This window comes from Schistocerca gregaria, chromosome 6 (assembly GCF_023897955.1).
Source record: "Schistocerca gregaria isolate iqSchGreg1 chromosome 6, iqSchGreg1.2, whole genome shotgun sequence".
Taxonomy (NCBI): domain Eukaryota; kingdom Metazoa; phylum Arthropoda; class Insecta; order Orthoptera; family Acrididae; genus Schistocerca; species Schistocerca gregaria.
In genome coordinates this window covers 214,334,053-214,406,141 of record NC_064925.1, presented here as the reverse complement: position 1 = coordinate 214,406,141, position 72,089 = coordinate 214,334,053, and the positions used below count along the sequence as shown (strand labels likewise).

Here is a 72,089-nt window from a genome sequence, read left to right as displayed (position 1 = left end):
ATGTGTAAAGTGCAAAAAACAGAAAACACAGAAATAGTTTTTGTGTGTGGAATATGGTGTAGAAAATCGTTTCAAAGTGATAGTGTTGGCCACAATAACAGCGAAGCTCATACTGTGAAGTGACCAAGAGAGAGAATTAAGTTTCATTGTGAAGTCTGCGAGAAGAGATTATGCATCAAATTCTTTGGAGAAAAAGGTACACAAGAAGCTAAAACCTAGGAAAATTGTGTCAACAATGTCTTCAGTGTACTGGAGTTAGTACAAAATCTTGTCGAGTTAACAAGTGAACTATGAAACAATAACTCACAGTAAATAAAAAGTTAGATATAGTTCTTAATTCAAATGCAGATTGGAAAAAATATTTGTTGAAGCTGTCTAAGTGCTTTGAAAAACGAAGTGAAGAAATCACTGAAAACGACGTGGAGTGTGTAGAAAGTAATTCTATGAAAAACAGAGACTTGTGAACAAGACAATGACACATTAGATTAGATTAGATTAGCTTAATACTAGTTCCATGGGTCATGAATACAATATTTCGTAATGATGTGGAACGAGTCAAATTTTCCAATACATGACATAATTAAGTTAATTTAACAACATAATTATATTAATGTAATAACTTTTTATTCTTTGTTTGTTTTAATTTTTTAACCTTTTTTATAAATTTTTTGTTTGGTTTTCTTCTTTCTTTCTTAATTTATATCTAAAAATTCCTCTATGGAGTAGAAGGAGTTGTCATTCAGAAATTCTTTTAATTTCTTCTTAAATACTTCTTGGTTATCTGTCAGACTTTTGATACTATTTGGTAAGTGACCAGACTTTAGTGGCAGTATAATTCACCCCTTTCTGTCCCAAAGTTAGATTTAATCTTAAATAGTGAAGATCATCCATTCTCCTAGTATTGTAGTTATGCACACTGTTAGTACTTTTGAATTGGGTTTGGTTGTTAATAACAAATTTCATGTTGTTGTTGTGGTTTTCAGTCCTGAGACTGGCTTGATGCAGCTCTCCATGCTACTCTATCCTGTGCAAGCTTCTTCATCTCCCAGTACCTACTGCAACCTACATCCTTCTGAATCTGCTTGGTGTATTCATCTCTTGGTCTCCCTCTATGATTTTTACCCTCCACACTGCCCTCCAATAATAAATTGGTGATCCCTTGATGCCTCAGAACATGTCCTACCAACCGATCCCTTCTTCTGGTCAAGTTGTGCCACAAACTTCTCTTCTCCCCAATCCTATTCAATACTTACTCATAAGTTATGTGGTCTACCCATCTAATCTTCAGCATTCTTCTGTAGCACCACATTTCGAAAGCTTCTATTCTCTTCTTGTCCAAACTATTTATCGTCCATGTTTCACTTCCATACATGGCTACACTGCATATAAATACTTTCAGAAATGACTTCCTGACACTTAAATCTAAACTCGAAGTTAACAAATTTCTCTTCTTCAGAAACGCTTTCCTTCCCATTGCCAGTCTACATTTTATATCCTCTCTACTTCGACCATCATCAGTTTTTTGCTCCCCAAATAGCAAAACTCCATTACTACTTTAAGTGTCTCATTTCCTAATCTAAATCCCTCAGTAGCACCCGACTTAATTCGACTACATTCCATTATCCTCGTTTTGCTTTTGTTGATGTTCATCTTATATCCTCCTTTCAAGAATCTATCCATGCCATTCAGCTGCTCTTCCAAGTCCTTTGCAGAATTACGATGTCATCGGCGAACCTCAAAGTTTTTTTTTTTTTCTTCTCCATGGATTTTAATACCTACTCCGAATTTTTCTTTTGTTTCCTTTACTGCTTGCTCAATATACAGATTGAATAACATCGGGGAGAGGCTACAACCCTGTCTTACTCCCTTCCCAACAACTGCTTCCCTTTCATGTCACTCGACTCTTATAACTGCCATCTGGTTTGTGTACAAATTGTAAATAGCCTTTCGCTCCCTGTATTTTACCCCTGCCAAATTTAGAATTTGAAAGAGAGTATTCCAGTCAACATTGTCAAAAGCTTTCTCTAAGTCTACGAATGCTAGAAACGTAGGTTTGCCTTTCCTTAATCTTTCTTCTAAGATAAGTCGTAGTGTCAGTATTGCCTCACGTATTCCAACATTTCTACGGAATCCAAACTGATCTTCCCCGAGGTCGGCTTCTACTAGTTTTTCCATTCGTCTGTAAAGAATTCGTGTGAGTATTTTGCAGCTGTGGCTTATTAAACTGATTGTTCGGTAATTTTCACATCTGTCAACACCTGCTTTCTTTGTGATTGGAATTATTATATTCTTCTTGCCGTCTGGGGGTATTTCGCCTGTTTCATACATCTTGTTCACCAGACGGTAGAGTTTTGTCAGGACTGGCTCTCCCAAGGCCGTCAGTAGTTCCAATGGAATGTTGTCTACTCCAGGGGCCTTGTTTCGACTCAGGTCTTTCAGTGCTCTGTCAAACTCTTCACGCAGTATCATATCTCCCATTTCATCTTCATTCACATCCTCTTCCATTTCCATAATATATCTCCAAAGGTTTCTTTAATTTTCCTGTAGGCAGTATCTATCTTACCCCTAGTGAGATAAGCCTTTACATCCTTACATTTGTCCTCTAGCCATCCGTGCTTAGCCATTTTGCACTTCCTGTCGATCTCATTTTTGAGACGTTTGTATTCCTTTTTGCCTGCTTCATTTACTACATTTTTATATTTTCTCCATTCTTCAATTAAATTCAATATTTCTTCTGTTACCCAAGGATTTCTACTAGCCCTCGTTTTTTTACCTACTTGATTATCTGCTGCCTTCACTACTTCATCCCTCAAAGCTACCCATTCTTCTTCTACTGTATTTGTTTCCCCCATTCCTGTCAATTGTTCTCTTACGCTCTCCCTGAAACTCTGTACAACCTCTGGTTCTTTCAGTTTATCCAGGTCATATCTCCTTAAGTTCCCTCCTTTTTGCAGTTTCTTCAGTTTTAATCTACAGGTCATACCCAATAGATTGTGGTCAGAGTCCACATCTGCCCTTGGAAATGTCTTATAATTTAAAACCTGGTTCCTAAATCTCTGTCTTACCATTATATAATCTATCTGATACCTTTTACTATCTCCAGGGTTCTTCCATGTATACAACAACAAATTTCATAAGAGAGTATATATACTAAGAAGCTACTGTGAATATCCCTAGATTCTTAAATAAATGTCTGCAGGATGATCTTGGGTGGACTCCAGCTATTATTCTGATTACACGCTTTTATACAATAAATACTTTATTCCTCAGTGATGAATTACACCAAAATATGATGCCATATGCAAGAAATGAGTGAAAATAGTCGTGGTAAGCTAATTTACTAAGATGTTTACCACCAAAATTTGCAATGACCCTTTTTGCATAAGTAGCTTAAGTCAAACATTTCAGCAGGTCATCAATGTGTTTCTTCCAATTTAATCTCTCATCAATGGACACATCTAAAAATTTTACATATTCTGCCTTAGCTATATGCTTCTGATGAAGGTCTATGTTTATTGATGGCATCATACCATTTACTGTACAGAACTGTATGTACTGTGTCTTATCAAAATTCAGTGAGAGTCCATTTACAAGGAACCACTTAGTAAATTTCTGAAAGACATTATTGACAATTTCATCAGTTAATTCTTGTTTGTCAGATGTGATTACTATACTTCTATCATCAGCAAAGAGAACTAACTTTCCCTTTTCATGAATATAGTATGGCAAGTCATTAACATATATTAAGAACAACAAAGGACCCAAGACCGACCCATGTGGAACCCCATTCTTGATAGTTCCCCAGTTTGAGGAATGTGCTGATCTTTGCATATTATGAGAACTGTTTATTTCAACTTTTTGCTCTCTTCCAGTTAGGTACTAATTAAAGCACTTGTGCACTGTCCCACTCATACCACAATACACAATACTTGAACTTGTCTAGCAGAATTTCATGATTTACACAATCAAAAGCCTTTGAGAGATCACAAAAAATTCTCAATATGTGGTGTTCGGTTATTCAGATCATTCAAAATTTGATTGGTGAAAGCATATATGGCATTTTCTGTTGAAAAACCTTTCTGGAAACCAAACTGACGTTTTGTTAGTACTTCATTTTAACAGATATGTGAAGCTACTCTTGAATATATTACTTTCTCAAAATTTTTGGATTAAACTGTAGAAGGGAGATTGAATGGTAATTGTCGACATCAGATCTTTCCCCTTTTTTATGCAAAGGTGTAACAATAGCATATTTCAGTCTATCAGGGAAAATGGCCTGTTCCAGAGAGCTATTACACATGTGGCTGAGAATCTTACTTATCTGTTGAGAACAAGCATTTAGTATTTTGCTGGAAATTCCATCAATTCCATGTGAGTTTTTGTTTTTAAGTAAGTTTATTATTTTCCTAATTTCAGAGGGAGAAGTGGGTGAGATTTCAATTGTATCAAAGTGCATAGGTATGGCCTCTTCCATTAACAGCCTAGCATCTTCTAATGAACACCTGGATCCTACTATGTCCACAACATTTAGAAAATGATTATTAAAAATATTTTCAACTTCTGACTTTTTGTTCGTAAAGTTTTCATTCAATTTGATGGTAATACTGCTCTTTGTTGACCTGTTTCTCTTTTAATATTATTCCAAATTGTTTTAATTTTATTATCAGAGTTGCTGATTTCTGACATGATACACATACTTCTGGATTTTTAATAACTTTTTTAATAGACCACAGTAGTTTTTATAATGTTTGATAGTTTCTGGGTCACTACTCTCTCTTGCTGTCAGATACATTTCCCTTTTCTGGTTGCAGGATATTTTTATACCCTTAGTAAGCCATGGTTTGTTACATGGTTTCTTATGAGAATATTTAACTATTTTCTTGGGGAAGCGGTTTTCAAATGCATTTACAAAAGTGTCACGAAATAAATCATATTTTAAATTGGCATTAGGTTCACGTTACACCTCATCCCAGTCTAACTGCTGTAGGCTTTCCCTGAAATTTGCAATTGTTAAATCGTTGACTGAACGTACTACTTTGGAGGACTGTTTAGTACTGATGAATGGAGCTATCTCATATATTGTAACTAGCTGTGCACCATGACCCAGAAAGACCATTCTCAACAGGCTGAGCATTTATCTGGTTAAACTTATCTTGGTCTGTAAAGAAGTTATCTATCAGTGAGCTGCTATCCTTGACCACTCGACAGGAAAATCAATATCAGGTGTCAGATTGAAAGAACTGAGTAACACTTCAAGGTCATTTTTCCTATTATACTCTTTCAGAGAATATACATTGAAGTCCCCACAAATTCACACAACCTAAGAGCAAACAATAAACACATGAAATGTTGTGCACTGGAGCTCTCAAGACATAAGCCAACTGACAATAACTGCTTTTTATGTATTACAAATGATTTCTACAAACATACTGCTCGCATCCAACAAAAAAAAAACGCTGCAGAAGGATGTTGTTCAAATGTGAACAGGAAACAATCCCACAAAAATAAACCAAATATGTGCAGTGACTTAATATGTACAAATAACCTCTCAAATAAACAAAAACATATGGTTACAGTGTTACACACTCCAAAAACAAACAGCAAACAATCGAAAGAAACTGAAACAAATCAGTGTTACGATTTCAGGGGTCCAAACAATCTTGCAACTTGCAAATGCCTTTAGGGGAACTCTACATTCAATTTACCACACACAGTTATGACGGAAGTAAACACTTTACTGCATTTACTCGCCATACATAGAATAATGATGCAGTGCACACAATAAAATATCACCACAGTAGTCGTCTCCTAAGAATATACATCATATCGATCAGTGCAAAGACAAATCTCATTTTCACATCACAGATACCTTACAAATCAATCCTCACATTCGTCCCACATTAACTGTCTATTTAAGTCCACCACATCAGTCCCCCCCCCCCCCCTCATTTGTTAGGAGACCTGTATTCGGCAATTCATGTGTGTCACATATATTCCCACATGACGTGATCTGTCTGGTCCATCAACTGGATTTAACTTGAAAATCCAGGGCGCCGCTGGACTATCAGATGTTGACAAAGTACTGCTCTGCTAGACAGTGTACATACGATCAGGTTCTCAACCTGTTCAGGAAGACGAATGTTTCTGTTCTTGTCCAACATATCACATGGGGAATATAAGAATTGGGCTCTCTCATTCCATAGTTCGTCTGGACATGCTTCAGAAAATGTTGGCTTAAAACGGTGTCATAGTTATCATTTTTTTAAACTATAAATGGTTTCTCACCCCTGTCAATTATCTTAAAGGTTTCCATATATGAAGGGGAAAGAAGAGGACTAGTGCCATTGTCTCTTATTGAGACAAACGCATACTTGAACAAGTCTTTCTGGAAGAAAATTGCTTTGTCTCCACGTTGCAATGGACTAATAGGTTTGAGGAGTTGCCTATGAGTTTGCATTGAATGTAAAAATATGGCATCTTTCCTTACTAACAGGTTGCAAGGAGGAGAGGGGGAGAAAATTCGCCCAGTATTTTCAGTTACTCTCGATAGATTAACTGGACAGTGTTCTTTAATTACCATGTGGAATCCTATAAATATTAACAGTAGTGCCATTGTCCAGGATTCCGCATAGCAGGCGAAAACTGACTTCAGGTTGCAGTACATTTGTTCTACCATCCCTTTGCTTGGTGGTATAGTAACTCATATTTCGTATGTGTTTGCTCCCACATAAACTCAAGAGGTTTTCGAACAATTGGCACTCAAGCTGCCTACCCCTGTACATGGTAATAACTTGAGAAATGCCAAATCTGGCGAACAAAGTGGACATCAAGACTCTGACCACAGACACTGTTGAAATATCTGGTACTAGCACAGTGTTGAGCCACATAGTGAATCTGTCTACCATGGTAACTAGAAGGGGGAAATGGGCTCCCAGTATCCAAATGCAAGTGTTAGAATCACTGAGAAGGAGAGGGGATATCTTTCAGTGGAGCAAAGTTGTGATGAGATATTTTATAACCTTTGTGTCACATGTGACAGCGAGATCATTGATGGCAACCTTTCTCTATTCCTGTCCAAGCAAACCTACCTCATACTATCTTAGCAGCATCTCTTATCCAGATGTGCTAGGTTGTGAAAACAGTCAAACACTGAGCATCGCCACTTTTCAGGACACAGTGGATGTATATTGTTTCCTGAAATGTTGCAGCAGACCCTTTGCTTATGTTGTATAATGGTAGGTACTCACGACATAAACCCATGACATTATCCTGCCTTGTGACATGTTGCAGGTCTGTGGAAAATTGGGCAATGAACTCTGTTTGGCGAATTTGATATGGTTAGGTGAGGTCAGTAGCATGTTGGAACATGGAAGCCTAGGTTTATGATTGTACTGTTGTAACAATGCGCACAGTGCCATCTGACTTGCATCAATCCACAGGCCAATTTGCGAGTTCTGAAAAGGATTTGTCAATAATGTAGCTTTCGCCAAAGCCTTTTTCAAGTCGCAGTACATGGATGTAGCTTCAGGAGTCCATGGAATCTTACTACTACCGGATGTATTCTTATCCATAAGCAATTTGTTAAGCAGCAAGTGTCTTCTGTAATAACTTAAGATGCCCAGGAAACATCTAAGGCGTTTAAACGTAGAAGGTAGGGTCACGTTTGCGATATCTGTCACTCTTTTGGGAAATGGTGAGATATCATGGCATGATTCAGTGTACTGGCAGCTAAAAAACTTTATCTCTTCTTTTGAAACAATACGCTTGTCCATATTAATCATAACATTGTAACTCTCCAGTATACTGAACAAAGTTTACATATATTTTGTGACCACCTCCTTGGATTTCAAAAACACTAACATGTCATCCATATAACAGTATACGAATGGAAGCTCATGCAGAATCTCAAGTATAAAACGCTGCCACGTCTGTGCAGCGTTCTACAGGCCAAGAGGCATAGCATTATGCTCAAAAAGGCCAAAGGGTGTAGTCACGGCTGTCTTTTTATTATGATTTAGAGCCAAGGGTACTTGCAATAACTCCTGAGTGCTATCAACGACACTTAAATAACAAGGTCCCTTTAGGTTACCATTAAAGCATGCTATGGTGGGTGCTGGGTACCAGTCTGGAACAGTGAATGCATTTAAGCCCCTGAAGTCTCCACAGATTCTCCATTTGCAATGGAGCTGCCCACATTCTATGTGATCTTGATATTATTCTTTCAGCAATCACGTTAGCATATTCCAGTTTTGCTGTGGATAATTCAGGCAAGCGCTGTGGTCTGGAAGCCACAGGATGACCCAGTGTTGTCGTCACATAAAATTGAGTGTAATGGCTTCTGTTGCTCTTGATCAACATTGGATCCATCAGTGCAGGAAACTCACAAAACGGCTGTTGGCAGGGTCGTTGCCTGATCCACAGGCGGCTTTCAAGAAGAAGTGTGGGACGAAGTTCAACCACCACCTGACTCATAGCAGTGCAGCACAGGTGCCGTAAGTATTCACGTATGTAGTCCAACTCTTTTTGGTAAAGAAATTTTCCTTCACACTTTAGCGTTTTCGTATTGTAATTCATGAGTGGTCGACCTTTCTGAAGAACATGGTCCTTGTATCTGAGAAATCTGCGCTAATGGTACTTTTGCAGGTCTCTCTCCAATCGACTATTTCAGGAAAATAAGTGTCTGTCGTCTTCTCGCATAGTGCATACATGTGTACTCCATACTGAGACTGTAGCGATCTCCACTGCTATACAACCCACATGTAAGATGCAGTTACCCTGGAAATCTTCGTGCAACTGAAAGCAGGACAGAGTTTTGGGCACTACGAAGTCTGATGTGGAAGTCGGTTTGGGAGAAAGGTTATTTTGCATTAAGCATTGTTGCACTAAATCGAGTACAATCGAAAAATGTCACAGAAAATTAGCTTCTGAGATTGGCCCATTCACTTTGGCAATGACAAGTGTCCATGTACAGCGGAGGTCATCATCCAATTCCTGAGTTAGTGTTTTCTTCCCATATGCTCTGGTTGTAGAAATGTTGGCAGCCATAGGAAAAATATCACCTTCATTTTTGCAACATTCATTCGGCATTTTTGGAAATAAGCTGATTTATGAATTAGTGTCTACTAGGAAAGTGCCCCACACTTCTGTTGTTGATAAGTAATCGAGTAGAGTCAGTGACGGATGCTACCACATGATTCTTCCTGCAATTTAGGTCCTGTGAAAAATCCTAATGAGTACAAGTGCCTACTGGCAACTGTCGCTCCCGTTTGGAAATGTGCAGCGACTTGTGCAGTATCTCGCTGTGTCAGCAAAACTACTGCGGTACCAACACCATTTTCCACATTGCACCCAGTCATCGTTGGGATGCCTCTTAAGCCTAGTATTTAGTCCGGTTAGTTGGTTCATCTACTGTCCCATAGATGGCTCTGCCTGTGGACCTTTCGTCTGTGATGATGCAGTGCACATAGTTGCAGTCACAATGATGTTCCTGGACCTCCCACCATGATCTCATTCACAGCACCACAGACTGTATTATCCAATCATGCAATCGTAACTGTATCTGCTTTGTGTACCAGTTCGTCCAAGGAGAGCTCGATAAAAGCACGCAGAATGGCCCTCAAGTTTTGTGGCAGTCTTCAAAGCCAGAAATATTTTAAAGACTGTTCTGATAGCAGTTTGTTACCCAATATTACACATAGTAAGCGAATCACTTGAAATGGGAAGTCACTAGAACATGTTTCACTGTCCACAATTTTTTGTAAACTTGTTTCTTGTGGTAGCACAAAATGCACAGCTTCTTTAAACACTGCATAATATTGTCAGTTTAAAACTTGGTCCAATTGTTTGATCACATTAACTCCAACTATGTCATATTTATTGTTAACTGTTTTGTGTCAGATACGAGTTCATGTAATCGAAAAAATAGCCCCCACCTATGTTAACAATAGTTGCTCCTTGGCAGCCCATAAAGGCGGAATTTTTTTGTTGTAGGTCTCGTTGCAATAGCTTGAGCCTGAGCTGATACATGGAGCAGTTGTCTGTGGTGTAGTGGTTCTGGTGGACAGTGGATCCTGACCCTCTCTCTTCACAGCGGTGATTGTATTGAGACTTACTTTGTTGTACACCTGATTGAGTAGAATACTCCATATGGTTCAGTACAAGGTCATCACTTTAGAGGAATTCTACTTCCAATTGTTATAAATGTGATTATGATAGTAATCAATGTTTACTCACTGTACTAGAGTAATGATTCAGTGTGCACAATAGTATATCAAAACAAACCAATAAAAAGATAAATCTTATGATGAATCAATGCTTGCACTCACTCCATATCCATCATCCATTTAAGTCTGCCACATACCACAGACAAGACCTCTGCAAAAACCAGAGGCACATTTCCATGAAGAACACAGGAAAACAAGAGGAAATGTAGATTTTTACAATGAAACAAAAACTTTTGTGAGTACTGAAGGGAAAAAATATGTTAAGACTGTGAATGACAAACACTAACATCCGCACAAAAGTGGACTATTAAGCACCAAACAGAATGTAGGCTCATTGCCCATAATTCTGCTGCATCCAGAAATGAAAAAATCTAAAAACAGGATCAAGATAATAATTGGTAGAGGAACCAAATGAATAACATTACATTATGATAAAGTTTTTCCAGAAAATGGCCAATATTTATGTGAAATAGACTCTTCTGTGACAAACACACACCAAGTTGTTAAGCAGTAAGCTACACAACTGAAAAACCAGGACTTCAGGTATCCACAGATAAAAAAGAAAAGGAAACACAGTATAGAAAAGAAATTAAAACTAATTTTGAGTTCCATATATATCATCAAAATGTTCCTTATGCTTAAAAACAGCAGATGAGATAGAAGTCTTCTTGGTGCTGAGGTACCAAATATCTTCACAATGAATGAGATGGATTGACTGAAAATGAGATAAAAATGTGCAGTTCACAGGGTTATAATAGTGTGTCATATTTTTGCAGAACTTAACATTTAGTTAAGGGGTAGCATGGTACATGGATAGCAATATAAGTAAATGTGTTCCATAGTCAGTTACAAACTGTAGAGAAGTGTATTTTGAAGTAGCAGCAATTCAAACAAATTTTCTAGAAGAACAAATGTCTAATGTAAGCTACATATCACCCTCCAAACACTAGGAGAAAAAAATTCCTAATAATGCTTGAAATACTACTTGACAAAGCTATTAAAGAATTCACATACTTCATAGTAGGTGGTGACATCAATGTAAATACATTGAAACAGAACAGCTATGCAGAATGTTTTCATGATGCCATAAATACATATAATATGAAACTGATTGCAAACAGCCTAACAAGGACCAATGAATCATCAGATACAACAATCGATCATGTTTCTACAAACGTACCTTTAAATAAACTGAAAGTGTGCATTACTAACATCAGATCACCATAGTCAATTAACTGAGCTACAGAATAAGAAAATTGAAATTGGAAATGTAATAGTACAGCATAGGCTAACAAACTCTCTAAATCTCAACATACTGGAAATGTTACTCATATCAGAAGAGTGGGAAAAAGTCGAAAAAATTCCATTTCAGTCATAAGTCACCATATAAATGTAACTTTCCATATGTCAATGACAGATAAATGATAAACATAGTAAAAAATGCATCACTAGAGATATCATGAATGCTAGAGAAGATTTAAAAGATTCGTATGAAATATATAGGAAATGAACACACATAAGAAGAAAGACTACAGGAAGATGATAAGGCAACCAAAATCGAGAGATTATAAACATCAAATAGGAATTTAATCAAAGATTTCTAAGACAGTCTGTTCACAGATTAATGCAGACAGCAATGAATCAAGTAAGACAGAAAATGGGAACATAGTACTTACAGTGTAAGGGAAAGAACTGCCAGACTCATGTGAAATATATTCCACTTTAAATCAGTATTATGTAAATATAGTTCAGAAGTTAATAAAACAAAATGAAGCATTGGCTAAAAACAGTATAGCTTCACCAATAATAACAGAATGTCTATTCCTATTTCCAACAGATAAAACGGAAGTTACAAATATAATCAAATCACTGAAAAACAAAGACTCAGAAAGCATAAATGGAACATCTGCAAAAATAATCAAACACAATAGCTAGTTAAGCCTCTGACATTCATATTAAACTTAGTAATAGGGAATAGACTGTCCTACACATGTCTGAAAAAGATGGCAACAATATGTATCCTGGAAACTAAAGAGCTATAAAAATTACACCCACCTTATCAAAAATTGTAGAAATAGCTATTAAAAAAGAGTTACGAAGTTCATAGAAAAACAAAATACCCTGAATGAAGCACATCATGGATTTAGCAAATGGAAGACCACAGAACCAGCTGTGTCAAGTATCAGGACACATAGAAACAGTTTCAGAAGAACAAAAGAAAGTCCATAAGATATTCTTGATCTTTACTGTGTATGCCATACTTCCTTGTTACACAAATTCTACAGATATAATATCACAGACAATGCAGCCACTCTAAAAAAAATTATTTATAGAAAACAGAAAATAAAATGTTGAATTCACGTATAATATGTGAGTACACAAGCTCTATGGACTTCTATCCCCAAGAATATCGCTGCAAAAACAGTATCTCTGGACCTTGGGCAGTGTGTTCTGGGACACCAAGTGTTGAAGTTGTATCTGTCTGTATAATGTGTATAAATAAATATTGTGTATGTGAATTGGTAATGTTGACAGTCGTTACACATCATGAACATCGTGTTCATTACCCAAACACAAGAAATATAAACAATAACATGGAAACCTTTTACTCTGTGTTTCAACTAGTTAAGTATTTGGCAGCAAAAGGCTCAATACTTGGTCCACTAAGATTTAAATTGTACGTGACTCTCAAGGCAGCATCAGTAGAAGAAAATGTAATCATATTTGCACATAACACATCCCTCATTGTAAGCAGTAGCTCAATAAATTATTTAAAAACAAGAATTATCAGGGACATATTTAAGTGACAACAATGTATTTAATTAATAAAATTATTTTCCGGGCTATTATGCCGTGGTCTGATGGATTTCGCAAACGTTTCGTCCCCATCTGCAGAGGACATCTTCAATGGGGTTCGGCATAATAGCCCGGAAAAGAATTTTATTAATCATGACAGTTCCGGCCGTGAAAGTTTACATTTTACAACAATGTATTTGTAAATGAAAATAAAACAACCTACTTAGACATACTTAGAAAGAGAACAACAAATGAGGATAAAGTATATATAAGACTTAGGACTACGTAGGTAACAGAAGTTGACAGTTGCAACTTTCTAGGATTAATAATAGACAGATTTATGACTTGAGAAAATCATATAGAAAAGATCAGCTCAAAAACAAGCATATGTATTTTTAATGAAGAAAATGTGCCACAGAGTTGAAGCAGATGCACTGTTAAAGACTCGACTTCATCACAACCAGGAGAAGCGACCTATGTCATGTCCTTAATTCCCGCACATATCACAGTGCTGACTGTGATACTGATCACTCTTTAGTTATGACCAAATCACAGTTCACAGCAAAGAAGATTCACTCAGCTGAGAGCGTTTCTCGAAGATTGAAGATCAACACCAAAGCCATTCATGATGGTGCGCTATACAAAAAGTTCAGTGAAGAAATTGAGAGGAAACTGAATCCTGAGCAATTTATAACTGCACAGAGCGCCGAAAATATGTGGCATCTAGCTAAAGAAAATATTATGCAGACAGTTATCGGAACATTTGGGAAGCAGGGTATGACTCAAAGCGACTAGTTTACTGAATGTGAAAGTGAGTTGCGGCCATATATAGACAAGAAACGTAATGCTCATATACAGGTTATGAATAATCCTAAAGACCAACGAGCAATAGCTGAATACAAGGCCTACAAAGCAGATCTGCAATGAGTTTCTCGCCATTGTGCAAATAGATATTGGACCAACCTTTGTAAAACTATTCAGATCTGCCGAGACAAAGGACATTATAGTGGCATGTATCAAGGCATCAAAATGGTTCAAATGGCTCTGAGCACTATGGGACTTAACATCTGTGGTCATCAGTCCCCTAGAACTTAGAACTACTTAAACCTAACTAACCTAAGGACGTCACACACATCCATGCCCGAGGCAGGATTCGAACCTTCGACAGTAGCAGTCATGTGGTTCCAGACTGAAGCGCCTAGAACCACCCAGCCACACCGGCCAGCGTCATCAAAAAGGCCATTGGACCAACAAGTAGGAAGTTCGCTGCAATAAAAGATCTAAACGGAGACCCAATCAACAATAAAAACCAGTAGCTAGATAGATGGGTGCAGCACTATGCTAAACTATACTCAGAAGAGGTCAACATTTCTTCAGAAGCTTTGGGCACTTTACCAACTTACCTAGTTATATCTGAGCTTGATGATCCTCCCACTGTTGACTAATTAAAACTCGAACTTTAAAGTCTAAAGCTAGGCAAGAATACAGGCCGTGATAATTTACCAGCAGAAATCATCAAACTTGACTGTGTTTTGCCGATATTGTATCAAATACTACTGCAGTGCTGGGAAGAAGGCACAGTAGCTCAAGCCATCGAGATGCAAATATAGTAACAATCTATAAAGGAAAAGGCGACAGAGGTAATTGTAACAACTATAGAGGAATATCTCTCTTGAACATTGCTGGAAAGGGGTATCCAAGGATAATCCTGAAGAGACTGGAAACCTTGGCTGCTCGGATCTACCCTGAGTCACAGCGTGGATTTCGAACTGGCAGATACACAATTAACATGATATTCACCTTGTGCCAACTACAAGAGAAGTGCCGCTAACACAAAGTGCCATTATATGTGGCTTTTGTTGACCTCAACACCGTCAGTAGGGAGGGCCTCTACAGCATTTTGGAAAAAAATTGGATGTCTCCCAACTTTGCTGTCTTTAATAAGATCTTTTCACGACAATATTCGTGGCTCTGTAATCTTCGATGGCAGTACATCTAAACCATTCAGTATGAACTTTGGCGTAAGACAAGGCTGTATGTTGGCACCTACACTTCTTGGAATTTTCCTCTCAGGTCTGCTCCAAGTGGCTTTCGAGGACTGCAATGTTGGAGTAAAGCTGCATACTAGGAAAGATGGAAGGCTTTTCAGTGTCAGTCTTCTGAAGAGTAAGACAAAGCGATACGAGATAGTCACTCGTGAACTCCTGTATGCTGATGATGCTGCAATTGTTGCAAACTCCGCAGAAGGGCTGCAAGAGCTGGTATCAAGATTTAGTCACGCATATCACCCATGCTCGATGAGTGTAAACAGCAGTAAGACCGTAATTATGGTTCAGGGTGCTAACACAAAGCCGAATATCACACTAGATGGCACTACTCTGAGAGTCGTAGATAACTTCTGCTATCTTGGATCTACTATAGAATCAAACATGTCTGTTGTCAAGGAAACTGACGCTCGCACTGGAAGAGCTGCGACAACTTTTGGCAAACTCTATACACGTGTTTGGAAAAACAACAAACTCTCTTTGACCACCAAAATTCTTGTATATCAAACTTGCGTCCTCAGCATCCTTTTGTATGCATCGGAAACATGGACTACCTATGCCAAACAAGAACGTCGCCTTAATGCTTTCCACATGCGGTGCCTGAGGTCCATCCTCGACGTAATGTGGAACGACCGAGTGAACAACGAAGCAGTGCTATCTAAAACTAACTGTAACAGTATTTCGGCTATCTTGAAGCAGAGACGACTCTGCTGGCTGTGACACGTCCACCGTATGGATCCTGACAGATTACAATGTGAGGTGATGCTTGGAGAGATCTCTATAGCCAAAGGACCTGTAGGATGTCCTGTATTGAGGTACAAGTACTCCTGTAAACGAGATATGGAGAGCTTTGGAATCGACACAAACAGATGGGAGTCACGGGCTAGCATGAGACCAGAGTGGCGTGATGATATATCATGTGGAATGTCGAAGCATGATGAAGGCTTGTTAGACAGATTAAGACAGAAAAAGCTTCGCAATGCTACCACTGCTCCTGCCTCAGCAGCCAGATACACTTGTGACATTTGCGGCAAGAAGTGCCGTGCTGCCATTGGCTTGACAAGTCATATGAAAAAATGCAACCCACAAACACACAGACACTGCAACAACAATCTACCAAGATGTTGTGGCCAATATATATAGTTTCTGGACGCTCCATATTCAGAAAATGAGAACGCTCTACTAAAATAGTATATATTTTAAGTGTATTTATCATAATTTTCTGGTTCGAAGTATGGTATTAACTAGAGCATCATATTAGTATTTAGTTTCTGAAGCACCTTACAATCTATGTTCTTCATGTCAGTAGTTAATGTCACCATTCCCTCCTTTTAAATGAGCTTTGAGTTACACTAAAGTGCTCCCCAATTTCATTTATGATTGTTTGGGTATCAGTGCCAATTCCTCTTCCGCACGTGTTCACAAATGTTGTTTAAAATATATAATGGGAAATGACATTGAACTTCTCAAACAGAAAATAAACAAATGCTTCTAGACAAGTTACTGTGAAGTATCGACAGTACATAATCGTAAACGCCAGATTTCACACGCATATTTTTAATCATTCTTCTGGAGTCTATCATCTTTTAAAAATTTTTAATGGGCATAATAAGTAACGATGTGATGAACTTTGGCATAGATGATACGTTTGAACGTACATTTCAAATTAGCATATAATTGAAATTTGTTGCATGAAGTACCATCGCTGTGATTAACATTATTTAGTTGTCCGAGTAGGAAGAAAGATGGTACTACGAAGAGACTTTCATTCTAGACTACAGGAATACTAACTAAACCCTCGGACAACCCATTAATTGGCACTAGCATTGCTTTTAAAAAGTCGTAACTAAAACATCTTTCATAAGAAGGTATTTTTGTTATTATTATTCTGTTCTTGTGTGTCTTATCATATCAACGAATGATTTGTTCGAATTAACACTGTTTTCCCGAAAAACGGAGTATGACATCGCTCAAATATTTTTTTTTCCCTGTTCGTATGAGATACGCAGCCTAACAAATACTAAAGATGAATATGGTGACTGCAGTGAACTCTGTCGGTAATCACGGAAATTACAATAGACCTAGCAAATTCCAGAAATTTCTGCATCATTTAATACAAATGAATGCTCCAGAGTTGTGTATATTCGACGCCTTCTATCTCAAATACCTTTGCATCGCTGTTCCACTGGTCTATTAATAGCCACGAGACTTTTACTGGAAGGGAAAATAGTTTGTCCCTGATCGGATTTGTCACCTGCAATGTAAACGTTGAAGCTAGTCTTCATCGTTGCAAATCAATGCTCTTGCATCACAGGTTATGGTTTATTTGCACACGGCATGTGGTGTTCTTTAAAATTATATATTATACGACAGTATTATTTGTTACGCCCTCTTATCAAATAACCGTAATATTTTAGCCAAATTGGATCATATCTGCTTTCGTGTGCTACCGTCATCTCGCGGTAGTTTATGGAACTGCAGCCGGTTGATGTGTGTGCAGATCGTGCTGTTGGTGGTTATATTTGTAGTAGAATAGTGATAAAAGTCTTCAAAAGCGCATAGTGGTGGTGTCTTTAAGTTGTCTGAGCACCTGCAAAAGGGCTGGTGCGTTTTATGGATCCCAGTATAGGTTGGTTTCAGCCAGAGCAAGACGGACCATCGAAAGTGCTGTGGACACGCATTTGGGAAGCCCAAAAGGGGCTTGATAGTATGAATATTATAGATACTAGTCCAGCAATAGGACAGAAAGGACAGGATTACATTCATTTAGATAGTTTAACGAACAATGAAGATTTTCATGATCGTGTGATAAATAATAATACGTACTACAAGCGCACACGCAGGAAAAGGAAAAATCGTGCAAGTACTTATGGCATGAACTTTAACCAGGCGTCGTTGGTTGGTGAGCACGGTGGTTGCCCATGGAGAAATTCGAATAAAACCTACGGCCGTGGTGTCATCGGGTATGTGGTTTTTTATTCAGTTCGACTTTCCAACATTTCGTATCGTAAATTTTATACCTCTTAGCTAATGAAAGAATACGATTTTCAGTCTTCATGAAGAGATCGAGGACTTTTACGAGTACATGAGTCCAACGCAAGCAGAACATGAGCTTCGCCTTAGTGTGGTTCGAAAGATTAAAAAAGTGATCCGTAGTTTGTGGCCAGATTCAACAGTTGAAATATTTGGAAGTTTCAGGACAGGCCTTTATCTCCCAACAAGGTTAGTGGGTAGCATATTTCATTTTTAGTTTTAAAAATATAAAATAATTGTACTTTTTTAGTGTTAATTTAATAAAAATACGTGTCAGTTATTATAGAATTAATTGTCGCTTACATTGTTGTGATGCGGTGGTTGAAATGTTTTGGGTGTGAAGCCGATTGTTTATTTTTATCCTGTAATAAAAACAATGTAAAAATCCAATTCAAAACGCTGGAACAGTTCTGTCTATGTAGGCTTAAGATTTTCTTGCAGGTTCGCAAGCTTTATGATTTACTTAACATTTACTGTCTTTTTCTATCAATTCAGTGGGAGATGTTGTGTGCTGAACCAAGTTTACAAGTTTTATATGCGTAAAAGTACGAAAAACGAAGTCGTGGTGTACCTCAAAAATAGTTATCTAAGATGTCAAATGTCAGTGTTAGGACAATTGAATTAAGTATTGTTTGAAGTAGATCTTTTCCAAATATGTGGTACACTCCAAACGTATATAACAGACGTGGTAAAGATTTCACCAGCATGTTTATTGCAATTTGCTCAGTTAGTTGATAATGAACAAACTTATTACTTCATTCAGTAAAAAACATAGAAATTAGTATTCTACAGATTGAGAAATTATTTAAGAGTTTGGGAACCAATTGATGTTTTTTTTGCAGTCATAGCAGCATCTTTATTCTCATAGGAATCATAGTTCAGCTAAATTCCATATTCACCAGGCATGCAACTACTCGCGTCTGTCTCGTAATTTTAAGCTAATAAGGCAATTGCCTTGTGGTGAATGTGACATTGTTCATGTGGAAAGTATCTTTTTTTTTCTGTATTGTACACACACGGTTAGAATTATTTGTTTTGTACTCGCTGTATGCCTTTTTACATCACAATATATTTTGCACATACTTCTTATAGTTATACTGTTCGTGAAAGCTTAAGTTGACACTGATGTGTCAGTTATTGTGCGGTGCTAACTTAGTTTGCGCAGACAATAATATTGATGTCTTGTAAACAAGTTGAAGACATGCTCTATCGCAAAATTGTTCGTATACAGTGAAGAGCCTGTAGGTAGAACGAAATAAACCGTGGGTCAGTTGGTAGCAAATATTCTTCATCCGTTACTGTATGTCACACCTCTTCACGCTACATTTCCTACCCCGTCTCCTGCCTTATAGCACCACTATATGTTTTTCATTCAGCAGGACTGAATTAAAGTGATTCATAGATTTCTCGGGCTGCTACACGCTTATCATGAGAGCCTATGAGCATGGTGCATTTGCATATTTGATCTTAAGATTTTTGGTACCTCCCATACCTTCGGAATATTTCCGTAGTAAAATATTTTGACACGTGTCGGACTTCTTAATTGCATTGAAATTATGTAAAAATTATGGTATAAATTGCTACCATCAGCATTTTGTACAATGATGTATTTCACACTACAATCCCGTGAGCAGGCATTCAATCGTGTAGCTATTAATTTGTGCTAAGGCATTTTCAGATAAGTCAGTGTCAAAAGGAAATTTCCATTACTTGCTGGAAATAAATGTAAGGTATGCAAAATTTTGTCTTCCATCTGCTGAAAGAAACATAGGAAGGAAAAAAAAAAACTGTTGGACTCTCCTGATGTTTATTCCGTCTGCTTGTACATGTATTTTTGCCATAAGCAAAGCAAGACTTCTACCGCTCTTTCTGTATCCTAGGTACACTAGTCAGTTTTAGTGACATAATTGGTGTTCACTGGGATGTAAATATTGGAGAATTTTTTCAGTATTGGTTTGGTTGATCCTGCCAATGTGCATGTCAACTGACACACATTCACAAAGCTTGATTCTGTTTAAACTTTTGAAGTGTTTACAGTTAGTGATTGTAGCATAGCCAAAGATCTGGTTGAGTTTGGAAGAGTGACAGTTTAGTTGATAATTGGCGAAGTCAACAAAATAAACCTGGTCTTTTACATATGTCAGATTTTGATGAGTCGTTTATGTTGCAACACTAATGATTCAGTGCAGGTCTGTGGTACTATGTTTCCCAAATATATCAGTGGTCATTTACACTGCTGAAGCTTAGGCCAGAAGCCCCCTCAGGTTCTTAATGTATTAATTCATTTGTTCTGGATACTTAATGCCAGACATCTTATCCGGACTTATTGTTCAGTATCACTGATGTGAAATATCATCTGTATTTGTTCTCTCACAGTGACTGGAAAAAAAAACTATCTAACCATTATACTTAATTGGTTCAGTACATTGTTCTGAATAGTGAAACATTCTTTTCGACCTGTTACTAAAATAAGTTCACTCCTTGATTTTTGAGGTAATCGAAATTCTGTGAAATATGGAAGTGATCCTCTGTACAGTCAGTCAATTATAATGATCTTTCGCTTTTTTCTTGTTTATGAACACCTTTGTGTCTCATGACGACAAATCCTCCCATTTTATAGAAAGACAAGATTCTTTTCACAAAAAAACATGGGATGGTTTGCCATGATTTACTTTTGGAAAGTGCCATTCCAGATATTGCACATAGTAACATTTGAAAATGAAAATAGTGATACCTGCTTTTGGCACTGTGTGTTTCTTTTATTGAGAGGAAGGAGAGGTTGATAGGGGAAGGTAGGGAAGGGAGCAGGTCATTACCTCTTAAACTAAGGACCCACCTGTTGAGGCTGAACCGAGTGAGGTGGCGCAGTGGTTAGCACACTGGACTCGCATTTGGGAGGACAGCGGCTCAATCGCGCGTCTGGCCATCCTGATTTAGGTTTTTCATGATTTGCCTAACTCGCTCCAGGCAAATGCCGGGGTGGTTCCTTTGAATGGGGACAGCCGACTTCCTTCCCCGTCCTTCCCTAACGCGATGAGACCAATGACCTCGCTGTTTGACCTTTTCCCCCAAAACAACCCAACCCTCTTGAGGCTGACCCCGGAAGAGATAACCGTAAGGACGAAGCAGTCATTTCTGTCTTAGTAATTTTTATCACTGTAAGCCTACTCACTTGAATTTCCTAGATGATAATTTTCCTGTGGTTTTGGGTCACAATCATGTAATACTTTTTAAATGAAAATTCCGTTGCATAACTTACCAAAGAATTCTAGGTATTTTCAGAAACAACCCCCCACTCCCTCCTCTCTCTCTCTCTCTCTCTCTCTCTCTCTCTCTCTCTCTCTCTCTCTCTCTCTCCTTGAACTCTTCACTTAAAAAGTTTCATTGAAAATTAAGAAATACTTGTCTATAAAAACCTACTGAGGAAGAACATAAGTTCCTCAAAATATAAGCAGCACAGACACCACATGAAAAACCACTTTTTTGTGGGTGAAATAATTTCATGACTTTATGTGAAAATAAATTCTGATCCAAATGTTCCATACTGCATTGTAAGACCAGGGGGGAAAAGGCGGTGAAGAAATTATGTGTAGCAATTTGAGAACCAAAGAAATTATTGAATAGAATCCATGTGCAAAATAAATACATTGAACCTGGAAAGCTGCACATCAGCTGCCTTGGCATATGCCTGAGATTTGAAAAATGCTTAGATCTTTGATGAGGAAGAGAGTATTTTTGAGTGTCCTATGAACACTTGAGGAAATTTGTCATGATAATCTTTACAATGAAAGGATAGGACTGTTACGAAGATATATGTAAATTATGTAGTGTACCCCTCCCCCCTTGTATTTTTCGTACTTTATGAACAGTGTATATGCATAACAAGCATCAAAGTACTCTTTGGATACATTCCCATTATTGTATGTACATTTTCTGAATTTACCTTGCAGTTTTCGTTTTCACAGCGAAAAGTGCATTACCTTCGTAGTACTGTTAACCTTCATAGTACCACTGGGGTCAGTATGATCCCATAAGCACATTGGAAGATCATCTCACTATGCTTTTTCTGTTTTACCTTTTTTGTTCATTGGCCGAAATCTTTATGTAAACGGTATCATCACAGTTACATTGAACAACTGTAATGTGTGTTTTTATGTCGGTTCATTAAGATACTGACTGTATATCCAGCATATTGCTTTGGGTCTATATGACCCCTTTGCAACACAGAGAGAAGAAACCTGGCAGCAAGGTTGGGGAGGGGGGGGGGGGGTTTAAATATGGCAAAGCACGTTTAAATATGACACAAATGTTAACATTAGGCTACACAACATATCAGTCTGTAACTAGTCTTCATTTGGCATTCAGTCATCGGCTTCGCATACCCTCAACCATATTACAATCTTTCTACCTAACGTAGACATCATGCTGCACTACAAATGTTAGTCACAACAAAAACAACCAAAATTTGATGGAAGCTGTGAGGGATTCAAATTTTAGAGGTCAACAACAGAGAACTGCAGTAGTTCACCATAGTTGTCAAAGTATTCTCTTTTTGAATTTGCTAACTTCTTCAATACTTTTTAATTTTTAAAATGTGGTGACATCTGTTACAAAAATTTAGTATTTATTTTAGTGTTTAACAATCTGCTGATGTTTGCAGTTTTATGTGCGGAGGAATTCTGTTTGACTGAGTAGATGGTTTTGTAATCAAGTGTAATCATCTAGTGCTTGCTGGTTTAAAGTTACTTGTGGCAGCATTTTGTATGTGCTTACATATTGTCTTTTAATTGCATTATGTATTTGAGAATTTTGTGCCGATAACTAATCCATGTACCACTTTATTGTGACTGAGTGCATTGTGTGTTGGTGGATTTCATTTTGTGACTGTGCCCAGTATCCTGCTGTCATGTGCATATGCAAAAAATTATACATCCTTATCACTTTTTTGCTAGCTCAGTTGCGAAGAATACTTACTGCACAAGTGTAGCATCAGTAGATTAAGTAGATCTATGCCCTAACAGCCTGTCATCTTACAGTTACCAGTTCATTACTTCAATTTTCCCCAGGCAGTTTTCAGGACCAATTGGAAACGTTGTTAACATTGTTACACTGAAGCATGTCTCTACTCAATTTTAGACAGGAAGTATTTACTGGGATTTAGTGGCTCATAATGGTTCCATTCAGGATTGAGGTAAAGTACTGTTTTCATAGTGATAATTATTCAATAAATTGAACATTGGTTATTGCCCTTCTCTGGAGTCTCATTCAGTGTCATGTAGTACAGAGTAATAGTATCCTCAGATTGCAGAGAGCCAAGTGCCAAGCAGGTTCCAAAACTAGTCCCGTATTGGTTCATAATGTAGATATCGTAGCTGGTAAGATCTCGGGAGTCTCTCTTAATCAGTACTGTACTGAGGAAATGAGTGTTGGAGGCAGACATGAGAATCCATCATTGGCATTGTAGAGATGATAGTTCACCGTTGTCGTCCTCTGGCATTTTAGAAAGTATTGAATATGTCTGTGTAATGTGGATGAGTAATGATAGAGCAGTATAACATACAGTGTGGTGTTGCATTTGTTTTATATGGATGAAGAGAACTGTCACAGTGAAGCACAGTGCAAACACAAAGCCTAATCCTTTCGAATAGCACCAAGGGTACCTCCTACCTGAAAATCCTCATCTGTGGGTCAAGTCTCCACCAGCAGTGTCACATGCCTATTCTCCAGAAGATACTGGACACTTTCTACTGTGTATTGTGCAAACAGATTTGGAATTTTACCCAGCACACTGCCACAAAATCTAGTGCTCAGGAACTTTGTCACCAACTCCCCTCACATCACCAGAGAAATATTAGCATTTAACATTTCTTCTGCCACCAGAGTTAAATGGATAATACATAGTTAAGTGCCACTGCACAGGCATGTGTTCGTAATCTCGGCTATGGCTGCAGTATGTGTACATATATCTGTTGGAATAACGAAAGAACCAACCCATGTAATTTACATAGCCCACATGTCATCTCCTGATGAAGCACTTTTGTTTATTGCAGATCATATGTATAGCCCATGTGAAAATATTTCATTGCCTTGAGTATCTTTAGCATTAGAAAGTTATAGTTAAGATAAAATTTTATTCCCATGATAAATTCGGTGGAAGAAAGTTCGAAATCTTACTGTCCATCAGTTAGAAATTAAAGGAATACTTGACACAGCTCACTTGGTTATCAGGCATGTATATATGCTCATCATGTACATACAACGGTGGGAGAATAATTTGCATCTAATTTGTAAAAGCTGGAGGGCTTACATTAAAGAGTAGACGAGTTCAAATTCTGAAATGTCCTTTGCTTCTGAATGAACTCGCCAAACATTTTTTGTTAGAGAGTGTTCGTTCACTGTACATACTTAAAACTGCATATATGTTCCAAATTAAAATTATTTCATTATGTAAACATCACATCAGTGTGGAACACCCCACCCCCCCTCCCCCCTCCTTTCCACACCCACCAATTGAAATAGAGCACATTATAGGCCAGTTTTGTAATCTTCACCTAATACTCCCACCTGTATCACAAACAGAAAGAAATTGTGTGTATCTAGATGGTTGCTGTCTGCTTCAAACTCAAATTTGCCTTTCCTGTTAGCTTGGCTGTCCATCTAGGCACATTTGTTTTAATGTTCTTGGTTTAAACCCGTGACAAGTATTCCTACAGTGCCTTTCTATGCCCAGCTGTGCTTGAGGGCATACACAGAATTTTATTCTTTTTTGTTGATGGTACATAAGGTGAATCCCTATCCAGACCTAATACGGACATTTCTCTTCTGCCCAGCTGCATGTTGGTCTGAAAATCATAAAAACCTTTCTCTGCCAATTTATGATTTGGTATCACTTCCATCTAAGGTTTCTTGCATGTCAGCCAGAATAAAGGTCATCTGGACACTTTCTACTGTGTATTGTGCATCATCTCCCATCCACCATCATCCTTGATACTGCCACCACATTTGCAAGTGTTTTGTACCACACTTACGTCAAAAATAGAAAACTTTTTCCCTGTTTCTGATCTCTGATCTAGTGATTGACAGAAGGGTAGATTATTGCCAGATAAGAAACTTGGTCTTCATTGGAGGGGGACTGGCCATTCCAGCATTTTGCCTGAAGTAATTCAGGAAATCTACAGAAAGCTTAAGTGGTTAGATGGTAATTTAAGTCCTACTCCTATAAATTAAATATCCAGTATTAATCCTGTAGTACCTGAATTGTTTTTCTAAATTTTTTTCCATTTATTACTTCTTTCTTGTTAGTTGTATTGAAAAACAAGCATTTAAAGTGAAATGGTTTTTACTTTTCTTGTTTTAATATACCGTAATTTACCATATACGTAATGCTAAGAACTATTGAGTGATGCATACATTTTTATGGATAGTTTACACATCTTTCTACTGAAAGAAAGAAATCTATCACAATTGCAGATTACAAATGTAATGAGTTACTTGATTTGGTATTCCATGTTCATATATTTTCACAATTGGTTCGGTCGTTCAATTACACTGGAGCTCATTTTCTACAGTACAGCAGTGCAGGGCTCATCCAAGTCCTTTCGGTGGTATTGCAAATCTCCTCGCCTTCTCATTGAAAACTTATATCAGCGATAGTATTTTCATTTTTGAGGGAGAGTATCCAGGCGTTGCATACAGTGACATCCAGAAACCAACTGAAAAGAGCCAGAACCGTTACCTGTTGCAGATATTTGATTTTTACTTATTCACATTTTGATCCCCTCAATCAGTCGTCCCCCCCCCCCCCTCCCCTCATGCACATGTATTCTCTAAGGGTGGAGGTTTGAGAAAGTTGTATGTTTACTTGATGGCTGAGGATATCTTTTAACATTAGTTACTAGGTTTGCAGCTGCAGAAGCAGTGGAGTTATTGTGGCATGTACACAGAAAAGACTTGCCTACCACCCCCACCCCTCTCTCTCTCTCTCTCTCTCTCTCTCTCTCTCTCTCTCTCTCTCTCTCTCTCTCTCTCTTCTTTCTCTTTTTTTTCTTCTTCTTTTCCAGCATGAATAGTACCGTCTTTCTCTATTCTCTCTTCTTTGGAAATGAGCTATGTTTAGGGAGAACATTTCATAGTCTTAAATGCCTCAAAAATCATGTTTTCTCAGAAAAATTAGAGCAGCAACAGGTGTAATAGAATAATGCATAAAAATTATTAGAATAGTGTCATTAGTGCTTACTATTGATTTTAAGTAATGCTGAAAAATTAGTATCTGTTCCTGCGATAAAAATATTGCAGAAATACCCATGGTCTAGGGTTAGTGTCTTTGATTAGTAATCAAAAACATCCTAGGTTCTGGGTTTGAACCCCACCACTGCTTAAATTTTGAATAAAAATAAGCAATAGCGGCCAAAGACTCCTGGAATAAGAAGTTACCCTCGCTCTGCCAGTGGCCTTGTCAAAGAGGGCGGAGAAGCGGACAGAGGTTCAGGCCACTGTCTTAGCCTTGGGGTGGGAAACTGTGCCCCTAAAAAGTACAAGGCTCAGCAGTGATAAAGGGCATGAGGATGCAGAAGGCAATGGAAATCACTGCTTTAAAGACCCATACATGTGGCTCGTAATTAAAAAAGTGTTATAATGATCTCTCCAATGGCAGTAGATTCTGGATTGGTCCCCCTTTTGCATCTCCGTGAGGTTCTGCCAAGAGGGAGGTGACCATGAGAAAGATTGAATAATAACCACCACCCCCCTCGCCGAAGAGTTGTGTGTGTAGAATGCCTAAAGTTCAAAAGTGGTAGGGAAATTGGAAAATTTGATGAGGGGAAACACTAAAGCTCAGTCTAGACACAGTGAGGTTAAGTGAAATGGAAAGAGGGCAACAATATCTGGTCAGATGAGTATAGGATAATATCAACAGCAGCAGAAAAAGTAGGGCAGAGACTAAGTTACTGTGAACAGTTCAGTAGGAGGGTTGTTTCCATCACACTCTACAGCGAACAAACGCCCAACAACAATAGTTCAGGTATACATGGTAACGTCACAAGCAGAAGATGAGATAGAGAGAGAATATGAGGATATTGAACAGGTAATGTGTACTTAAAAGATCATGAAAATCTAAGAGTTATGGGGGGATTATAACTTGGTTGTAGTGGAGGACATAAAAAAGGGTTATTGGAGAATATGGACTTTGTAGCAGTAATGAAAGAGGAGAAACACTTAAGTTCTGGAATAAATTTCAGGTGGCTATAGCGAATACTCTGCTGAAGAATTGCAAAAGGAGGTAAACGTGGAAAAGGTTGGGAGATACAAGAAGGCGTTGGATTGTAAAGTGTACCCAGGGGCAGATGTACAAAATTTGATAAAGTTGAAGAATAGGCTGAACTTTCATACTTATCAGGAATAAACACTGGACAAGAAGTCTGATACGGAAGTACTAATGAAAGAAAAGATATGCAAGAAGTTCTTTGAGGCAATACATACTATAATAAGTAGCTCACTAGGCTGTTCAGTTAGGTACAAGTAAGGTAACTGTGAAAAAAGTGAGTAACAGAGGGAGTTCTTCAGATAATCAACAAAAGTAGTACAGAAATGCCCAGGTAAATTCACAAATATGGAAATAAAAGTCAAACAATGGAAAATCTGGGATGGAATGATGGCATTATTATGAAAAGACTAGGCACAACAAAAAGATTGTCAAACAAAGCTTTTGGCCAAACAGAATCTCTCTCTCTCTCTCACTCACTCACTCACACACACACACACACACACACACACACACACACACACACACACACACACACACACACACACAATCCGAGGAGCACACCGTTGTGTATGAGTGAGATACTGTGTGCGTACGGGCGTGCGCACGCTTGTTTATTTGTATTGTCTTATTCTGATGGACTCCTGTTGGGCCAAAAACTTTATTTCACAGTCTTTTTCTTGTGCCTGTGTGTGACTTGCCATCTCTACTATATAGTGGGTAACAACTGACCTTTTCATAACATTGTGAGAAATACAAGTTGCTTAGGAATGAAATAAATAGGAAGTGCAGGGAAGCTAAGGTGGAAAAATGGCTACATGATAAATGCGAAGAAATGGATAAAGAAGTGATTGTCAGAAGGGACGACTTGGCATATAGAAAAGTCAAAACAACCTTTGGTGAAATTGAAAACTGGAGCATGTAACACTAAGAATGCATAAGAGAGAGCTGATAGGTGGAAGGAGTACATTGAAGGCCTCTATAAGGGGGAAGACTTATTTGGCAACATGATAGAATAAGAAACAGGAGTTGATAGGAAAGAGATAGGGGTCCAGTATTAGAATCAGAATTTGGAAGACTTAAAATCAAATAAGGTAGAAGGGATAGATACAACTCCATCAGAATTTCTAAAATCATTGGGAAGTGGCAACAAAATGATTATTCTTGGGTGTAAAATGTAGAAGACTGGCAACACACCATCAGACTTCTGGAAAAAATAATCCACACAATTCCCAAGATTGCAAAAGTCAAAAAGTGCAAAAATTATCGTACAGTTAGCTTAACAGTTCATGCATGCAAGTTGCTGACAAGGCTAATTTACAGAAGAATAGAAAAGAAAATTGAGGATCTGTTAGTTGACATTTAGTTTATCTTTAGGAAAGATAAATATATCAGAGAGAGAATTGTGACGTGGCAATTAGTGATGGAAGTAAGACTGAAGATTAATCACAGCAAGTTCGTAGAATTTGTTGGCCTAGAAAAAGCATTTGACGATGAAAACTGGCGCAAGATGTTTGAAAACATGATAAAAATAGGGGTAAGCGATAGGGAAAGGCAGGTGTTATACAAGATGTACAAGAACCAAGAGGGAACAGAAAGAATGTGAAACCAAGAACGAATTGTATGCATTAAAAAGGGTGTAAGACAAAAATGTTGTCTTCCTACCCTGCTGTTCAATCTGTACATCAAAGAAGCAATGACGGAAATAAGAGAAAAGTAAAAGAGTGGAATTGAAATTCAAGGTGAAAGGATATCAACAATAAGATTAGCCAGTGACAATGCTGCCCGCAGTGGAATTAAATAAGTATTACAATATATATTGAATGGAATCAACAGTGTAATGAGCTCAGAATATGGATTGAGAGTAGATCGAAGAAATATGAAAGTGGTGAGAATTAGCAGAAATCGGAACAATAAGAGACCTAGCATCAGAACTGGTGATCACGAAGTAGATGAAGTTCAGGAATTTTGCTACCTAGGCAGCCAAATAACCTGTAACAGATGGAGCAAGGAGGGCATAAAAATTAGACTAACACTGGCAAAAAGGGCATTCCTGGCCAAGGCAGGTCTGCTAGTGTCAAAGGTCGGTCTTAATTTGAGGGAGTGATTTCTGTGAATGTATGTTTGGAGCACAGCATTCTATGGTAGTGAGACATGTATTGTGGGAAAACCAGAATGGAAAAGAGCAGAATAATTTGAGAAGTGGTGCTTTAGAAGAATGTTAAAATTAAATGAACTCGTAAGGTACGGAAAGATGAGGTTCTCCGCAGAATAGGAGAGGAAAGGAATATACGGAAAACACTGACAAGGAGAAGGGGCAGGATGATAGAGCATCAGTTAAGACATTAGGGAACAGCTTCCAGGGTACTGGAGGGAGCTGTAGGGGATTAAAACTGTGTAGGAAGACAGAGGTTGGGATTCATCCAGCAAATAATTTTGGATGTAGGTTGCAAGTGCTGCTCTGAGATGGAAAGGTTATCGTGGGAGAGGAATTCATGGTGGAAGATATCAAACCAGTCAGAAGACTGGAGGCTCATAAAAGATAAATGAGATATGACAGTTGTTTAATTGAGGAAGTATTTACAGTTTCTGAATGCAGTGGATAATTACTTTACTAGTTATTCTGAGTCTAAAGCCATAGTCTCGTGAGATTTTGGCTGCATAAGTAATGTTCAAATTCAGTTGCCAATTGTTTCCAGTAATGTATTACTTTTCAAAACAATGAAGTCAGTTATTAAAGAATAGATGCTTTGAATGCGCTTAACGAGGTTATAGAAGTTCATTGTTGTCTTAAAAATCAGCGAAAGTCCCGTCTTGTCATGCGTACCCTTAATGTAATGCTGACAACAATTGATTAATGATATTGCCAACACCTCTCTTCATTTCTTTCGTTATGGATTTGTTACATTATACACCTATTATCTGGTGTAGCAATTCATGTGTAAGTCGTCCAATGTAATACTTATTTATTTTGCAGGTGGGAAGCTGCTTTTCAGTGTTTTTGTTCCCTACTATATTTGAGCAAACATTCACCACTTTAGCTGCTATAAATTCATTCAATCATACAATGGAAGACCCAGGATGAAATAATGATAATATTGTGAAAAGGGTAGATTGCTAATCACAATATAGCAGAGCCGTTGAATCACAGACGGGCACAACTAAGAGGCTATTACACATGTAAGCTTTCAGCCAGGATGAGGCGAGTAGCAGTGTACACTTTTCCTAATAATTCAATAATATTAGGTGAGAGCAAGTTATCCAGTTTCATTGATTTTGAAATATTGCAAAGGCAGCTAGTATATGAGAAGCTAACTGCAAATACTGTATAGTTGGATGGATAAAAAGATTACTCACAAAGCAGCGGCAGGAGAAAAAACATATTAAAAATATGGAAATGTGTGAGTTTTTAGTCAGCGGCTCGGTCTTCTGGCAGAAGGGTTGAAGGAAAAGGAAGAGGCATGGAAAAAAGGACTAGTGAGTTTTAAGAAATAGGGAGAGTTACAGAAAAGTCACTTAGAAACCTAGTCACAGGAGACTTTCTGGGCAACATGAGGAGAGACTGATTGTTGGTACCTGCAGCCAACAAGATTAAATTCAAACCACTGTCCTCATGCAATCATAACATTTTATTTACACAATTTATTAGAAAAAAGTGTCAAAGAGAGGTGACAAATCTTTTAGCATAGATTTGTGTGAAGGTGGTATGGGCTATGAATATTAGTATTCCACAAAATTTCTTGCCCCCAAGAACGAGAGCATTTTTGCAATTTACACGTGTGTGTGTGTGTGTGTGTGTGTGTGTGTGTGTGTGTGTGTGTGTGTGTGTGTGTGTGTTCATTCCCACATGATATATAGAATACTGTTTTGCATAATTGTTTATACAGAACATTCTGAAACAAAGATCTCTTAGCATAATAATACGTACTTTAATGTCAGATTTGTTTCATCATTCTTATTATACATGTTGCTTGCATGAAAACTGAAATGGACATTTATAGAAATTGTGATGACTTGATATGGAGATGTTGTTAATGATGTTATTATAGTACTATTTTTATTATTATACATCATAATATGCTAAAAACCTACTTGTATTGATTTCAGTGATATAGATCTGGTTGTGATTGGCAAATGGCAGACCCTTCCACTTCGGACGTTGGAACAATCGTTGTTGGAACACAACATTGCAGAACCATCATCAATTAAAGTTCTCGATAAGGCTTCGGTAAGTTATTCACTTGCAGTATAAAAATATTAAGTTGTTTATATTGCTCTGGTCAAAGAAATAACTAGTCTGTGTAGTGCTCCGTTGTATGGGAGGGCAAGGTTTGAATGCTGGCCCTAATGATCATAATTTATCTTGTCAGACAATTTCTTATCCTTTCCCTACCATACCCAACTCTCCAATGTTGATAGCTTTGTCACAGAAGTTAAATGTAAATCTGTCATTCAGATGTACCCAGGATGTTGGACCTAGGCTATTTCTGTCTGCAAAAACACTTCAAGCTGCACAGGAGAAAATACCCCTCATTCAGCTTCAGAAGCCATGGTATTGACACAATTTAGTGTTTTACACCACTAATTCCATAGAAACAGGATTCTTGTTTCACTTGTGTATTCGCCATGTAAAATTTGAAAGTGTCGTGTTCATATTCTGACAATATTGCAGTCTTAAATTGTGTCAGAGGAACAAAATGATCAGTATCTAGTTTTTAGAAAATGGATACCATAGCAGCAATCAGTTGGATAATGAAGTTCATAAAGACAAAATTGATAATGAGTAGTATAATCATGCTGAGCAAACTCAATACTGCTAGTGGGGGTAATGTGAACACCCGTAATCAGCTGTAACTCTGGGTAAATTACAGACTGGCATAGGCGGAAATACAGTAAACCTGCTGTATTTGTCCATAGGGGATGAAGAGGAATTTTTCTTGTGTTTATGCAATACATACAGCAATAAAATGTCAGAAAAATGTATAAAACCTGCAATAAGTGAAAAAAGAAGTAGCAGCAACATAAATTATCAATTAAATATTGAACAAGGTCTTGGATAAAGAATGAGATAAAATGTTGAGCCTGTGTAAAACGTACTGCAAGTGCTGTATAGTACAATAGTCGAACGACACAACTTAATTTCAGTTACTGTAATCAACAGTACCACAATGAACAGTGTTCTCTACACACATTACATGAAAGCCTACACATTGTTTTGTATTCTCTGTAAAATGTTGTACAAATCTGATTTACAGTACCTAACTTGTTGAAAATTTTTAACAAACACAACCACAAAGTATCAGTAACAAATATGATTATGGTATTGTTCCACTTCCGTGATTTGAAAACATAACACACATCAGAATTAAATCTGTAGAACCCTACAATTACAGCAAAAAAAAGAAGGAAAAAAAATTGGTTTTCAACCAGTTGTTTTAACTTTAAAATGCAATAGAATAATGCATACATTATACTGTCCTACTTCAAATAATTGGTTAATTTGTTTCTTTTTTACATTTAAGATGGACGTGCACATTTTACATTTAACGCAGAGTTTTGAAATCAACAATCAGCAGGAAACATGAATTTGAAAATAGTATTAAATTGTTAGTAATCCCAAAATATGTTGCAAACAGAAATGAACTTCGGACTTCATAGCTGACACTTTTGTCTGAAAATGTAATAAAAATTATTGTGTTTCATATAAGTTAAAATAATTGATGTTGTATGAAGTGATTTACATTTACATAGAATTAAGATGGTACCATTAAATTTTGCTGTTACAGCCAATGTCATTAAAAGCGATGTTGCTATAAAAAGTAGTGACTGTATTAACAAAAGATGTCTGTATAATGGATCTGTTCACAAATATACCAACAGGTGAACAACACTGAATTCACTTGCTTTCATCTGTGTAATATCTGAGCCAACTGTGAACTTGATGTATTTTTCGATAGTAATCACTTGACCCATAGCAATTACCCATAGTACCTTGGAATTAAACATTATAGAACCGTTTCATTTAAACAGAATTGAACAAAGACTGCAGATAAATTGAGATAAAGAAATAATATTCTGCAAAAATTGTACAGTACAAAGTGGGATTCTGCAGTGTTGTCTCAAAGACCACCTGCCCTCTGCCTTGACTTCTCAGTGGCACTAGATCAACAGCAGCCGCCTGAAGCCCGTAGACATGCAACTAAGTTGATGTACATCTATAAAGTCAACTCCCGTATTCTCGTTACGTGTCCTGAGCAGCATTTCACCACCTAGCCTGAAAGGAAACAGTATCTTTCTGAGGAAATATAAGAAAATTTGTAACAATTAAGAGCTGCCAATTCATGAGGATGTAACTGCTATCCACATCAGCAGACTCCACTCCAGATAAAAACCACTCCGAACAGCTAGCACCTTGCAGACTTTACGAAGCTTGGAAGAAAGAATGGTACCTATTATAATACTCTACAGGAGTTCCTTAGCTTTCTCGAAGCCAACAACAATCCGTGGAAATTTGATCTAACACAAAACACTCGGTATGATTCGGACTACTGATGAGATATGCAGTGACATACTATACAGGTATGGAAAGACTACCACAGTGGAATGCACCAGTGGGCTCCCAAGACACACTGTCAGACATATTGTTAAAGAATGCCCTCGGAATCTATTTCCTGGAAATTCCTCGGACTTCCTGGACACTATAGCAGAATTGATAAATTATACACGGTTACTATAAATGAGCCATTTGTTATCAAAGCTCTGTATTTTCTAAAGTGTTCTATGTACAGATAGTCTAATGAATGGAAAAGAATCATAAACTCACAAAGTTTGCATTTTGCACCCCACAAATTTTCTAAGTTTGCCCCTACATCCGTCATCATCACGACAGTTATACTTTCTCGGGGCTGTTGCAATGTTTTTTGCAGTGAGAGTACGTAAACATGGCCCTTAATGTATCAAACCCTCCTCCCAAGGAAAATATTAAAAGGGAACAGAGCCACATCATCTTCACCACTACGTCTAATCGAGCAATGTGGAACTTTGTTGTTCAGTTTGTGACGAACATTGATGCTACAATGAGGGGATGCCATGTATTACGCCAGCCACAGTTTACCTGTTTTAATTGTTACCCTAGCTGCAGACAATACGGTTTGAAAGTTAACTACCATCACAAAATCTTCCAAACAATTTTCTGCAGCGTTCAAAGTCTGTGGTTTGCGCAGATCGATGGTTTTTTTTTTTTTTTTTTTTTTTTTTTTTTTTTTTTTTTTTTCATACAAAAATGTGGCACAGTTGGTTGACCATTAGTTTCTTGTTTACAGAAACTGCCAGTGTCCCTAAATTGCAGAGTCCAACAGATGGTGCTCTGTTTATATGGCAGTTCTTTTCCATCATTCCTTGTGAAGGCACGCTGCACTCTCGCAGCAGATAAAAATGTCACACATTTGAACACAAAGAAACTTAAGTCAGTGCTTTGTCAAGGAACTGCACTCTTAATGCCAACTGATGGGGAGAATGTAGACTCAGTGAGTTTATGGTTCTATTCATTCATCAGTCGTATTTGTAAAATTAATACTTCAGTAAACATCTAACTTAGAAAACAAATGCTTTCTAGTAGCCCTATATAAATAACTGTCCTAAATTTTGTAAATAATGTACAATTTTATTCGTATTTCTAAAGTGATGTGTAATTGGAATGATAGTGATAAAATAGAAATAAATTGGTATAATTCTGTAAATTAACTAAAAACAGGGATATACAATTGACATACTTGGTGTTACATGATCAATATGGAATTTTAAGAATAAAAGTCTGCCATATTCCCACCTTTAGACATAACCATACTGCAGATTTTGAGAGTACCAAGGCACACCAGAGGTGCAAATATTGTGAAAGGGAAATGGGAGTTCTCATGCCTTTTGAGAGGGCAGCTCGTGTATGGGTATGAAGTTCAGAAGAATTAATCACAACTTTGATCAAATAAAGATAAATATATATTTAATTTATGAAATGAAATTTGCTAACTAGTTGATAATTGTATATTCTTTGCCCTTGTAGCTCAGACCTTCGATCTGCTGCCATCATTTCAACATTTATTTTTTCTTTTGTAGATATACTTGTGTGTGTGTGTGTGTGTGTGTGTGTGTGTGTGTGTGTGTGTGTGTGTGTGTGTGTGTGTGTGTGTGAGAGAGAGAGAGAGAGAGAGAGAGAGAGAGAGAGAGAGAGAGAACGAACAGTAGATACACACATAAACGTAGTGTTCATGAGCATAACTCGGCTTCTAAAATGGCCTTCTCCACCAAGACGCACATACAACTGAGTCAATGATGAACATAGGTAGCTGAGCTTGATTACCAATCTTGAATATGTTCTTGTTTGTTGCTAAACATTTCCTTTGTATAGTATTCTTTTCAACCATTGAATGTGTCAGAAAAAGTAACATAAACCAAGACGTGGAAATAAAAAGTAACCATTGAGAATGCGGCATTATTGGAAAATTGAATCGTAGCATGAAGTCGGTAACATATTATAGTAAGGCATTTTAAATAAGGGGGAGGACTCCAGTTGCAGCTGCTGATACATTGTGGATACCGTTAATCCACAATGAAGATCTGTCTGAATAAACATAATGTTGTATGTTAATGCTTCTGTAATGGAAAAAGACCATGTAAATGTGCTAATTTGATTTTTGTATTTACTGTATTTGTATATATACTAATGTTAATATTCTGTTAACAAATTGCTTCTTTGTTATCTGATGTGTCACCTGCCCGTGCCCCCCCCCCCCCCCCCCCAAAAAAAAAAAAAAAAAAAAAAAAAAAAAAAAACACACAATTTTTTTTAAATATAAGTAATTACACATAATTTTTTTTCTTTTGTGATCTGTATCATTCTTATTGAGAAAATTGTTTAAAAACCATTTTCTATTAATGAATTCACAGGTACCAATAGTAAAGCTGAAAGATCGGGAGTCGGACATAAAGGTTGACATCAGCTTTAACATGAGCAATGGTGTGAAGTCTGCAGAGCTCATAAAGGACTTCAAAGAGCGCTTCCCAGTTTTGCCAAAGCTAGTCCTTGTACTAAAACAGTTCCTTTTACAGAGAGATTTAAATGAGGTTTTCACTGGTGGTATCTCATCTTACAGTCTCATACTCATGACGATTAGCTTCTTGCAGGTATGTAACCAGTACAAATTAATTTTGAGAGCCTGGAAAGAGCGAGCTTGCTTTTTGTGATTTTTCAAATGTGGTCATGTTCTTAGGTATTTGTGTTTTTGTTGTGTTGCAGAGTTGTTTTATTAGGTATTGGTGTAGTTTTGCTAGAATTAGTCTCAATCTGTGCTCAGGTTGTTTCCATTTTCGTGAATATTACTGTCTGGATTGCATATTTCAAGTAAATAGATAACTATTGGTAAAAGTTATTGATAAAGGTGTTAAACAACTGCCAATATGCATATTTTCCGTATGGAAAACACTGTGGTCAAAAGTATCCGGACACTGCCAAAAACATGTGTTTTTCATATTAGGCGTATTGTGCTGCTACCTGCTGCCAGGTACTCCATATCAGCGACCTGAGTAGTCATTAGACATCGTGAGAGAGGAGAATGGGGCACTGCATGGAACTTGGGGACTTCAGACGTGTTTAGGTGATTGGGTCACTTGTGTAATACGCCTGTACGTGAGATTTCCACACTTCTAAACATGCCTAGGTCCTCTGTTTCCTATGTGTTAGTAAAGTGGAAACGTGAAGGGACACACAAAGCATAAAAGCGTACAGGCTGACCTCGTCCGTTAACTGACAGAGACTGCTGACAGTTGAAGAGGGTCGTAATGTGTAATAGGCAGCCATCTATCCAGACCACCACAGGAATTACAAACTGCATCAAGATCCACTGCAAGTACTATGACAGTTAGACGAGAGGTGAGAAAACGTGGATTTCGTGGTCAAGCGGCTGCCCATAAGCCAGACATCGTGCCGCTAAATAACAAACAACGCCTCACTTGGTGTAAGGAGCATAAACATTGGACGATTGAACAGTAGAAAAACGTTGTGTTGGGTGACAAATCGCGGTACACAATGTGGCGATCTGATGGTGCGTGATTGGGTGTGGCAAATGCCAGGTGAACGTCGTCTGCCGCCATGTGTTGTGCCAACAGTAAAATTCAGAATTTGTAAGTCATTTTCAGCCAGGTGTTCGGATACTTTTGATCACGTAGTGTAAGTTACTGAAACATATAAGTTAAGCAACTTCCAGTCTTTTAGGAGTTAATGCATTTTAATTGTACAGTCATAATACACTTTCTGATCAAAAGTAGACATTAATGTGAGATGTATCCACACTTCACCTTTGATGACTCGAGCTCTGCTGAGAACACTTAAAGTGAAGTGTCTGAATGCCTTTGAAGTAAAAGCAGCACACTTTCCCCAAGGAACTGAAACCTGCTAAGATGGTGATGTTAGAGCTCGAGTCAGGAGAACAGTTAACAGTCTAACTCATCCCAAAGGTGTTCTTGTGGGTGTTTACTTCATATGAAATGATTTTGAATCTGGATTTCTATCTTTGTTGAGAGAGACATATTGCTATATACTATCTGTGCAATTTCCTGTACAGAATTTTCACGTAATATGTATTCTGCTCTGCAAGAGCCTGATAAACTATGTTTCTCAAACTGAAACTGCTACAAGCATTAGCTTCAATTACGATTTTATTTTTCTATTCATTGCAGTTGCATCCACGTCAGAATGCATATAGCCCAAACGCTAATCTTGGTGTGCTGCTAATTGAATTTTTTGAGCTGTATGGCCGTAAGTTCAATTACATGAAGACTGGCATTCGCGTTAAGAATGGAGGCACCTACATCTCAAAGGAAGAGGTGAGTCATGTAAAAAAACACTAGAAGTAATTCTTTGAAATGTTGCCAAGTGCAGAAAAAATTACATAGTAATTTGAGCATTTAAATTCTGTTCTTAACCTTCATCACTACATTTCAGCAGATTTGTATGATAAGCATTGATTGTGCAACAAAAGTGTGTACATGTTTCCTGGGACATCATTATACAAAGCCATGCAACCTGCACATCATTTTCTATTTACATCTTCATTTATTGTTATGTTGTTGTTCATCTCCATATTCATCTGATACTTGAATCTCTTGTAGTTGCATTTGCCTATTTTTGTTTTAACGAAGGTAGTAAATTATTCAGGGTGTATACGACCCGGGACATCCGGGGAAAAAACCCGGGAATTTTTTCATGCGGGAGAAAACCGGGAATTTTTTGGAATTCCGGGAATTTGCATTGTTTTAGATTTCAGCTAAATTTTTGTAATTTTGACTGCAGAGTTGATTCTCTACCAAGCGATGTTATTGTATCCTGCTACTGGAGAATGATTCTGCAGCAATAAAATATAAATGAGAGGGAAAAAATAAAACTTCAGTGGCAAAGGAAATGTGCAATTATAACAACAAAAAAACTGTGCACGCACAAGCATCTGCAAATAGCAAAAATATGGCAAAGGCCGTAGGGTGCAGACTGTAATTCTTCATAACAATAAACTGCTTGCTGTAAGCATGACGTCACAACTGATCACATTAGGTTCGTTTGACCAATTGCCAGCGGTCTGTTGCGCATGCGCATTTGACTCGCGTGTAGGTAGTACCTTCTCCTGCTACTTGAAGTTTGGCTGTTAGCTGCATCAGTAGTAGCAGTAAGCAGCCAGATGCAAATGAGAAAAATTTTTCTCGCACGCCCTAGCTGCCAGATTCATGCTTGCACAGGAGTTGTTGTGGGGAGGGGGTTAACCTCCGTGAGACCCGTGTTTACGTTAAGTGATTTCGCTGCTTCTCTTCGTGTACAGCTCCCACGTCAAATGAAATCAAAATGGATTTCTGTGGCCGGGAGCTATCAAGTGAATCAAAATACATTCACATAATAACGGAGGGCAAAAAAATATATTATTAATTTCAGTTTTCTGAATTTATTTTATTTTCAAGTTAGTAGCATTTATCACCTTGCAGAACAGTGAAGTTATTTTTGCAAGTTTGCTAAAGAAATTTGGCTTCATTAATCTTTCCGCCGAGGCAATCATTTTATTTGAAACGAATTGTTTCATTCTACAATATTGGCTAGTTCCAACTGTTCGCTGAATTTAAAGTGCAATTTCAAGTGCATGTTATCATCTTCTGCCATATATGGCATTAAACCATAATAAAGAACCAGAAATTAGATTGTAGAGCGCTGGTACTCCAAGAAAATTTACATCCCAAAAACCACACTGAAAAGCTTAATATCAGATGGGACCTACTTCATTGTGAATCTGGAAAAAGCCAATTTGCACTTAAAGCCGAATTCTGCATTTTAGTATGGTTTACGAAATTCTCTTTGGAGTATCCTCTGATGCACTGTTTCTTTTATGGTGTAATGTAATATCTCTTAGTGCTTTATACACACGAACATACGGGTTTCCTACACCACTGCAGTTGCATACGCACAATAATGCCTGTTTTCTGGCACCCTTGCAAATGGTAAATCGAACCTATTTCTAACAGTCTCTCTCACCGAGCGAGGTGGCGCCGTGGTTAGCACACTGGACTCGCATTCGGGAGGATGACAGTTCAATCCCGTCTCCAGCCATCCTGATTTAGGTTTTCTGTGATTTCCCTAAGTCGTTTCAGGCAAATGCCGGGATGGTTCCTTTGAAAGGGCACGGCCGATTTCCTTTCACATCCTTCCCTTACCCGAGCTTGCACTCCGTCTCTAATGACCTCGCTGTCGACGGGACGTTAAACAGTAACCACCATCTAACAGTCTCCGGATAGTATTGCGAACGGTGGTTAGAAAAGCGTTGCTTTCAAAGTAAATTTCTTTTTACACAAGATGAATTATGTTACGTGTGAGAAAGTGGGATGGATATCTAAATCACAGAGCGTTCGAAACTGAACAGTTTGAGGACCAGCCACTTCAGGAATTTCAAGCCGAGACATTTGTGTCATAATTTATTTTGTGTGACGTGTCTTAAAGTATAACACACGCAAAAAAAATCAATATCACTTGTGAAAGCTTAGCTTTTCTTGTAGATATACTGTACTGTGTACATTAATGTAAACCATTAACTTTTCCTCTTGCGTGTTCACACTATGTAACCAGTGATCTTGATATTGGCTGACTATAACACATGTCCTATGCTCTGAATAGCTGCTGTCGTCGGCTAACGAGATCTCGTGGCTTGAGATATGACTCGCTCACAAAAAGACATCGCAACCTCGGTTTCAACGCTCCAGAAACATACGCGCTGCGTTTGGTGCAATTCGAATTTATACTTTCGTAATACGAAAATGTGCAGCGTATATGTTGCTGCAAATCAAAGGTCTTTCCAAAACTTCTCTCTCTCTCTCTCTCTCTCTCTCTCTCTCTCTCTCTCTCTCTCTCTCTCTCTCTTTTAAGTGCCCCCAAAACATCTTTGACCACACACCCCCCCCGCCCCCTCCCCGCCTTGGGAAGTTCTATGCGATTGTATAAAACGTTAACCATTCAAAGGATTGGTAAGTTTTACAGTTCTGAGGGAAAATCTACGGAAAACCTACTGTCACTTAGCACAGAAAAAGTGTGTATTCGCCCGGGAAAAAGTATATTTTTAAAACGGGATATCCAGGAGAAACCTGGGAATTTTTTTTCCTTGTCCCCTTATACACCCTGTTATTTTGCAAGGGATGTTTTTAGCCAGAAACTCATTAACAGAGATGGCTGTGTGTGCAGGTGCATTGTCATGGTGGAAGAACCCGTCTTCTGTCTTTCACAGTTCGGGTCTTCTTTGACAAAAACTGTTGCAAAATCTTCTTAAAAGTTTCAAATAAAAGGTTTAATTGATAGTCTGATATGGGGGAACAAACTCTGAATCAATGACGCCCTTGGCATCAAGGAAGCAGATCAGCATAGTTTTAACATTTGATTTGACTTGGCGATATTTGTTTGTAGGGGGTAACTATGTCGTCTCCATTGACTTCACTGTTGTTTTGTTTCTGGGCCATTACCATAGTACCAAGACTCATCAACCAGTAATAATCTTTGACAGAAACTCTGCATCAGTTTCAAGTTGTTGTTTCAAAGCATGACATGATTCACCTTACCCATTCCTTTTGATGATCACTCAAAAACTGAGGAACAATTGCGGCAACCTTTTTCGCTTCCAAATCTTCCATGAAAATTCATTGAACCAAGCTCCAAGATAACCCACTAATCTTTGACAGTTGATCAATTGTCTTTTGATGGCCTGTGAGCACAAACCCCAAATTTTTATTCAGTATTTTCATTGATTCAGGTAGTTGATGGACGTCCAGAATGAGGTTTTGTCATCAATTGACATGTCACAATTTTTAAATCAAGCAAACAACTCATACACTTGAATTTTTCCTATAGCATCATCTTGGTAATTCGTTCTCAACATTAAAACAGTTTTAGCAGCATTCTTACAAAGTAGAAAACAAAATTTTATAGCTGCTCATTGTCATGTAAAACTATCATCATAAAAAATGAAACAAGAACAAAACAGTATTAGCAAGAAGAGTCACTGCAGATGAACAGAACAAGCCAGCTCAACGACACAGGCGGCACTGAACTGGCAATGAGTTGCGCTGTACTTGCCTAGTGGCAGAAATCCATACTACATAAGCTCCACCCATGGCGATGGTATCCCAGTGTTTTTTTGGGTACACTTTGTTTGGACATATTAGAACAACTAAATTTAATGAAGTAGGTTAGCTGATTATGCACGTCAAGGGGCTGTGTGGAAATTTTGCACTCATTTAGTGTACACTATTGTCTGTCTACAGTAATTTCCTTCACTATGTTCTGTTATCCTTAAGACTTTTAGATGAGCTTTTAATTTATTGGCAACTTCATTATATTTCTGGACTTTGTTGGCTTTATAAAAAAATTTAATAAGAAACGATAGATGGCAAATGAAGAAAAATACCTGAATTAATTGCTGTCTAGTCTTTTTTACTGTTTGCAGCTGTTCCTTAAAAGCATTGAGTATAAAATAACAAATTGTGCCATTACATGGCACTGCTTTGGAAAGATTGATGATAATTACTTCGACAAATTCTCATTCTTACAGGGGTTATTTTATTATTTTTTTTTATTCCCCCCCCCCCCCCCCCCCCTCTCCCCCAAATGCATATTGCAATTAGTTCCTTTAACAGCTAACATCAGACGAAACAGTTCTTGCATACATATTTGTGTAAATTTTATTAAATTTCAACCTAGTGCTTAGATCATGTGAACCAAATATTCTTCAGTCTCTTAACTGTTTTCAAGAATTAGACAATTCTGTTACCCAGGCTGTTATCAGAAAAACTAAAACAGAACCCTTGACAGGCAATTCCACTTTTTATGAGTGAATTTTCAACAGGAAACTATTAATTAATTATTACGGATTATTAATTCAGGCCCACACAGTCAACCAAACTTGTTATTCTTGCAGGTGCAGCGTGATATGGCAGATGGACAACACCCTTCACTTCTTTACATTGAAGACCCACTAACTCCTGGGAATGACATAGGACGCAGTTCATATGGTGCACTGCAAGTAAAGCAGGCTTTCAGTTATGCTTATATTGTGCTTACACAAGCTGTGAATCCACTTAATCACCTCATCTATGATGCTAACAAGGCCAGGTATGCTTAAAATGTATTTTTACATAAAGTGAAACATGTGATGAACCATAGAAGTGGCAGCTGTATAATATTAAATTGTTCTGCATACCACATCTAGACTCTTACTGTTAAGTCACAGAATGAGTGGGGTTACTGATACCCATTTGTGTGAAGTATTGTGTAGATGAAAAAACAAAGATGTGGGCCAAAAATAGATAAAAATATTGTAATGTATATGACATTGTTTTTACCTTTCACAATGGGTCTATAAAACTTACAAGAAACAGGTTAGGTTGAGATGATCACTGTGACACAGTTGAGAAACACGGACTCATATTCTGGAGGAACCATATTCAAACACCCATCTCATAACAAATTTAACTTCCCTGTGATATCCCCAAATGGCTTTAAGGGCAAATGCTGGATTCCTTCCACAATTGGAACTTCAAAAAGTTTATTAAGTTTCCACAGGTATTCAAACCCAATAATTTTTTATTAGCAGTGTAGTTTCAAAGGAATACTTGGGGAGACTTCTGACCAGTATATTTTCAGTCTGTAATGTAAATTTTATTTCACAGTATTCTAGGCCGAATCATCAGGGTGACTGATGAAGTGATCCAGTATAGATCATGGATCCGGGAAAATTTTCCAGTATCATCTACAGAGACTGAAGGAGAGCACGAGCCTGAGGCTGAACCTGAAGCCGAGCCTGAAGCAGAAGCAGAGGAATCCTTAAGCTCGTGCAGTGATCAGTCAACTCTGGATACTGGAGATTCAAGTTTAACTTCCTCCAGCGATTCGGTGGGTCAGCTACCGCTCCCGTTTGGTGGGTGTGGTGTGCCACGTCATTCTGCATGTAGTAGTAGTAGTAGTAGTAGTAGTAGTAGTAGTAGTAGTAGTAAAAAGTTCCAACTCGTTAAATGTTATTTCCACTTCTTCATTCACATTTATGTCAATAAACAGTCATTATGTAAGAACAAGAAGTTATAAGGTATTGTATGTCAGTTGAAGGGACTAGCAAAACAGAGAGCTAAGTCTTTAAAGTTGCTGCAGTTTGCGTGTTTTTATGTTCAATTAAAGGATATGAAATACAATAAGACTGACAAATATAAATTTTGGGCAGTGTTTTCTAGCAGTACATATGGAACTACTTGTTAAATAGATCTGTTCAAAAAATTCCAGAATATTCATAATTTTGCACCAATGGTGTGTTGGAGCAAAAAGCAATTGGCATCCCTGCATATGTCTGTGTGTAGCGCGTAACTGCCAGAAGTTTCATTGTACATCTGTTGGTTATTGTTCAGTGCTGTATTGAGTAGAACATTGTATTGCACAGTTCAAAAATTTTGAGATGGCGGAGTTAGAGGAGCAACACATCTGTATTAAATTTTGCGTGAAACTCAAGAAAACATACCAAATGCGTGCAGGAAGCTTATGTTGACGAGTGCTTAAGCCATACTCGGTGTTACGAATGGTTCGCACAGTTTAAAAATGACCAGATGGAAGTCAGAGGTGACCCTCATTCAGGATACCCTTTGATGTCGACAAATGACACTCGTGTCAGAGAGGTTAAAGAAATTGTGCAGGCCAGTCGAAGACTTGACTGCCTGAGAGATTACAGAAGAATGTAATACTTTAGCTGGATCATTTTGTGATATCCTGACACATCTTGGAATGAATCGCATTGCTGCCAAATTCATCCCACAGCTTACAAGCCAATACCAGAATTCTAGACTTTGGCCTCGGGGATCTGTCAGACCGATAGACTAGTAGCATGAGAGGCACCACGGGACATTATAACTTCCATTGTCCTGCATATAGTTTGATGCATCCACTATAAAACATACATGTTTGAATTCCACAGAGCGAAATACAGTGACGTGTGATAGAAGAATGCTGCATGAAGAAGCGTGTACTTTTGCACATTAAGACCAAACGGTCGATAGAAAGGGGTGGTGGGGGACACATCTAGTATTTCCCCGGTTCGGAAATATCATGGATACGGGACTGATACATACAGCAGACTGAGTTGTAATGTGGAGGTAGGTAGTCTCCACACGACTCGTGTTCACATGTAGTGATTTTGCTATTTCCTCTTCATTCATTTCTCTCATGTCAAATAAAAACAAAACGGATTTCTATGGTGGGAGCTGTGAAGTGAATTAAAATACATTCACCTAATTACAGAAGGCTAAAATATGTTGTTACAGATTTTATTTTATTTACACCTTTCTGACAGTCAAGCATTAATCGCTTTGCAGAACAATGAAGTAATTTCTGTCAGTTTGCTAAAGAAATTTGGCTTTTGTTAATCTTTCACGCTGAGGCAGTCAATTTATTTGAAAGTGAGTATTTTGCATTTGAAGCGCACGTTAACATCTTCTAGCGTGTATGGCATTGTGCCATAATAAAGAACCAAACATGAGATAATACAGTACTGGTACTCCAGGAAAGTTTACATCTGAATATGGACATAAATGTGCACTTTAAGCCAAATTAAGGATTTTAATACGATTCACAAAATTATGATGCTCTTGAAGTATCATCGGATATCTTGTTTCTTTAATGACATAATGTATGCTATTTTAATGTCTTACATGTACGAATATAAGGGCTTCCTGTGTCGTCATAGCTGTGCAAGCGCGGCGACACCTGTTATCTGTCCCTCTCAGGCAACTGCTGAAACGAACGTATTTCCACATTTCACGGGAAAATATTAAGAATGGTGGATTGAAGAGTGTTGCTTTCAAAGCAAATTTCCTTTTACGCAAGATGAACTATGTGCGAGAATGTACGATGAACTTCTTAAATTGCAGAACTCTCACTTAAAAATAACTCTTTGAGGACAACCGTTCAGAAGAGCCCAGATAAGACATTTATGTCATTTTTAAAAATTTTAGTGGCACAATTGTATGATGTATCTTTAAAGTGTAACATGCACAATAAAAAGATTAACATTATATGTCGAAGCTTAGCTTCTCTTGCAGCTTGTTATTCTCGGAGACCAATATTATATGTGAAAGCTTTTGCTTTCCTTGTAGAAATGCTATGTATATTAATTTAAACCATTAACGTTTCCCGTTTGTGTGTTGGTGCTACTCAATAGTGATGTTGCTGCTATTGACTGACTACATCAGGTCTCCTATGCTCTGAATATCCACTGTCATCAGCCGGTGAGATCATGTGACTTGAGCTACGTCTGGCTTACAGAATTGCATCGCAATCCCCATTTCAATGCTTCGAAAAGTAATATGCGGAGTTTGGTGAAATTCGAATTTATACTTTCGCAATATGAAAACACGCAATGTGCATCACAAATATCCCCCCCCCCCCCCCCTCCGTGTTTCGTTCCGAAAATGCCAGGAAATTCTACACCGATGTATAAAACCATAATGATTTAAAGGATTGATAAATTTTACAGTTGGTAGGAAAATTATACTGCCCCTTAATAGGGTAAAATGCAACAGAAAACGTAAATTTTCAGGAACAGCTTCTAAAGTTCTTTTTTATTTTTTGTCACTCAGAAGCACCCTGCGCAACACTGTATATTGTCCTCTTGATCTTTTTCCAAGTTTTTTCTTCTTTCTGGATTCCTTAGTAGCCAACTGTACTTCATACTCCGCTTTATCAATGCGAACTTCGTCCATCTGTTCAAGTTCTCTAATGCAGTTTTCTCCAGGATTAATTCCCATATGCTGTAGCACTTTCACCCTACCAATGTTGCCATCATTAAAAGCCATAACAGCATCACTGACCCCCCACTTTCCTGTCTTCATTCCAACCAAAATATTTTTAGGTATGAGAGTCCATATAAGATTATTGAACGACTCATTGAGGTTTTGTGTCTGACCATGTAGACACTTCTTCAGTAATTCAGGATTTGCCAGGTCTCTGTAAATATGTTTTATGATTTCCATGACTGCTGCTAGGCTGGAATGTTATGGCTGTACGAATTGTTAGAGTACTGGGCATTGTGGTAATTGCACCATGAACCAGGCCCAGGAGGGCAAAGGTCGTGTACTGGTTTTTCATCAGTTGACAGTCTAGCATACTATCTGCTTAGTTTTTGATAAATCCTCAGTATTATTTCTAATGGTCATCCCATAATAATGCTATAGTTCATCAATCATTTTGTCTGTCAGCCTGCCACTTACGGTTTTACCATAAGAAAGTTTCTTGTCTCTCAAACTTTGTTTCAACTTCCTCAACTTGGTGCCCACCCTCTTCTGGACACGACTAACACATTCCAGTTTTGTGATAATCTTCTCACCATAAGGCATAGAGGCTACTTCACTTCTTTTGAGTCTCCATCACCTAAGAACTTAGTGTAACACACTTGCCTTTCGTTCACAGATCAACTAAAAATTTCACTAAGTGCAGAGGCCTCCATACCACCGTTTGTTCCTTCATAATTTCTGTCACACATGCGCCATTCTTCATTCCCTGATTTTACACTTACAACAATGTTTGATTAAAATCTGGAAATGTTACCTTTCCAGTCTCCACACTAGTCACCGTAGCAACAGAATTCGTAGAACTGTAGCCGCAATTCTGCCAAGTGCCATCGAAAGCTCCTGGTATGTCATTGGTACCATCATTTATTTAAACAGCTTCGTGTGCAGTGCCCTTCATTGACTCACATGCGACAGATTACACACAAGCTCCAATAAATCTTGCATACTTGTCGATATTACAAGGTGGGCATGCCATATTCATCACGGCACATATTGTTTCTGCTGCAATGTGTCCTTTGCCAACTGCTTTCAATCTGTAAAACCACATAACATTTGCTTCAAAATAATTATCTTTACACTTATCAGAATTCCAAAGTGAAAGAGTATATATATGCAACTGGCACAATTGATCATAAGTTTCCTGGCTAGTCCATTTGATATCTCGCTGTCTTCATGTAAACTAACTGTACCTGTACATATTTTACAACATACACATTCTCCTAACACCCTTGTTAAGATATGTTCAAATCTATCAGAATATAACCTAACCTACCATTTACATCACTTACGTTTTGAGAAAACTTTGTATCGCAGCATTTTATTTCAATCTGATGTTTATGTAGATACTGATGAGTTTGCCTGTATTTCATAGTCTGTAACTTCACATGCCACATGTTAAACACAGTGTTTCCCTTTATTTGAAATTTATTGCCGTGAAACCCATGTTTAGTTTGTTTGTACTGTGAAAAGATATGATACTGTTTTTGACAATGCTACCAATACAAACACATAATTTAACCTTTATAACACAGCAGTCTACAGCTTTCTACCTAAAAAAAGTTACCGATTTTATTAAATCTTGAAATAACCCACATAAAAATTTCAATGTTTTCAACCAGTGTAGATTATATTTAAAAAATAAAATAAAATACTTCGCATGTGAGTTTATAAAAGATACACACATCATTTTATTTGGAAAACTGCAAATTTTATAATGGAGATAAAAATCCGAAAATGTGACTCCCCTTCAGAGAATCATAAGGTCATGAGATGTAGGTCTGTGGCTGTGACATTGAGTCAAAGGTTCAGTCTCCACAATGGGTTGGGAAAGGTTCTTGAAGACCAAAGAAAGCTTGTCGTGTCAGTTAAAAAGTCAAAGGCGTGCTGGTAGTTTCATTTGACTTAGAAGAGGTAGTTCATCACGAATTCGCGCCACTGGGGCAAATTGTTAGTCGATAGTACTATAAGGACGTGTTATGATGCGTGCGAGAAAATGTTATATGGAAACAGCCTGAAATGTGGCAAGACAATTCATGGCTCTTCATCACGAGAACACACCTGCACATTCATCCCTGCTGGTACATGACTATTGAGCAAAAAGAAAATCACTGTGCTGCCTCATCCTCCATACTCTCCAGACTTCTTTTTATGTCCAAAAGTGAAAACCCTGTTGAAAGGACAGAGATATGCAACAATCAATTACATAAAAGAACATTCGCCGACAGTGCTTCATGCGATCCAGCAAGAGTCATACCAAGGTTGCTTCCAGAAGTGGAAAGAGCTTTGAGAACAGTGTATCAATTGTGAAGGAGCGTATTTTGAAGGAGATGATGCACAATATGTAGAGGGTGAGGATAGAAAAATTTTGTGGACAAAGTTCCTGAATTTTTTGAACAGATCTCATAGTATATGTATGTGAAAACTCAACAAATATTGTGATCAGCCTAATCTTCACTAAATTTAGGGGTAGCACCTTTTCCCTCCAGCCCCTTGAATTGTGAGCTGGAGCTATCAAGCGTACATTATTCAGAAATGTGTAGTTGCAGAACTTCTTTGAAGCTTGAGTTAAAACCTGAAATTAATATTAATTTCATGTTCTGGTTCATGATCAGAAGAATATTTCCACACTTCTGCATCTTGAAACTACCAAGAAATTATTGCTAGCTCTCGTAACATTTAGAAAAGGAAACTTTTTGTTCCGAACCTATAGCCACGTTTTAAAAGTATATCAGCTGAACATAAAAACAGACATACAGACTGTAGCAATTGTAAGCAGATATTAACAAGTAGCTCAAGAAAAACCTGGTTCTTGTAAGAGCTTGAAAGGTATGGTGAACCCACTGTTTCTTTTCAAATATTCTTCAAAACTCTCCTTTCCATATTACAGACATAGACCAGAAAATAATATCGTCACTGAATATGCATTTAGCAGTGCTTACTTTGTAAGCTGGCATTTGCATAGATTGCCTGTATTTATTATAGAATTCCTGCAAATTACAACATTCAATTTGTAAAATTGAACAGGGAAATGAAAACTTTGTCCTTTCGTTGAACTGCTTTCTCTAAATACTGTTCTCTCTCTCTCTCTCTCTCTCTCTCTCTCTCTCTCTCTCTCTCTCGTTCAAACTGTAAATATATTGTTGATATAAAATGTGTTCCACGGGTGATGGACGTGCACACATGCAGTTGTGTACTAAGACACAGTGTGACAATCTGAGATTACCTTTATGACAGCAGATATCCAAAATAATGTCGCTGTTGGGTAAGACCAGTCTGAAACATTCTAAATGTGATGTCAAACATTTAAAAAATTCCAGCTACCTAAGTTATTCGAATCTCTAGCCAAATAGTGACAAGCTAAACGTAAAGCGAATTGGAAGTTTTTTGTGCGACTTAATCGTATACACCTACCAAAGCTAAAAACGTATTGATGTAGACCACATTGTAGAATGACGTGGTTAGTTATCTAAAAAGCATTATAATATTCTTGTACACACTTGAGAATAAAGGTTGGGATATTGTCATGATTAGAATAAACACGACATTATTCATTCATTGTTAGTTCTCTGAAAAGCTAACAGTTAGTTGTGGCATCAAGCAACAGTGTCTGAATTTGTCTGTCAGTGCACTATCACTGTTTTCATAAGGTCAGTACAGTCCTGTGAGCAGATGCTGCTGACACGCCAGTTTGAGATGCTACATTTAAAAAATAACGGCTCCAGTAACTTGAATTTCCTTCACCAGAACAAGGTTATTATAGATGATGGAGGTGATTTCACAGATTTGATGTAGCTATAGTATTTGACACACACACACACACACACACACACACACACACACACAGAGAGAGAGAGAGAGAGAGAGAGAGAGAGAGAGAGAGAGAGAGAGAGAGAGAGAGAGAGAGAGAGGGGGGGGGGGGGGGGGGGGGATTCAGTTTTATGTTGCAAGTGCCTCATATGTGGGCATAGATAAGAAGTTGATTATAAAGTTACTATTCCCACATTTGGCACACCATGTGCCTGCCTTCCATCTAACCCCCTACAAAAAAAATTGCATGTGGTTATTGTGGTTAGGTCAGAAGAGTGTGGAGGCCATTTCATGGATTGCTGATCACCAACCCCCACTATGACCCATTCATCAGTTTCTCAACTTTGTGTTTGAGAATCACAAACATCATGATGGAAGTGGGCTGGAACACTAACCTGTTGGTAGATGAAGTCCACACTGTCAGTCTCCAGTTGTGATGTAAGCCAGTTTTCCATCACATCTAAATACACATGCCCTGTAATGGCCTTTCCACAGAAGAAAAAGAGACCACAAACTTCTAAGAGTGAGGCTGCACAGAATGCATTAACTTTTTGGTAAGTCTCGAATGTCCTGTACGATAGTGTGAGGGCTCGCTGTCACCGGGATTCACACACTGTGCCTGTTAATTATGTTGTTCACAAAAATTGTTGCTTTCACTGAAAATGAACTTCCCCCGTAACCCATCCTCTTCCATAAGTTGTTGCAACTGTGCTTAAAATTCAAAGCAGATTACTTGGCTTGCAGCAGTTGCAAGCTGTAGGCTTCAGCTTCAATTGTTTCCTTAAGATCTTCCAAACGGTTTGTTATCGTATGTTCAAGACTTTGCTTGCTGAGTTTCTTAGATTTCTGTGGGCTATGTGCGAAACTCAGCCATACGCAATCAGCTGTTTCTTCAGTCACTGCAGGCCAACTGTTGCTTTCCCATTGAAGATGTATCCTGAAGCTTTAAATTGCACGTACAATCACCAAATTGAGTTCTGCTGCTTTCATATAGCAGAAATCTGAAATGTAGCTGTAACAGTAGAAAACTTCTTTGGTTTTTCTGTAAGACAGTTGAGTCTTATACTACAGTAATCGGTGTAACTACTGTCAATTTACAGAATCACACTAAAAATTCAATGATCCTTCACGTATGCCATAGTGGACAGAAATAGCACATAACAACAAATGAGAAAAAGTATTAACAATGACAAAGAAAACAGTGCACAGTACACATCAATACTTAGTGTTCATCTTTTAGTTAGTGGGCATTATCTTTGAACTGGCTAAAATCTGTGTTGTCTTGGGAAGTCGCAGCATGTGTGTGCAGATATGTAGTTGGAATTTCGAAAAAATATTAGGATTACATGTTGTCTTCTTTCCTTTACTGCAGTCAGTTACAGAAATTACATAGGTTAATACCATCGTTTCCAGCTGTAATATGTCTTATTTAGATCATACACATCTTGCTTTATTTTAAGCATCTTTATTGGTCACATCTTTTCGCTTCAGACTTCATTCTTAATGTTCTTACACAAGTATGCTGGCTTTTTGTGCATAGCTCTTTCATGTACATAAAATAAATTCTTTTTTTATATTGTGTTGGTCAGCTGCCATCTCAGAGTACATGATAATGATACGGCAGCTGACAAGCACTGTATAAAAACATAAATGTATTTTGTGTGTAGAAAAATGTTATGAATGAAGTAAGACAAATAAACCTGACCACTGGAAACGTTTCGAAATCAAATGTCACTGGTCTAAATAAGGCTTCTGTTACAGTTGCAAGTGACAGTAGTAAACTACATAACTTGTATTTCAAGGTTTGTTGGTCTTCGTACTTTTATTAGACATCTGTGTTTTTAAATTTTAATATACAGATGAAACTTCAACTGAATACTTTTTGTCACAAAAAAGTTGAAAAGGCGTTATAGTATTCAAATACATAAACAGGCATGATTTTTCTCTTTAAATTTCTTTCGCAACCAGTTTACGTAACAAAAAAAAAGTTACAAACAAAATTTAGTGGTTACAGTGATAAAAATTGAAACATGAATACACAGAGTCCTTGGACTGCTATGCTCAGATTAATTTCCTGGTGTAACCAGGAAAACCATTGGTAACAACACAATTTTTGAACATAGCATGATAAATGTATGCATCAGCTTATCTTCAAAAAAAAGTCTAGAATTACTACGATTTTTAGTTGTCATCAAATACTTCATTTTCATCATATGTAGCCTCACAAGGCATTGCAAATCATTTGCTCCAAATATTTCTCCTGTTTACTGCACATTTTGAATACAAAACCATATGAAATAGACAGAGCTTGAATGTCAGTTAATGGTTGTAAAGCAAAATCAGTAACAAAGGTTTCAAAAATGACAAATTTTTCCAGTGATGCCATTTCTGCCACCAAGCAGTCACAAAGTCTGTTGACCTCACAGATGTTTGTAGGACTGTAAATATATGGTGAACACCATGGAAAATCTTTGTAACTGGTGTGATATAATATTACAGTAGTTACTCATTCCCATTTCCCGCAATCACCGTAATATTAAGACAGCTGCATGCTAAGTGCTAATTGATAAGTCATATGCAAGAACTGAACTATGGTCTGTAGAATAATGTAGTGATTGGAACCTGACTACAGGATGTTCGTTCCTGCACCATGTTGGATGCATCCAGATTTTTTTTGAAAATGACAGCGGTTATTCTTTGTTTATTGAAAATGCCAACATCCTGAGTAAAAATTTGTATTATCATTAAACATATATTTCACCATTTCCATTCATATTTTGATTGGATCACTCGGTAAAAAATTTGCCGTTTGGTTATTGTTAAGTTTGTTATGTATTTCTTCTGAGATGTTTACCCTCCTCAGGTACATAGATTTCACTTGCCGTTAAGCTCCTTTTGTCTTCATTTAGTGTTGAAGTTGAAATATAGTCTTTAATTTTTCTCCTTTTGAGTGTTTTTCTTGTTTTACTTGCTCATTCATAGTTGTAAAAAAAAAAATCACCTATTTGTTCCTGTCGAATGTCCAGTTGGTCTCTGGTGAAGTGATGGTTGGTCTTCTCCTCATGCCTTTTATGTAACTGTTTTAATAGTCACTGAAATCCATTTCTTGCTTGTCCTTATTGCAGTTGCTCTTGTTTCCTTTCCAGAGCCATCCAATGTTCCCAATATCATTTTCGATATTGTAAGAAAGAAACTCTTAAAAACTTCAGATGGGTAAATAATTCAGCACAGACAAGACTCATAACTGTTTAACCAACCCAGATTTGAACTATAGCATCCACTTGAAATGAGGTGTATCACAGCATTTCTTGTGCACCAGGTGTTGGCAGTACAACATACAATGATAAGTAGGGTTACAACATCAGCTGTTTAAGTTGACTTTCATGTGAGAGTAGTGTTTGGATGACCATGTTGTTATTTTCATTTCCATTGTGTGTGTCATTTCATATTGTAGTTTCGTAATTTAAAGCAACTTACACTCCCTTCATTAAAGTGAACTACTTCTGTTAATGTTTGTACGCACTCTGTATACAATAATAGTTTGTCAAACTTTCTATATTTGTCAATTATTGGACCATATACGGCACTGTTAAATGTGTTTGTCAAACTGTGTGATGGTAGATTTGGCAATATGGTGAATATTGTGTATTTTGATGTTCTGCTGCACATGTTGAGTGAAACAGCTTTATTATAATCTATCTCACCATATCATAAGGTACAGAGACCGTGATAAAGGATAAAAACAAAACAGCACTAACAATTGCCAAAATGTAGAGGTGTCAATATTCTGTGCTTATCATAAAAGTGGGAGTACAATAAAATAAAAAATTGCATCCATCCAGTTCTTCATAGATGATGTATACAAGCTGAGGCACTTCAGACATTCATGAATTACTTTAGTAACAGAAGAAAATCTTTCAGGTAGAGGAGATACGACAGTTACGTTTTCTATTTTAAATACACTCCTGGAAATGGAAAAAAGAACACATTGACACAGGTGTGTCAGACCCACCATACTTGCTCCGGACACTGCGAGAGGGCTGTACAAGCAATGATCACACGCATGTCACAGCGGACATACCAGGAACCGCAGTGTTGGTCGTCGAATGGCGCTAGCTGCGCAGCATTTGTGCACTGCCGCCGTCAGTGTCAGCCAGTTTGCCGTGGCATACGGAGCTCCATCGCAGTCTTCAACACTGGAAGCATGCCGCGACAGCGTGGACGTGAACCCTATGCGCAGTTGACGGACTTTGAGCGAGGGCATATAGTGGGTATGCGGGAGGCCGGGTGGACGTACCGCCGAATTGCTCAACACGTGGGGCGTGAGGTCTCAACAGTACATCGATGTTGTCGCCAGTGGTCGGCGGAAGGTGCACGTGCCCGTCGACCTGGGACCGGCCCGCATCGACGCACGGATGCACGCCAAGACCGTAGGATCCTACGCAGTGCCGTAGGGGACCGCACCGCCACTTCCCAGCAAATTAGGGACACTGTTGCTCCTGGGGTATCGGTGAGGACCATTCGCAACCGTCTCCATGAAGCTGGGCTACGGTCCCGCACACCGTTAGGCCATCTTCCGCTCACGCCCCAACATCGTGCAGCCCGCCTCCAGTGGTTTCGCGACAGGCATGAATGGAGGGACGAATGGAGACGTGTCGTCTTCAGCGATGAGAGTCGCTTCTGCCTTGGTGCCAATGATGGTCGTATGCTTGTTTGGCGCCGTGCAGGTGAGCGCCACAATCGGGGCTGCATACGACCGAGGCACACAGGGCCAACACCCGGCATCGTGGTGTGGGGAGCGATCTCCTACACTGGCCGTACACCTCTGGTGATCGTCGAGGGGACACTGAACAGTGCACGGTACATCCAAACTATCATCGAACCCATCGTTCTACCATTCCTAGACCGGCAAGGGAACTTGCTGTTCCAACAGGACAATGCACGTCCGCATGTATCCCGTGCCACCCAACGTGCTCTAGAAGGTGTAAGTCAACTACCCTGGCCAGCAAGATCTCCAGATCTGTCCCCCATTGAGCACGAACGCTGGTCCAACTGAGGCGCCAGGTGGAAATGGCATGGCAAGCCATTCCACAGGACTATATCCAGCATCTCTACGATTGTCTCCATGGGAGAATAGCAGCCTGCATTGCTGCGAAAGGTGGATATACACTGTACTAGTGCCGACATTGTGCATGCTCTGTTGCCTGTGTCTATGTGCCTGTGGTTGTGTCAGTGTGATCATGTGATGTATCTGACCCCAGGAATGTGTCAATAAAGTTTCCCCTTCCTCGGACAATGAATTCACGGTGTTCTTATTTCAATTTCCAGGAGTGTAGATTCACACGTTCTAGTGTTCATCACTTAATACTTTCATAGATACATAGTGCGTTAGGTCCTGTTACGGTTGGTTATATATGTCTGTTAATTATCTCCCCAGGAGTCTGAGTACGTCTCAAGTGGAGAGGGAAGGCATGCTTTCCAAATTTTTGTGTACTTAAGAGGATGAAAAAAAGGAATTAAATTCTTGTATATTTGGCTGTTGTTGTAAGTTGGCAGCTTCCTGTCTTTTCACTGTTCATGTGAATTTTAAGAAACCATTGTTCCATTAAACTATAAACATATAAAAATTTTTCGAAGATAAAAGAGCAGAAAATAAAGTTACTTTAATTTAAAAAAGTTAGTAATAGAAATAAAGCAGGCAGAATAATCTTCCATGCTACCATGCCCTCAAGAACAATTAAAACCTGTTTAAATCATCCCATGTTCTCTTTAAACTTTTGTGTATTTCACAAAGTGTTTTATTGTACACTCAACAGCAAAAAAAAAAAAATTTGGGCCACTGTAGACAAAACGGCAGAAAAATCAGACCATTTGGCAATAACAGCATAAAAATCAGGCCACGGCAATGACATCAGAGGAAGCGCCATTGATTTGAGAAATGCAAAATATCCATTAGTCTTTCTTCATTCACCTAAGCCCTGAATGTTAAGGATTGCTTACTTTGGGGACAGATTATGGACACGATAATGATAAAATTGCAGCAATAACATCTAGAACCAACAAATAAAAGGCACAGAGGCTATAAAAGTTTTAAGAATGTGCTTTTGAGGGCTCACTATCTACTGTTTAGGCTTAACTAAGAATTAAAGACCAATTTTATAAACAACTTAGTTTTTTTTCCGAAAATTGCTGATCTTCGTCTTTTGCAAGTTGAAATGATAACTTCCTATGTTCTAGAATGAAGATAAATCCAAGTTTGACGAACGTATGGGCTAAAGTTGTAAAGAAGACTATCATGATCTCTCTCTCTCTCTCTCTCTCTCTCTCTCTCTCTCTCTCTCTCTGCATAATGGTTAGAAGAGTGGAGTGGTAATCTGAAGGTTTAGATTTCTAAGCTGCATGTTTCACTTTTTTATAATTTGTACAAATTCAGCAGTATGAAAAAGATTGGGAAATTTTGGACAGTGTTTCGCGAAATTATGAAATAAAGGATGAGAATAACAAATTAGGTGGCCTTCCTGCCACATTATCAGCTTCACTATAGTTCATATATTTGTTCTTGAGGTAGCTAAAGTTTTCACGAGTTTTGATGGGCTCGATTTCCTGTGACTGTCGTATCTTACTTGCCTAGGACATGGTATTGAAAATTTTTTTGCTCAGTTTTTTGACAACATTGTAGGGTTTTAGCTGGGAATTAATCAGTCAGTTAAGTGGAGATTGATAGCTGTGTATGCTAAGACCTGATAGTATGAGTGTGGTATTGTTTTTAACGTCATCTCAGAGGCCGAGATTGGCTGGTGACCCTTGAATAAACTATTGTGGTAATATTAAAGTGCTGGGAGGTGATCTGGGTCTGCTGATGAATTTCTACTGTAGTGGCATAATTGCCTCCTCCAGTAAGTCCCTTATTGCACCGGAATTGCATTGATGCCTACAACTATATTCGTAAGCTGTGAAAGTAAGAAGCCACCTATGATTAGTAAGGGGTGTTCTTTCATTATTTATGGATGAGTGAACATTGAATAAACTAACAGATAGAAGGAACTTCCTTTGATGCCTATATGTTTAATCTGTTCCATTCTCACATCATCTGAAACCATGTCTTGGTGAAGTTACCAAGTACTTGCATAGTGATTTCAGCTGTGGAATTGCTAATATACATATCTTATGTCATTCCCTTATGTTATATTTGTGACCCACAATTTTTTGTTAAGCAAGAGCTTATGAGCGATATTACGAGGAAACAGATGGCTGTTTCCATGACCTATCTCAAAGCCATTGTGCTACATTTACAATAGCATCCAAGCATTTTGACTGCTCTAAGACATGAGAACACACTATACAGTTTTGTACGGGTTAAAGTGAAACTGTTTTGTTTATATACCATTAAGTGTGATAGTTACATTTCTCTGTCACAGGGTTTAGCTGAAACAAAAGATATTTACATAACTCAACATTAAATTAATGCCCAAGAAAGCAATTTACATTCCATCCACATGGGGGGGGGGGGGGGGGGGGGGGCTGATGATCATCTGAAATTATTATTTATCATTACCATAGCAAAGTCAGTCTGCTACAGACGAAATCAATTTGCCTACCTGCTTAACAAATTGTTCATTGCCACTAAGTATTTAATCACATTCTGTATTCACAAAAAAATAATATATTTTAAATATTGTTGGCTGAAGCATAAAAGTGCTGGTATTAATCGGTGTGTAATTCAGGAATTTCATAGGTTTCCACCTACAGATCTAAAATGTACTGAATAAAGGTTATGAGGAAAAGGCTTATGATACAGAAGTTTTCGGAAAATATCCTTGCTGATTTTATTCTTCATTTGCTGTACAAGGCTGCTTTCGCTTAGTTACACCATCTTTTATCTCCATACAAAACTGCTCATCATATGAATCTCCCACCATCAAATCAAGAACTTAAATGTTAAATCACAAAACACATGCTCATCAGCAACACAAGTCACAGAAGTGGCGTCAAATAAAACAACTTTCACCTGGCAGGCGAACAACCCCCATGGCGTCGGGTCTCGCCCAATAAGGCAGTAATTAACATTTGATTTTTTGCACTGAAGGAAGCATAGTATTCTTTACTATATTGGTGTACTGTGTGCAATCAGTAGTTCCTTCAGTTCTGTGAAGTACTCCTGCTTCTGTCACAGAAATCCAACTCCTGCAGGAAACCAATAGCCACCCACTTCTCATTATAGTCACTGCATATTCTTCACAATGTCTTGTCCCTCACGGCCTTTAAATAACTCTTGGACCATCGTTGCTAATGGAAAACACCTTATGTTGCTGAAAATTAAGTTTTCCTATGCTGCATTCAGATGAAACTGTATCAGATGGTATAAAACATTTTCCTTTCAGAGTTACTGTTTCACAGTAGATCTTTGAGTGTGCTGTGCAATTTCTCTCAGCCTTCGGCAAACTGTGTCATTGTAGCTGAAGGAGTTGGTCTCTCGTTGCAGCTGCTTTGCTCTAATGTTCTAGCTCTCTGTCCTCCAGGTGCATTCTCAGTCACTATCCTGCATGAGATAGGAACTCTGTTCATAGTGCTTCTTTGAACATAATCCCTCTGACATCTCTTAGTATTAGCAGGTGGCACAGTATACCTCCTGCCATTATCTCCAGCTGAAAACCTGTCTTCACTCATAGAGATGATTCTGTCTGAAACTGAAAGCTCTGTGAGGAAATGCGACTAACTGTGTACAATATGATTTCTGCTTGCCATTCTTATACTGATATCTGAGGAGGAATAGTTGTCAGCTCGAGGAAGTCAGTCAAAAATTCTGGCCACTTTAGATCTCTCCTTAAGATAGTGTGGCTCCGGTTTGTGGAAGCCATGTGAGCCAAGACACTGACTCTGAGCTAACGAATTCGATTCAGCCCTTGGAATTGATGGTTTTGTCTTGTTTGTGCTTGTCTGTTAGTGTCATTATGTCTGTGGCTCAATCATTTGTGGACTAGTTGTTACGAATCATTTGTGGACTAGTTGTTATGAAACTTGTTTGAATTTTTAACAAATAATCAATAGCTACACTGTAGAGTTGCTAAATGCCAGTAGCTACTATCTGTCACACGTATGTGTCTGAGGCCAGTTTCTTTTAAGACATGTCTAAAGAAGACAAAAAGTTAGTTGGCTGACACCCTGTTGCAATTGAAATTAAGACAGTAAGACAAAGCTCTCTGATTCAAATATGTTCCAAGGCACAGTGATTTTCGTAGTGTTTGTATTGACATTTTGTGTACTTGGTGATTAATATCGATTTCAGTAAAACACAGTGAATGGTTGTTTGACGTAATTACCAAATTTCAGTTCCCAATACACAGGCGACATAGTCCCATAGTCATCTTTGAGGTGAACTTGTTCAGCCTTTGGCGGTAAATGTTTCTGACACTTAAGTAGTGTGGGTTCAGGATACCTAAAAACTGATAATTGTGCCAGATATGTGACACATGCAGGTGGCAATTCACTTACCTGCCTACTGCAGGTGTTTGCTGGATTCTGTGCCACTGCAGCTAGGCTCAGATCATACGACAGCCTGTGTGATCGAAGAAAACTGCTATAAACATCATCAGCTTGACAAGAAAAATAAATATCAGATCAATATGCTACATCTGACGTAAATCCTAAACCCTTCTCACAATACCTCAGTTACAGTCACCCGTACACAATCGGTACCAGGAGCGTAATACAGTTACCGGGAGATGTAGTGTTGGAGCTTAAACTACGACTGAATAACTACATCTAAAATGTCTTCATTTGATTGTAGAAGTTTATTTGTTATGTTTGTTAGTAGCAAGTCGTGTGCTGCATTTGTTCAAAGACATATCCCAATTTCTTCCACTGCTCGCTGTGTCCCATGCTGTTGTTGCCATGATAGTTCACCACATGGTTCATGCTCGTCTCACCATCTTCTTCTTAGTCATCACCAACAAATTTTTGCTTTATGGGCAATTAGTCTGGTGTTGATTTGTTTGTTAATAATCAAAGGGGGGGCATCCACATGACGTATGTTGTACCACAATTTGCATCCAAGACATCAACTGTACATCACGAGAACCTGATTAATATAGCAAACCTCATGGAAAAATGTCATAGAAAGGTTTGTGGAATGATATTTTACATCATCGACATTGCATTGGATCCTGTGCAGGCATTTTAGATGTGGGAATGGAATGAAATATTAATTCAGCACATGTGATGAATGAAATTTGTAGATATATAATACTGCATTGTAATGCAATGTTTTATTAAGTATACCAGCGACAGGAAGATACAATGAATTACAGTTTCTACTGTTTTCATTGTTTCACTATGATGTTTTGTTTGTATTTGACGAACTGTACCAAACTAAAAGCCTATAAACTGCACTCACCCCATCACTCTAGATGCAGACATCTGAGTTCACTCCTCTGTAAAGCTTTGAATTATGAGTAATTTATTTCTAGAAGTCCATTTCATATGTTAAAGTTCATATTTTGTGAGAGGTAAGTGATCCAGTAACATTTTGCTAATGTAATGAAACTACCCCTTTGGAGACACCAAATGCATGTTTGTAGGCACTCAACTTATCGTGACAGCCTTATTTGTTCACTGTCAATCGACGTGTCCCAAAGTAAGCAATGCTTAGTACACAGGGCACAAGTAAATACAGTGACTATCGGGTATCTAACATTTCCTGAATCACACGTGCTTCCCCTGTGTCACATCAGGCCCTAGTCCAGCTTTTTTTACTGCCAATTTTCTCCCATATTGTCTACAGTGACCCAGTTTATCTTCTTCTTCGTCTTCTTTGTGTAGGTTGCTTCTAACAAGAAAATACGTGAAATAAGATTTTCAGTTATTTATGTTAACTGATGTACAGCCAACTTTCAACTCAATGGAAGTGCATAGTCAACTTAGTCTCACATCAGCTGCACTTAGCCACTAAGGACAGTCTTTATCCATCAAATGTAACATACCAAACATTAAAAACATTTGATTGTACCAAACATGGATAGCTAATTTGATGTCTTCCTCACTCCTGTTCTTGCTCTCAGTCCCTAGGAATGGTTTTGTTTCTCCTAAACCTCATAACAGGTGGATCCCCCTAGTGGAATCTGAGTGACCGGCCACTCCTTTTTAACCTTCTAAAACTATTTTTGTACGAATGAACTAATGCTGTATTTGCGTGAATATAGGCCACTACTAAACTTTTGTCAAAAAATTATAAAAGAAAGTAAATCTTGATGCAGGCAGCACTACTAAATTTACCTCGGATTTCAAAATACTCCTAGTATGTACATCATGCAGACACTAAATTATGTTGGCAACCCTACATTATAATTGAACAACCTCAAGTTATCAGATACACACAGACAGATTTCATGAAGATACACAAAAAGATGCTTGTCAGTGGTATGCTGTAGGTAAAGTTTTAACTTAAAACAGTTTGAAAAGTCAGTGTTCATTTTGAGGGCAGAAATGCAAATATCAAGACATGGAATAAGACTTCATTGATTCAGTACCTACAACTGAAATTATTCAAGTTGAAGGCCGCTTAGCACGTAAAAGTCATTTATCAAATGGAATTTAAAGTTTTGTATGGGTAGGTTCGGTGCTCTGTGCAATGAAATCTTTGCAGCATAGAACTTAAATTGCACAAACTGCCTGAAGCTTACGAAAAGATTTCACAAGAAAAAACAGTAAACATACAAAGAAACAAAAGCATTACTGGTGCAGCTTCAAAGGAAAATTTTTTATTTACATTCCCAAAAAGGGAATGTAGACCCAACATTCATCTATTTTGATGTGCCAGATAGCGTTACAGTAAATGATGTTGGGTGCTGAAAAGCAGTGATGCAGCAGTTTCGTTTTTCAAGAACAGCTGCTGTATTTGTGAACAAGATAAAAGTTTTCCACAAGTTTTTGATGGTTTACAAAAGTAAGTGCAATAACTTGTGATAGTATTAATTTCAACTTGCAAGGTAAATGTAGATATCATTTTTTATTGAAGATTTATGATCAGAGAGGAAAACCTTGATTATAGGCTGCACCATCATTTTTCAAGCCAAAATTTAGGCAAAAAGTGCAGCTTGTATTTGTGCAAATACAATAGTTACAGAAGTTAGATATAAAAGTGAAAACACTAATCCTATCAGCAGTATGGAATTCCAAATCCTGGAAGTAAGTACTTGCCGGCCCTTTTGTTTCTTTGTATTTTTATTGTTTTTTCTTCTGAAATTTCTTTTTGGTACAAAACCTTGTTAATAACATGACTACTACATTATGTCTACTTTTACACAATAATATCAAATAGTGTATTATAATGATAGCGCAAATTAAAAAAAATATTTGGGGACGCTTTCAGTTTTGTGCACGAGTGGCACAAAGCCTTAGTCGTCATTTTATGTGCTGGAACAGCAAGTAGTTGTTACACGAAATTTGTATATTAATGTTTGTGAAGCAATTTTTTTCTGCATGTATCCTAAAATCTTTTTGGGTGTGCATGTAGGATTCAGAAAGCAGCAGAAGTTCGTCGAGGCGGGAAGTGACCAGTGTTCAGTACGAAAATCTTCCAAACCATGCAACAGGGTTAGACTTCGAACAGATAGTTGGAGTCGGTCGGAGATATCGTCACCTCTCAAGGGGCATGACGACAACACGGGGCTGGCCCCGCCACACAAGACACTACTCCCCGTCTGCAGGTAAGTTCCTAACACTTTCACGTAAAACACAATTTTTTGTGACTATTTATGTAACTAGTCTTAAGGAACTATAATGTAATCATAATCTCCGATGAAAATGTGTCTGTACATAATTTTCATCATTCACTGAATTCATCTGACATTATAATCTCATTTTTCAGAACTAAAATTTGAGTTCTTAAAATTTTCACACTCTTTTGTTTCCAGTGACAACACAGCAACAACATCGAGTAACACAACAGATGACTTACCATCCCACCGGTGTTCACCAGACAGTAGTGCCATCTCTACAACAACAGCAGCAACAACAGACTGCACCTCCCACGACCAACAACATTCATCGAGGCCGTGCCAGCAAGCGGCGCAAGAGCGGACTTCCTCTACGGAACGGAGCCGTCCCCCCTCCGCCCCCGACCTCAACCGAGCGGTACGCCCGGTGAGGCCCAGTGATGGCGCCCGTCCTCGTGGGTCTACACCTGGCCGACGTGTCCGAATTTTTGCCCGCAGTCGGGCGTCGTGTGTCGCTTGACCTCTCTTCCTCACTTTGCAGCCATGTGCCAAGTGTTGGGCGGAACTAGTTAAAAGTTCTTGCTGTTGGCAGGTGCATTGACTGAGCTCTTGAAGTTGCAAATCTTCTTGCAACACTTTGAGATGCACTTACGTGTGGGGCCACATGTACCCTTGTGTGATTAGACTGTTTTGAACATGATAATCTTCAATAAGTCTTATTTATAAATGACTCGAGGAAAAAAATGTGAGCCATCGTGTACGTGTCTGTGTGAGCGCGTGCTTGAAATGTGTGAATGGGTGAGTATTCTGTGTGGACAGTAACTGAAGAAGACAATTCAGTGTAGTATCGTGAAAACACATTTATATCTGTGTATTTATGAGCTTGTAATTTGTCATGTTCCTTTTCTTCTTTTTCTTTTTTCTTGTTTTGTGAGTATGTATTCCAAGGCGTCTGCACTAGAAACCAACAGACTTGAAATTTCATGACCTAAGGGCTTCAGTGCATTTATTGTAGCAGCACATGTGGTTGTCTTGTCTCTGGCATCTTTGTGATGTCACCAATTGCCTCTTTTTCTGTACCACAACAATTGTTTACCAAAGTTATAAACTGATCTTCTCATGAAACCATAGTTAAAAGTGAACAGCTGAATTTTGGAGCAAGCAGTTCTGTAAATGTGCTTCCAGTAAGTTACATATGTTTGATATTTTTATGTAACATTAATTTTATAGATTATCCCGGTATATGCAAAGGCACAAAAAAATCCCTGATTTTATTTACCAGGACAGTGTATTATTTCTTTACACTAGCTTTCACATGAAAGACACTTCAATTTTTTAGCACTCAAGAAATCATTATAGTTATGGCTGTGTCGCAGTGAATGTGTGCAAACAAGAGCAGTTTATAATCTTTTTACTAATAGCTGTTACAGCTTATTACCACACAATAAAAGTTGTTTAACTTATTTTAAATCCACTGTCATAGCTATTTTATTTAAATCCTTTTAGATTTCCTTCTCGAACTCATCTACATTCAAGGGAGTTAATTATTTTTGTATATATTTTCTCATATAATCAAGGACTGAATGTTTACTTGGACATTTACATAAACTATAAAAAATTAATGGCATAAAACGAAGAAGTCATTTGAATAGAATGTATGTTGTCCTTTTTAATTATGTGTTTTGACATGTTATTACAGTGCTTAACAGGTGAAACTGTCAGACAAATAACAAGAGTGAGCATTAAACCACCTTTGCCTTGCAAAATTTGTTCAAGACAGCCCCCGTTCATATAAAATTTCCACAAATTCTACTATTATGGTCAGCATAAGAAAAATTTTGTAGTATCATCAGAAATGTGTTTAAAAAGTTAATATTGTGAGAGTCATCTGATAGAAATTTTGCTTGCATCCTATATGTCTTAAACATAACTACAGATTTGACTTATTTGGGTGATAGTTTCTTCATGTGTGCTACACTTAGTATCTACACAGGTGGATTTATTTCAGAACCTGTGCATTCACAAAGCCATATTAACCATATGAGGCAATAACGTGGAAAGACGGGGAACTATAATATTACTTATAGAAACTTCATTACAGCATTATAGAGCATTGTAAAAAGATTATAATGAACACAATTAATTATCAGATTGAACTGAAAAGTTTGGTGAAGATTATACTGGGAACAAAAGGAAAAACAGAAAGATGCTGTCCCTAATAAAAAAAAAATCACTGAAAGAAAGTTTTTCCCAGTACAAATTTATATTATTTTCAAGTGGTGCTTTCTTTCCTAAGTATGTCATACTGCTGGAAATCAGTTAAAAGTTCGTCTGTTTTATATCTCCAAATGTCTGGAATTGCAGAAAGGAGGTGAGATACAAGAGGACCAAATTTTAAATTAGCATTACCAACTCAAAGTACAGCTAGTTTCATATTCCATGGATCATTTGTATGATTGCCGGCCACTGTTGCATAGTGGTTCTAGGAGCTTCGGTCTGGAACTGCGCATCTGCAATGGTTGCAGGTTCGAATCCTGCCTCAGGCATGGATGTGTGTGATGTCCTTAGGTTAGTTAGGTTTAAGTAGTTCTAAGTTCTAGGGGACTGCTGACTTCAGATGTTAAGTCCCATAGTGCTCAGAGCCATTTGAACCATTTGTATGATGGATTATAATGTGGAATAAGGTATTTTACAGTCATATTACACATTAATGTGTAAATACGGCTACATACTGACCATTTACTTCCTCAAATACTGTTGTGAGTTACTACTTCGTACCCACTACCTTACGAAAGGGTCACTCCATGTGAAATCAGTCGATGGCTCTTGATATCTCAGATTTTTTTAATTCTCTGTACAGTGGCAGTATTAATTATTTGCGTCAACATACTTAAACTTTGTTGGACCTTTTTCTTTCACCCTCCCCCCCCCCCCCCCTCCCCTCCCCCCGTTATTAATTTTAAAAGTTTCAAGAGTTGTGAAATTTTTGTAAGTTTTGAAACATAAAAATGGCCATCTCAAAAGCTATTTGATTTGAAGACCTACAATTTACACCACTTTATTTAATTTCCTGTAAGCTTTGAAAATATTTACTGCGTGACCAAATTAATAAAAATGCTGTAGTTTTTTAAATGAAAATTTTTTAATTAATAAAATTTCAAAATCAGATTTTAGTTTCTTTATGAATAAATTTTTTTGGACATACACTATTAATATGTGTGCCAAATTCCATGATGGTATACCACTGGGAACGTAGTAACATGATTTTACTGGTAATTGTTGCATTCAGTGTGTAGTGTGTAAGACTCTGACTTACTGCCAAGTTGTAATGGAAACCTCAAATGGCCTTATGGCTGTCAGTCATTATTATTTTTTCTTTAGTAGCAAACATTTTATTACATTATTAGAAATTGTTAATTTAAATTGAAATTCAGGTTTGGTATTTTGCCTTGTTACTCTGAAAATATTTCAGCATACATCATAACATGTGTAATAAAGACTATGAATATATTACTTTAAGTTTGTACACTTAACCTTAGGTTTACTCAATTTTTTTTCCTAAGTTTCTGGCTTGCACAAAGATATGTTATCATTTTTTTCCCAAGCATTTGTGTGCCATCATCATCATCATCATCATCATCATCATCATCATTACAATAAAACTTTCACTTACAGACTTGGTCTTGCAGACAAGGACTGTCCAGGCATATGATCAAGAGTAGTGTTGTGCCTTTTTGCCACTTTTTTTTCTTCCTTGCAATGAAGTTGCTTACTTCATACTTGTTTTTCGATACATGTACACATTCAACTGTGGGTAGGAAGCCAACCAAAATTTTTCTCATTACAGTAGAAACTAAAAATTTGCCTTGAAACTGTACAATAACTTGGGCTTGTGGATCATAAAAGACCTGTTTTATTTTTACTAATTTCTCCATGGAAGAAAATTTTAAGTTTGCGTGTAACATTTTTGGTATATTCTTTGCAATATTTGTTTTACCTGATTCTTCTTCTTCTTCTTCTTCTTCCTCTTCCTCTTCTTCCATTGGCACTACATCCCGGAGTAGGACTTGGCCTCCTTATTTTAGCTGATACAGTTCATTTTTATTACTGTGGACTCCGCTGTCAGTTACAGGCATTCAACAAATGCAAGCCTTCTTAGACATCCATAAACTTGTGGGTCATCAGACCACCTACAACTCAATTGCATTTTCCCAGAAGATTCTTTGTGTTCAATTATTAGCAATTCAGATTTTCTTTCTTTAGTTAATTTAGTTTATATAATATGCAGATTTTCATTCTTTCTTAGTACCTAAGGTCATGTCCCCATTTCCCACTACAGTGCTTTTCTAATCTCTATTGAAGTGAGTTACTGTCAATAGAAGTGAGTTTTATTTATATATATATATATATATATATATATATATATATATATATATATATATATATATATATATATATATATATATATATATATATATATATATATATTTGTTGCTCTGTAAAAATGAGCAACAACTAAATTAAGTTTTATAAAATGGTGATACTTAGCTTAAAATGCATTACATTATTTATGTTAATTGTTATATGGCATCATTTTGTACATTTTGAGAATGATGAACCGAAACATTCTCAATTAGTATTCAGAAGTTTCATTTAACCACGGGATGAACATAATAAAACCAACAAACTGCTGGGACAGATTACTGACTGGAAATGGAGCAAAGAAGGTCCTGTGAACATGAGTCCAGAAATGTATCGTTACCAAGTAGGTGACACTGACAAATGACAGTTCGTCTGACCACATGCCATGTGTTCCATGTGTGTTGTAGGCTGAGAGATTGATGCAGCATACTGCAAGCAACAGAACGGTTCATCGGTAAAGAGGACTGATGATATAAATCCCATAATTGTGATGGTATGGTGCAAAAACCATCGATAAAATCCTTGCCATGGAGGGAAATGTTCTGCTGCTGATTGTTGCATGTGGTAGTGATAGTAGCAGTTGTCATGCAGGAAAATGTAATCATACTTTGGCCTATGCCATGTTGGCGGGCCACTTGGCTTGGTGCTTGTACTAAAGTTCGTCTCAAAATCCTGTAGAACACTGTCCTCCAGATACAGTGAATATGCAATCTACAGGCTCCCTGCATGTTTGTGTATCTGAAATAACCCATGATCACGCAAACGTCCAAAAACAACTTGAAATATTGTGCAATGTTGTTGGTGTCTGTGAGGGTATGTGTTTTAATATAGCTGTGCTGCTTCTCGACCGTTTCATATTAGCTTGGCCATAAACAAACACAATCTTAGCTTGTCCCCGACATGAATACCAGACCATTAGTGCTGCTTACAGTATGCTGTGTCAGTCACACAGCCTGCAATACAGAAAGAACACACTGCACATGGTCAGAGCAAATTTCATTCATCAGCGCCGTCTACCATGGCAAGATGCATTTCCTTACACATGATCATAGGACCTTTTTTTTCTCAATTTCCATTAAGGAATCTGTCCTTGTAGTTTGTTGATTTTTATTATTGTTAACCTAGTATAGTTCTGTTAACCATCCTGAGAATCTTTACAGTTGGCAGTGCAAATTGAATAAAATTTAATTCAGGATGTTCACTTTGGAATACTATTATTAAACCATGCACACACATTAACATTATGCATTTTTTCAACATAAATTCCAATTTTAAGAGTTTAAGTTTGGTTTGCGGAAATTTAGCATTTTTTTATAAATGTGGTCAAGCAGCAAGTAATTTAAACCTTGTAAGAAATTAAATAAAATGGTACAAATTTGACCTCTGTTAGTCACAGCTTTTGAGATACTGGCACTTGAAGGTGTCAAAATGCATCACAAATAGCGCAATTTTAGGAACTTTAAAATTAATAACTCAAAAATGAAATGTCCAAAATATCTAATTTTGGATTCTACCTTACTTTGATAAGCAGAATTAAGAGACAAAAAATAAAACCATTCTAAACCAATAACATTCAGATTTATTTTTTTATTGTCTGATTTCACACAGAATGACCTAAAAGTTGAAAATTCTTCTATGGAATAGTAGTAGTTGTCAATGAGAACCTTCTTGAGTTTGTCTCCAAATCTAACTTTGCTGTATATAACACTTTGTGCATCATTGGGTAAAACTTTAAAATTTTGGTGGGAGCATTGTTTACACCTTTTTGTGCTAAAGACAATCTTATTCTGGTATTGTAATTATGTACTTCATTCTTCCTTTTAAAATGCAGTGGATTATTTCAAAATTAACAAAATGTTCCAGGCTGTTATGCCATGGTTGAATGGATTTCACATTTAAACCCAACGTTTTGACCCTATCTGCGGACATTTTCGACAGGCCTTGTAGCTTCTTGAAGTATGTGATTCACACCTCGGCTTGCTACTGGTTGCAGCAAAATTCCACTTACCTGTGTTCCTGCAGAGTGGTGTGACATCACATGTTCTGAATACTAAAGTGCAATTAGCCATTCTCTATTCGTCATCTGCTATAGCTGTCACCCCATAGTGGAAGACTAGTACACATTTTCTCCAATGCCAGAATCCAAATTCCAATCAATTTCATGCCCTCCTACTTCCAGGTATGTGCCTGAGTTGTTTCAGAATCTCTCTGGCCTCTTTATATAGCCTTTCATGGTGTTTGCTTGTGGGTGGCAGTGCTTAAGGACTGTGAAACTGAATATGGTAGTTTCCTGGCTGCAATGCATGTTCTGCAGTGGCTTATCTCCGTCTTTCCTCTTTCCCCCTCCTCCCCCCCCCTCTTCTACAATTACCTTTGTGCTCTTATCCTACGAATTCCTGCCTTTCCCATTTGTTTGTAGTCATCCTTCACCAGTTTTAGTTGATTGTGTATCATTCGGTGTGTCTGTAGGTTACCATAATGTGTTTTTATTAACCACAATTTTCCCAGTGGAGTCAGTAATGAAAGGCAGGAACCTTTAGATTTCACAAGCGCTTGTGCATCACTCCAATTATTGTTCAGTGATCTTAATGATCTTTTTTCACCTCAACAAATGATCAGTCATTCTTGAGCAATTTATTGGAGAGCTATTTTAATTCCACTTGGTTCACAGATGTTGCTTGCTCTATCCACCAACATTTTTATGGTGGCTTGCTTTTGTTGTGAGTGGCGGTTCAAATACCGGTGAAAGTAATGGTCTGTGTGTGTCGATTTTTGGTAAATTGTATGACCTAAGCTGCTAGCTTTCTTCGTGAAAATTAGCATGTCAAGAAGATGCGTACCAGTCTTTCAACAACATGATGTGACAGCAACAGTGGACAATGACAGTCGACAGTGACCAGTTGCTCTCAAGTATTCAAAACAATTTGATGTCATGCCACTTCGCAGGAGCATGCCTAAATGGAATTTTGCTGCAGCCAGTAGCAAACCAGAGTGTGAAACGGACACTCGAAGCTTCAGTACCCCTTAAAAATGTCCTCTGCACATGGGGCGAAACAATGGGTTTAAATGTGAAATCTATTCAAACATGGCATAGTAGCCCAGCATTTTTATTGTAGCATTTCCAGCCATGAAAGTTTACATTTTGCAAGTAGGTAATTTTTTAAAAATTAAATATTTCATGAGGGAGTAAATACACTGGGGGGGGGGGGGGCGTATTCAAAATGTGTACCTTTTTAGCAAGTTGACTGCTAAAAGGCCACTGTCAGCCACTATCTACAAGATAGTCATGTAGGAGAGCTCTGTTTAATATTCTTACAGCACATTTTGAACAATGAACACTAGAAAGAGAAGAGTTACCCCAGAACATAACCCCTTGTGACATCGAATGAAAATAAGCAAAATGTACCAACTTTCTGATTGGCAGCTCTCCAAGATTTGCAATGATTTTAGGTGCAAATAAGGTTGAACTATGTTTTTTTTTGGATTTCCAAAATGTTTCTTTCAAGTTTAAATTTGTATCAGTATGGGCACCTAAAAATTTTTGAAGTTTCCAACACAGTTCTTACTTTGTCATCATTTTTAAACTTGCCACTGGTTGGCACCTCAAGATGTGCAGATAGGTTATTTTTTCGAAACTGGGATTGACACCAGTCAGAGAATACCACTCAATAATACATTTACGAACATTACCTACTATGTCTTTTGATGCTGTGTGTATGTTCAGATTGATTACAATAGTAGTGTTATCTGCAAAAGGAATAAATTCTGCTTCTTGTACATGGATGGAAGATTGTTTACATACATTGGAAACAATAGTACACCCAAGATTGAGCCATGTGAAAGCCAACTGGTGATTTCTCCCCAGTCAGGAGTCTCTTACCTGCTTACGGAGGTTGAATTGTTAAATTGTTAAGTATAACTTTGTGCTTTCTGTTGTTTAGGTATGACATTCCATTAGTTGGTTATACCACCAGTTCCATAAAAACCTGATTTTATCCAGAAAAGGTTATGATTCATACAGTCAAATGTATTAGGTCACAGAAAATACCAGCTAGTGGTGTTTAGTTATTTAGCCCATGTTAATTTGGTGAATGCCTGTGTAAATTCTCAGTTCAGCAACTCTTCTGAAATCCAAACTTTGGTTTACCGATACTACTGTTGCCCAGCTGGCATATGATTCTGGAGTGAATGACTTCAAAAATTTTGGAAAAGTTCAGTAGTGAAATGAGTCGGCTGTTCTTCAGATATAAAATCTTATGTAACTTCGTGTAGCTATAATATTGACGTGCATTGTGACAGCAAAATTAGTTTCAGTGAGATGTCCAGTATAACACAGAAAATGTCTATTTGAACACAATGGTTGATAGTATTGAATTTTAAAGTAGGAGATGATATTTGC

At 37.8% G+C, this 72,089-nt stretch overlaps 1 protein-coding gene across 2 annotated transcripts; it reads left to right on the top strand.

Moving 5' to 3' along the window:
• The first annotated feature begins 16,566 nt into the window (after positions 1 to 16,566).
• Positions 16,567 to 65,018, top strand: LOC126277949 (terminal nucleotidyltransferase 4B-like). Of its 2 annotated transcripts, none has more exons than XM_049977547.1 (9): positions 16,567 to 18,027; positions 18,116 to 18,286; positions 31,464 to 31,584; positions 36,300 to 36,536; positions 38,088 to 38,234; positions 42,842 to 43,035; positions 43,593 to 43,815; positions 63,067 to 63,259; positions 63,467 to 65,018. In XM_049977547.1, the coding sequence occupies exons 1-9, from the start codon at positions 17,678 to 17,680 to the stop codon at positions 63,697 to 63,699; spliced, it is 1,869 nt and encodes a 622-aa protein (XP_049833504.1). In that variant the 5' UTR covers positions 16,567 to 17,677; the 3' UTR covers positions 63,700 to 65,018. The 2 variants fall into 2 exon arrangements, with proteins under 2 accessions (XP_049833504.1, XP_049833503.1); XM_049977546.1 differs by having other exon boundaries at positions 17,123 to 18,027; positions 43,593 to 43,840.
• Positions 65,019 to 72,089: the final 7,071 nt, after the last annotated feature.

Excerpts from the sequence above, each read along its gene's own strand:
- LOC126277949 (XM_049977546.1), top strand. The coding sequence starts at position 17,678 with ATGGATCCCAGTATAGGTTGGTTTCAGCCAGAGCAAGACGGACCATCG. Across the intron at positions 18,287-31,463 it reads GGCCTTTATCTCCCAACAAG|TGATATAGATCTGGTTGTGA; the intron begins GTTAGTGGGTAG and ends TATTGATTTCAG. Across the intron at positions 63,260-63,466 it reads ACACTACTCCCCGTCTGCAG|TGACAACACAGCAACAACAT; the intron begins GTAAGTTCCTAA and ends TTTTGTTTCCAG.